This window comes from Pinus tabuliformis, chromosome 2_2 (genome assembly GCF_031772625.1).
Source record: "Pinus tabuliformis cultivar Carrire ecotype Pingquan chromosome 2_2, CPIR1, whole genome shotgun sequence".
Lineage (NCBI taxonomy): Eukaryota > Viridiplantae > Streptophyta > Pinopsida > Pinales > Pinaceae > Pinus > Pinus tabuliformis.
Window position 1 is genome coordinate 138,073,640 of NC_142300.1, and position 72,089 is coordinate 138,145,728.

A 72,089-nucleotide genomic window follows, 5' to 3' on the forward strand; every position below is an offset into this window, starting at 1 on the left:
CAATAACTTCTTGAGCTTCTCTTGGATGAGGAGTTCCATTATGTGATGCATTTTCCTCAACTTCTGCTGAAATGGTTTGACCCCTTCTTTCGTGGGAATAATGTGTTGAATGATCTGGGTGTCATAAGTATTTAAATTATTTTTTATTAAGGTGAAGACATCATGATAATTATTGAATAATATGATTAGGGATTACCTATTCTTAGGGGAACATCCCACACTTGGGTTGATGAATTTGTGATCGACCTCAGTCCCGAGGTTAATTTTCTTGTGAAAAAGTGTGGAGCTTTGTGCTTTGGTGTTTCGTGGTCCTCAGAAATGGTTCTACAAGTTGAATAATATTTCTAGTGTGACCACTCCTTTAGGGATGGGGCTCCCCTTACACTCATTCACCTCTTCTTGCAGGGACCTTTCATATTCCTCTTCTTCAATTGTCGCGTCTCTAATAAATCTGTGTTTGCCATGAAATCCAATATCTGTTGGTCATAATTTAAAATGCATAAGTTAGTTACATTATTGGGGACAATAGGTGTATACAAAATTTCAATTGAAAATCCACCTCTAAGAGGTGTTGGATGTAGTATTTTCTAGAGTTCAACAACAACGCTATTAAATCTAGGAACACAATTAATTATTTAGGTGTGGTGAAAGGCAATGAATTGTGTTTCGTGCCTATCCTATAATTATTTCAGAGTCATCAATCACCTTCAAACATTCTACTTTCATGCCAATAGCCTTCTTGAGACCAAGAATCAACACTTCATATTCTGCGGTGTTATTGGTGCATTGGAATTCTAACCTACTATAAGTTAAGAATTTGTTTCTATGGAGGTTCATGAGGATGCAACATGCTCTGACCCCATCGTGAGTCTTAAACCCATCATAATAGAGTGTCCAGATTTCATTGCTAAGTGTGTGTGCGTCTATAGTATACACCTCTAAAGTACACATTTCATTTGCATCAGTTTGGGGGTGTGACAGTAGTTCGAGCTGGGTGTCAAGTGGGATGGGTGATGGCTCATATTGGTAGAAGCCCATCATTACTTCTAGAAAACACACTCCCAATTCCTCTTGAGAAAAAATAATTGGCCCATTGGAGATTTCTAGGTCCGTGAACATATGTTTCATGCGATGTTCATTGTTAACCCTAATTTTATTGTTCTTTCATTTGTAGGGAAACCATAAGTGGTACTAATCTGTGGAGGAATACCCCTGGAGTTTACTCAACCAGTCCCTACTCAGTAGTAGCTCATGTGCTTCCAGGATGTCAACCACAATGATGTTGATGCACTGGTGTACCCTAGATCAGAAGATAGCCCAATCAACACCTTGTTCAATTTGCCAACAACAAGGACTTGATACCTTTCCAATTGAATGAACTTTACATCCATCTTCTCGAGTTGGACGTCTAATTTTTTGTATATTGACTAAGGCATGACATTGGTAGATGCACCAGAGTCAACAAGGAAATTATGCACATTGTAGTTTAAGACTTCAAAGGTTAGGAGGGAATGAGGGGGTTGAGCCTCTCAAGATTGCATTTGCAGCATTAACAATATCTTGGAGGTCGATCATGGCTCAAGATCGGCTAGGAGAGTTATCTTTGGTCGAAGTGGTAACCTTGCTAGTTGGTGATGAGGTGGTGAAATTTTTGAAAATTAGCTTGCGTTGGCTAGAAATATTGGCAAGTTTGTAGAGTTAAATGTTGGCTCACATCTTCTTCATATCTTCAATGATATTATATCCCAAGTCCATGGGTGTGGTTCCTTCTAGGGATACCTCTAGGGAGGGGGTGGTTTTGGTTGAGATTCCAAACGTGGATGCACTTCCTTTACCACTTGCCAAGGCCTCCTTTGGGATTTGGATAGATCAAAGCCTAAGAGAGAGGAGGGGGTGGATGGGTTGTTTGGACTATTAGGGGGAAGGATTCTCCTCAATAAAACCATTTCTTTTCTTCCAGGGTAGAGTTCGATACTGGGCCTTTTCTTTTGAGGTTGTAAGTCTTTGGAGATTTACTGGGAGGAAGGTCTCCTACATTAGCTTCTTGAACGAATTGGACCTCTCCCCCACAGATGAATTCGAATGTTAGAAAAATAAAAGGAGCATCCTCATCGGGAAGCGTTGCTTCCTCTTCTGGGTCATTTAACTCTTCCTCACCTTCCCCTATGGCTTGATCTTCCAAGACTTCAGTCACCACAGTAGTCATGTTGTGGAGTCATTGCGGGCATGTTTCCTTGGAATGAGCGAGTTGGTGGAAAGTGAAAAAGTTGTCTTCTCCTAGCTCTTCCACATTGAAATTTGTATTGGAACCTTGGGATGCCTTCGTGGGTGGATTAGTGGTATTTCAATAGAAATATTTGGCTAGTTTTATCCCCAAGGAGGACTCATTAGTATCTATTTTCAACTCAGAAACCTCATTCATCATTTGTTTCAAGGATTTTGTTAACCCCTCAAAATCAAAGGAATCCTTGTCTTTGTCAGTAGCGTTGCTAGTCAAGGCTTGAGCTTTCTTACCCGACGACTTAGTTTCCTCTCAAGAATTGTGATCAAGGGCTCCTATCGATAGTAGATCTTTCTCTACCACAAGAGAAATCACGAAATTCTCCACCATGGTGGCTTTAGCTACATGTTTGAAAAACACAATGATATCCTGTGGGAGGGCCCTAGTGTAATAATTGAGAGTAATAGAATCATCCAGAGCCACATTTGTTGGAAATGTATTCAAGATGGTGGTGAATCACTGGTTCAAATCCTTCACCTTTTCCTTCTTATGAAACTTCAATGTGCTTAGCTCAGTCAGCAGCATGGAAGGAATATTTTCTTTTGAAAACTTATTGAGGAATATCTTCCATAATTATTCCCAAGTTTGAATGGATTCCACAGGAAGTGAGCGATATGATGTTGTGAATTTATTCTCAAAAGTGTGAGGGAAGAGATGGAAATCCATGTTTTCATGTTGCACTCTGATCATTTGTAAGGCTAGATAAAAATTGTTAATATGATCGTCAGTGGATATTCCCTTTTCAAGGTTGAACTTTTGGAGGTGATCTTTCGGGTGGTGGGGCATGTCGTTGAGGGGGGCTTGGATACCCAAGTGGGACTAAGCCATCCAATCCAAGGGTTGTCGTTGATTGCCTCTCGTTGGGGGAGGAAAAAGGGGGGTATTGGCATTCCCCTCAGAATCACTTTCTGTGCTTTACCCCCCATTGGTGTTGGGAGGTTGTCTACCATTACCTCAGGGAACTCTCAAATACCCTAAGTCTCAAACGTTTCTTGAATTTCTAAAATTTCCTAGGTTGCTAGGGAACCTGAAAAGATGCTCGATGTTGTAGAAATTAATGATGTCTCTAATATTGTCTTCATTCCCCTGTCATTAGGGTACCTCAATGTTCCCTCTCAAACATTGGTTATTGACAAGGGTATCTTCTGGGGCTGGTTGATTATTTCTCTATGTTTCCTCCCACTGTAGTTGATTTTCCCACCTTGTGACTAGGCTCCTAGGGTCGTATCTTTCAGAAGCATGGAGACTTTCCAAACCCTCAATCGAGATCCTTTCAACAACGTCCACATAATCATCCAAAATAATCCCAATTAAATGTGGTACGAAACTAACTAGGATGCCTTGACACGTGTGAAGAGGGATAGAGGTGTGCGGGTTAGGCGGTAAGATGGTGGCGGGAATACACTTTAGACTGCTAGAAAAAATAACAAGTAATAGGGAACAAGGCCTTCAAATGGTCATACATAACTTCAAAGGGAGGAGGTTCCTATTCTCCCGGGGTGTCTTAATGTGGTGGACATTGGGAACCCCCAAGATGGAGCTTCCTATAAGGTTGGCCAAAAGAGGGATGATAAGGCATTTCGGGTACAAGGACAGGGTTGCTTACTAGCTTGATGGGAAGTTTCCGAGTGAAGTTGTGTATTGGTATCTTCTATCAGGTCCTCCTTCTAGCGCCAATTCTGTTGATGGGCTAGAATTCTCCACCAACAACGAGTGGATCTCCTCAGTGTAGAATACCAACTGCATTCTACACCGTTTGCTATAGGGATCCCTTCTGGTATGTAGGCCCAACTACTGTACAGGTGGTTTGAGTTTGCTTTATATGGAGGTGGGATACCGACTTAGTCGAACGTATGAACTTAAATAAACACAAGGAAATAACTGACGATGTTCATAATATGAATACCATAAATAGCAGCATTAGAACTTAACAACATGAATCTCACTTAAAGTAACTATTAGGAAAACCTCAAATAAAATCATACCTATATAAAGAATATTCTTAACAACGATAAAGTAGTTTATAGTAGCTAAGCATCAATAAAAATAAGTAAATGCATAGTCAATGATAAGATCACACAAATATTCACAAAATAGTCCATCAATACGAACACATAGTTTTCATATCATATACCATCCATGTGTTGCAAAACAAGATTCATAGCACATGAAGACACATGAGAAGACTACGCATCAAAGGACTCACACGAACCTTCGATCCATCGAGAAAATAATATCCATGGTATCACAACACAAAAAACGCATCCAATGCAATAGTGGAAAGCAAATATTATTCCTTGCATTTATTAGAAGAGCACAAGCCCTTTCTCAAAATAATATGTCCCAAAATAAATCCGAAGATAAAAGTCCTCTCCAACATGCCATGAGGGTGTATTTATAAAAGCAGAGGACCTTTTGTATACCCTTGACTCTTAGACTTCCTCATGAAAATTCAACTACCTCAATACCTGTAGACTTCCTCATGAATCTTCACATTCTATTATTGTCATATTCTATCCTAATGTGCTAATTACAAAAAATAAGAAAATTATATCCTATCAGCATGACAATAAACAATTTTGGGATGTCTAGATGGAGCTTCTCCACTAGATAATTGCACCAAAGCTTGCAGTCATCTACTATGGGGGTTATCTATGGTTGTTCTTCATCATATTTGTGTAGACACTCAAGGGCGTCCAAGACTAGAGTGCTTCTTTTGGTGTTCACTTGTCTGGCTAGGGTCACTAGCTTTATATACATTCTCACCAGGTACTGTGTGATATTCGCCATTGTACCCAGTAGGTTGTATGAGTGGGGAGCCTACCTGTATGTGTCAACAAATGCCTAAACTTCCTGTGATATGTCTTCCTGCCTACCCACTTACCCGATTTCACTAATATATGGAACCCAATGGTTCTCGATCATCGACTCCAAACCATTGAAAAGGTGCCTATAAGAAGCCAACACTTTGTCGACATATTTGGCTAACTTGTCTCTTGATTAGATATTAATGCGGAGTGGACTTTGTCATTTTGTGTGGTGATCTAGTATTTTTTTGGGACTACTGCCGGTGCACCTAGATACTCAGTGGACCACTAATTATGTTATCCAAAGCTGTATGACTTCCTTTAGTATAACAAACCTTTCCTTTGTGTTGACTTGTATGGCCAATATTGGGACTAGCATATGTTGTAGTTTTGACATTTCTTCATATACCATCACCATGAATTTTGATTAAGAGTTTAAAACTCATCCTTGATTACATCCTGTATCTCTTTTGTAATGGAGTTTACCAAGAGGAGGGCCGCAATTTATTCTTCTACTTTGTTTTTATCTTCTTCTACTTTAGTGGCCTTCTAGTTTGATGCATAAATCTTATTATGGAGTTCTGTGATTTGTTTGCTCATCCTAGCAACATTGTTTTCAGTCATGGTCACAAATGAAGTCCTAGTTGAGGTGATCATATTGGGGTTAACTATAGTGTCGAGAAAAATTTCTTTCTTTATGGAGACTGATAGGGGTTCTATAGGGTTCCTGGCATAGAAATTTCTTCTCTCGTGCATGATATTGAAGCTAACTTGATCAAAAGTGAGCTTGGTGATATCGAACACGACCTCTTCTTCTTCTTTGGAAATTCCAATCTCTTTGAGAGGGACATGTTCTATGGTGGGGGGAATGGATGGGGGAACATCCAATAGAGACAACTCAACTTGCTCAGACTCTTGTTGACCTTCCTTACCGGCCTCTTCTTGTTCTATTTTTTTCTTTCCTACTTTTCTATGCTCTTTTCGTCTTCTTCGTTCCTCCTCTTCCCTTCCTCCAACTACTTCTTCTCTTGCTCTTCTTGCTCCTACTTCCTCCTAATTTCCTTGAAATTCTTATGTATCTCTTCCTATTCCTTCAATTTTGTATCTCTTTTGTTCCTCTCTTCTTCCTCCTTGGCCCTCTCCTTTTCTTGTTCTTTTAACTTCTTTTCTTTTAGATGATTCTTTCTTTCTTCCTCTTCTTATTGCTTCCTTTTCTCAAGTTGTTCCTTGACGTGATGGCTACCTGAATCTTATGAATGTTTGAGCTCTTCATCTCTTTTCCTCTTGAGCTCTTTCTTATTTCATTCCAAGGTTGCATTCTTCTGCTCTAGCATTTCATTGTCTCCTTCTACTTCCTGGTCACTCTAGGGATCTTTTATCTCTTTTTCCTTCTATTTCTTAAGTTTCCTAGTGGCCTTTTGCTTCTCTTGTTTCCTCTTCAGAGCAGTTGACCTCTTCCATAGGCTCACATTTTCCTAGGAGTATTCAAGCTCCTCATTGTATTTTTCTTTCTATTCGTTGGGGCTAAGCTCCCTAGTGGCATTGTACTAGTTTCTAATTCCATATTCATGATCCTGTCAGGAATGTGGGTATGAACAATTGAAATGATCTCTTTTGTAGTGAGATTATATGACCTTCTTAGGATCATATGTATGATGGTTCAGGGTCACGAAATGACATCCCTTTAATGCTTCAACCTATTCCTCAACTTCCTTGAAATTTTTCACAACGTACACCCTAATAACAAGAGGGAATGTTGACCATGGTTTCTTCTTCCCCTTGCTTAGTGTGTTCGAGAAACCCTATGTAATTTTATAACATGCTTCCTACATGAGTAACCTATCTATGGAAGACCGAGTAAGTGCATGTGGGGTCTTGTAGGAACCAAAGACTCTAATCAATGTCCCTTCCTGGATTGGGAACTAATGTGCAACCTTGATGACGGTTTCACACCCTTATAACCGAGGCTCCAAAAAATCTTATAATGGTGGTGCACTAGATTTGATGCAGACGTGTTCCAATTGTTGAAATGACACCTTGCGCAGACTATGTCTAGGTGATACGAGGCCATATAAAACTTTGATGTCTGGTCTGGGTCAAGATGCTTGGCTGAAATTATGTTTGTTCTTAGGTCTGACACGAGGATTCTAGGCCAGTTCAATACTATACCCCGGGTAGCGATAATGTACATGATTGGGACACATATCTCATGAAACACATCACAATCTACTCTACCATACAACCGCCTCATCATGGTGATAATCAGTTGATAAACCTCCATCATTTTGTTTGTCTTGTATATACGGTTAGTTCTAACCTAGAACTTGGACCAGTCTTGCCACCATTCTCTAGGAATCTCCTTGGTAGGGATCACAAAACTGGAGAGCCACCAGGTGTTGAAGGACTTCTCCTTCTTGTGAAATATGTAACATGCAATGATATCTGTGGAGGAGATAGCTACAAGTGGTGAGTCAATGTGATCCCCTACAATCCATTGATCTATGTCCATGTTGTATGATCCAATCAATTGTTTCATAACATGGGAATATTGGAGGATGTGATGCCACTTTGTAAAGCCTTGATCTCTTAACATTTGTATACATAGGGAAATCCTCCTGGTCCTATGGTTATCTTCTTTCATGAATTCTGCATAAATGTCACACCAGGAGAGGTTGGTGCTTTTTTTGATGTTGCAAGCCATATCCCCTTAAATGGGGGTTAATTCGTCCTGGTGAAATTTATGTGAACTGCTTCCAGAGCTCTTGTTGGAAGATTTGGCTACCGGGGGTGCCATCTCCTCTTCTAAGGAGGAGACTGAGATGAACTTGATATCAACATCACTGTTACACAAAAATATCATCACCATGATTATTTGCAGTCAGTATGGGTCTATCATCACTTGTATTGTCCTCCTAAGCAAGTCTAAGACCTCAGCTCTTCAAATCAAGCTTTGGAAATGAGAGAAAGACATTAAAAATCAATGTAACTCTGGTTCCACACTTTCTCTCATGGTCACCTGCGGTCCTGCACCTTCTGTGTACAAAAATTGCGGACATGCCCGCTCTGTCCCTAACGGTGTAGGTGCAGACCCCTGTGAAAGTCAAAAGGTGCAAGTTTTATCTTAGAAAACTCACTTTGGGTTAATTCTAGAGGTTTCTAGAAGGAATTTTGCCGTGGATTGTTCGCTCTGAGGTGGTTCATGCATCCCAAAAGAGAAGGAGCTAATCCCTTGATGAGAGGAGATATCCCTTTGAAGGAGGGCTTTATCCCTTTGAAGGAGGACCTAGTAGCCTCCCTCCATTGCACTATAAATACAGGCATTGGGCTGGTTGCTAGGGAGGTTAGAAGTTGAACATTTTTTAGGGTAAATGCTGGTGAAACCAAGACTTCCTAGTTGAGCTTAAGAGGAGAGATCACACATCTTTTTGGCTTCATTGGGGAGTGAGTGAAACTTGTCAAAGTAGAGGAGACTTATTGCTGGACCCTGGGAGGAGCTTGTACAGCGTCAAGGCAAAGGTTGTAAAGTTCTTCTTCTTTTGAATTAATACAATCAAACTCATTTTTCTCAACAAGTATCTTATGTTATTTGTTTCATGGACTCCTTGACTTTCATGTTAAATATGTTTTATGCAATTGGCTTTTCAGGTGCTATTTAATTTGTTTGCCTTGTTTGTGTTTGCAGATTCGCGAAAAGGAGCTCATTTGGATCAAAGGAGCGAGGGCATCCACAAGCTTGTGTTGGACCTAAGGTAGGCCCTAAAAACACTTGTTTGCTATTGTTTATCAAAGCATATTAAGAGAAAGATAGTGTCTGGTTTGTTTGTTTGTCATTAGGTCTTCTTTAGATTCTAGGAAGGTCTATCTTGTCCGCAAGATCGACTTATTCCGCGTGACAAAATGGCGACTCCGCTGGGGACATGATTGTTTTCCTTGTTTTTACTTTGACCTGAGAAACTCTATTTTTGTTTCTATTTTTGGCTTTTTGTGTGTAAAAGTGGGTAGAGTTTGTAGATCTAGGGTTATTTTTTGTTTTTCATAGCTTTGGGAGAGGACCGCACCCTAGCCGTTTGACACAGTGCATACTTACCCACAGCTTGGCTTTTAGCACAGAGCGGGACTGCACCTGTGCCAACTGAGGGCCTGCGGACCCTGTCAAAATTTTGAAAACCCTAAAATTTCCTCTATTAGTCAGCTTAGTTTGTCTTTAGAAATTGTTATCCACTTCCCAGACCTGCATATAACTTGTCAGAAGCTTTCCTTGGATTGATTTCATTAGTGATAGGGTTTTAGGTGAAATTCCTACGAGTTTTGCTTGTTGGGTTTGTTTTTCATTTTGGTTGTGTAGTGGCTCTGAGCTTAGAAGCTGTAGGGACTTCAGATCACCTTAGTGTCTACCAGCTTTCTTATGAGTCTGACCATTAATGAAATCTCCCCTTGTTTGAGGAATCCGCTTTGAGTTTTCTCTTTACAAAACTCTGAAAAGCTTGTGTTTGAGAGTTTGGATTTTCATTTTCAAAAAGAAAATGAAATTGGTTGTTCTTGACTTATTTGTGATTTTGCATAAATTGGTCCTTATCTTACATCTAGCTAAGTAAAACATCCTTAAAAAATACTTTTAGTAGGCTTTGACTTCAAGTAGGTTTTTATAATTTGAGATCTCAAAGTTAGTCATTTTCATTAGTTTTGAGTGTTTTATAAAAAATATAAAAAATCTCTTTTGAAAAAAGTTTGTTTTTTGTAGTGATTGAGTGTTTTGAAACGAAAAAGGGAAATTTTTGTGAAATAACTAGTTGTCTCGTTTTGAGCGCTTTGGAAAGGAAGGGCTCTTCCTTTAATTTGTTTAATTGAGAAAGATTTGTGTTTACAAAGTATTTGCATTCTCAAACACTTTCTTAGTTTAGAAGTTCATCGAAGAGAAAAATATTGTTTAGATCATCTTAGGTGCATTTTTGGTGATTTTGAGTTGAGTCTTCATACCACGAGTTTCATCTCCGTACCTTTGGACGTAAACAAAAACCACTAAAATTAACGCTTAAAGTAAAATTCACCTAGTAACATTTTTATTTCTAGGGCTCTGATACACCAACTTAGGTTAGGCTAGTGTCTTGGAGTAGGAGAGTAATTAACTCTCCAAGACAGTAAAAAAAACAAGTAGCTATATCTTGTGGTAGGGAAGAAATCCAGTTGTTGCATTTATGCTCTAGGAAAGCTCCTCTTAAAGGAGAAGCACGAGATCGTGTCCGAACCAGTGTGGGAATCAATCCTTCCTGATTGGGAACGACGCCAGATATTCACGTATTAAAAACGGTAAACCTCGGATTAACCATTGTAGAGGAGCCTGGGGTCACTTGTTGGTAAACCTTGGATTATGTCAAGGAGCCTTCAAGGGGATTAAGCTTGCTACTCTGCCCTTGCGTGTGTATCAGATCATAGACTGTTCCCCCAGGTGTATTTGTCTTAGTTGGTAACATTGGTGGCCATATTCTTTAGGACTCTTCCTGAGGTGACAGTGGTGGGAAGATCCCACTGTACCTGGAGAAGACGTCGGCTAGACTCACTTGGATTTTCTGGGGGGTTCTCTTCACTCGAGACGGTTAAGTGGAGAAACTTGTGCCAGTCTATTCATTAAGCAGGTTGTCGGGGTAACTGTTCCAACCGCCATTTCTGTATTGAACTCTGCGACGTTGGATTTCATTACCAACTAGTGTTTTCAGTCCAGAAAGTTACTGTTTGTGTGTGTTTGATCTCTTAGATTCTTTAGGCGTGTGATTCAAATTTGTTTGGTTCTTTAGAGACTTTAGGTTCTTTTCATTGAGATTTTATTTTTTTTGCGTGTGAAGTAGTTAAAAGTTTTCAACTGTGGCTGAATTACCAAGACAGTCCCGTAGACTTCGGGGCCAGTCTCCTGAGTTTGTAAACGTGGCTGAGTTACTGAGGAAGTCCCGTAGACTTCGGGGCCAACCTCCTGAGGAAGTACCGAGCCAACTTGAAGGCTTAAAATTCCACGTAACTCCTAGAGACAGTAGAGTTGGGTCACCTGAGGAAGGAGAATCTTCTTTGATAGTACATCCTAATTTTCAACCGTTAGTAGTAGATTATAATCCGCAGTCAGTGTCTGTTTCCGAAATTGTTGGTAGCTTTTCATCTACTAGTGATATAGGTGAAGAACTCGAAATATCCGAGCCTGAAAGTGAATTTGCTGCTACTCCGACATCGGGGTTTGTTTCTCCAGCTTTTAGTGGTCCTGGTTCACCTAGGGTAGAAAGAGTAATCATACAAGATCTTCCTTCTGGACTTATTTCTATTGAAGAACTTGCTCCGGAAGAAGAAGTAGGCATCCCTATCCCTGAAAATCAACCTGTTATTGAACTAAGGGAGTGTGAATCAATTTTTTACAGTCCACCTAGGAGTAGTTCTTGGTATCTTTCTTTGACTAATTTTCTAGAAAATTCAGGGTTAAGTTTTTCACCACCTCGTGCTCCTTATCACCCAACACCTAGAGGTTTTTATACTCCCGTCAATATGGTAGGACAGTCATCCATGTTTACTTAATCACCTGAATCTTTTTTGTATGGCGGTCCTTCTGTTCCCTCCGGGTATCAGTCACTTTCTGGTACTTTTTCGGGAGCATCTCCTCAACCCATTGAGCAAGGGTTATTAACTGGAAACAATGGTACTAAGCCGTTGAGCGTAGAAGACATTCTTATGATGTCAAGTTCTATTCCCAATCCTCAACCTCAAGGTGGCCAGTTACCGCCTAGGGGGCAGCCTCAATTAATGCCTGGGGGGCAACCTCAAGGTACACAATTTGCATCAGCGGGGCAACCTCAAGGACAGTACATACCTATGGGACAATACATTCCTCAAGGTCAACCCCAGACTCAATATGTACCCCAAGGTCAACCCCAGTATTAATTTATACCTCAAGGTCAACCCTAGTATCAGTATGTGCCTCAAGGGTATCAACCCCAAGGTCAATACTCGAACCAAGGTTTCCAACCACCCTAGTGTCAAACGCTTATTCAAGGAACGGGAAATGTACCTTTCAATTATCAATCATACCCTCAACCCGGTTATGGTCCTCAATATTCTCGACCAATTATGGGTCAGTACCCCAGAATGAATATAGTGTGGGATCCATCGCAAACCCAACAGGTGTTGCAGCCAAGTGTACAGTTGTCATCTCAAACTGGACAACCCTTAGTTTCTGGTACACCCCAGCAACCAGTCCAGTCTAACATTCAAACTTCTGTACCTTCGGTAGTTTCTCAGCCTGGGCCTAGTACACCTCGTACTCCACCTCAAACGACTACTACAACTGCCTCAACATCTGTTCAATCTACCCCACCTACTTCTAGAGTATCGACAGCTCCGGTTTCTGTTGTTCCTGTATCTACTCCTTGGACATCTTTACCACCGTCTGGATCTACGATTCAAACTTCGGTTCAGATGCCTGTAGGACAACCTGGTTTAAGTACGGTTGTCACAAGTCAACCACAATTCACCTATCAACCGTACCAAGGACAATACCAATTCGGTACTGCTGTCCAGCAACCAGTCTATCAGTATCAACCGTATCCTGGGTACACTTATCAACAACCTCAACAACCCCAGTACGGTCTGGTTAATCCTAGTTTTCCGGGAGGATACAATATACCGAACGCCATTCCCATTCCTAGTTATCCTGGATATCCTCCTCCTGGGGCTGGTCTCATGACCCAGAGTTTTAGGGATCCTAATCGGCAGTTACCATTTATCGCAACTTTGGACTTACCTGACTTGTCGCGCCTAATGAACGATCCCATTAATTATCTTCCGTTTCGGCTACCAATGCCGAATAAGTTGCCCAGTGACATTCCCAAGTTCGAAGGTAAATCAGGAGAGGACCCGTCGAACCATGTGATGACTTACCACCTCTGGTGTGCGTCTAACTCCATCACAGATGATTCAATCAATCTTAGACTTTTGCAGCACACTCTAATTGGTCTTGCGGCCAAGTGGTACATTGAGTTACCGCGAGGCACTTTTTATAATTTTAGTCAGTTAGCTACCTCGTTTTTAACTCATTTTCAGTTGCCAGTCCGATATGACAATGCCACGGAATTGTTAACTTCGCTAAAAAAATCGACATCCACTTACATTTCAGATCATATTCATGAGTGGAGACGTCGACGATGTTTAGTGAAGGTATTTATTCTGGATCAGATCTTGGTTGAGTGGTTTGTAAAATCTTTGTTGCCAAAGATCACTGAAGATGTTGCTAAAGCCGGAGTTGTTACTGAAGAACAAGTGATTGCTCAAGCACAGTACCTTGACTTGGTCTATACTCAGTCGGGTACGTTACAAGAAAAAATCCCCGATCTTCCCAAGAAAAATCAAATCACTGCAGCTACTTCGGGATCTCATGCCGCCGATGGTATGATTGGCACGGTTAACACTAAAAGTAAGAAGAAGTCTTCCAAGAATTCTTCTCCCATTATAACCTTGCCTGACTCCCCAACAGGAGATTCTTCTGCAGAGATTTCCGCCGATATTCACGTTGTAGAGTCATCTACAGCCAAATCAAAATTTGGTGGGAAGAAGAAAGGAAAGAAGAAGAATAAAACAGACAAAAGTTCAAAGGAGAAACCTGTAAAGGCGAAATCCAATGATGAAAAGCGCAAACCTCGTTATCCTTGTCTCATTTGTGACGATGAACATTTTACAAGGGACTGCCCTCATCGTGCAGAGGTTGCGAAAATTGTCAAGGGTTCCCAAACTCCTGCTGTTTTGAAGGATCCTTTTCCGGCTCAAGACAGTAAGATGATAGCTTCATCCTCGAGTGCCAATGAAGAACCCATACTGATGATGTCCCATGTTAGGATTGCGACTCGATCACAAGATTACGGTAGTAAGAGTCCTGTTGATGGTAAAGAAGCAGAATCTTCTCATTCTAATCCATCAACCTCAGCTCCCGGTTCCGATCCACTACAGATTGAGAAACCTAATCCAGACTTGGTAATCAAACCGCCCGCCAAGGGTATACTTCAAAAGTCAGCTTTCAATCCACATGCGAGAGCAGCTCAGAATTATAACATTGTTGAGGATTTAGCTATTTCACCCTCAGCAATGTCGGCTTTGGAAGTGCTGCAATCATGCCCAGCACAACGTAAATTACTTTTTTCGGCTATAGGATCTGTTGATGTTCAGGACCCGAACCTAATAATTTTCGATCTAGAAAATAGTACACCGCGTTTTCCTCATCAAATCGCTTTCCAGATTCCAGTGATAGTAAAAAACAGGCCTATTCATCGGACTGTAATTGATGAGGGAGCCTCAACGTGTATTATGTCGATACAGTGTTGGAGATAGCTTGGTTCTCCTTCGCTAAATCAATCCCTGACAATTCTAAAGGCCTTTGATGGCCGTGGGTTTCATCCTTTTGGCATACTACAAGATTTGCCTATAGGGGTTGAAGGAAAAACCATTAGTCTAGATGTGGAGGTGGTTGATGCCCCTCTAGATTACAACCTTCTCTTGGGTCGAAGTTGGTCTTACGCTATGACAGCGGTCGTTTCATCGGTATTTCGAGTAATAAAGTTTCCACACAATGGAAAGATCGTAACAATAGACTAGCTGGCTTACTTTTCATCCGACCCAACCTCTTCGGAGAGTATTCAACATGTTGGTAAAATGACTATCCCATATAAGGATGTTGGAGTCGGATTAGTTAAAGATGCCGGTTTACTAGGAACTTTTCCTTTTCCTCCAATCAACGCATCATCTTCATTTGAAACTATTCATATGATTACATCAGACACCATTATTTATGATGATCCTTGGATCATCCCTTCTGAATTTGAGATAGACTCATTTGGTAACGCCATGCCTTTGAGTCCATATGAAGTTTCCTATGAAGCCGTGCAGTCTTTTGCCGACCCATGTTCAACCGAAAATGACTTAATGAATGTGGTCTGTGAGGAATCACTTTTCACATCAACCTCGGATTTAACTACGTTTTCTGAACTTGTTCACTTAGATGAGCAAATTCTTGAAATCCTATGTGTAGATGATTTACCATGGGAAGATCTCCATCACAGATCTTCATTTTTACCTGAGGATGATCGTTTTGAAAATGATTTCTCATCAATTTTTACAACTAAATATGTCAAGGAACCTCAGAATCCAATGAAACATCCAGATTCAGAGTTAAATTTGGGAAACATCTCTCAAACTATTCCTATTGACATTTTGGTTAAGCTCGGAATTGTTGAGAACATTCATATAGGTGCCTCGTGTACAGGTGACGAAATTCAATTATATAAGGCCCTATTTCAAGAATTCCGCGACGTGTTTGCCTGGTCCTATGAGGAAATGCGAGGAACTGATCCCGCGATTGTTGTTCATGAAATCAAGACTTACCCGGACGCTAAACCCGTCTGGCAACATTTGCGTTAGATTCACCCACGAAAAGCTGCTGCAATTAAAGCAGAAGTTGAAAAACTATTGAAAGTAGGTTTCATTTATCTGATCCCGTTAACGGATTGGGTATCGAATATTGTTCCGGTTAACAAAAAGTAGGGAACAATAAGAATATGCATCGATTATAGGTAAATTAATCGAGCCTGTCCAAAGGACAATTACCCAACTCCCTATATCGATCAAATCATTGATGATTGTGCCAGCAACTAAATATTTTCCTTTATGGACGGTTTTTTCGGATACAATCAAATCAACATTCTACCTGCCGATCAACCAAAAACTACTTTCATTTGTCCATGGGGGACATTTGCTTATTGCAAATTACCTTTTGGGCTTAAGAATGCCGAAGCAACTTTTCAAAGGGTGATGTCTTATGCGTTTCATGACATCAAGCACATTGTGCAACCCTATCTCGATGACTTGCCTGCTCATTCATTACATCGAGCTGATCACCTTGTCCATTTACAAGCAATCTTTATGAGGTGTAGGCATTATCGTATTCCGTTGAACCCACACAAATGTGTCTTCTGTATAGAAATGGGTTGATTGCTGGGGTTTGTCATTTCGAAAGCCGGCATTCGTGTTGATCCCTCAAAGGTCGAAGCTATCATCAAATTTCCTCCTCCTTCGAGTCTTCGCCAACTCCAAAGTTTGCAGGGGAAAGAAAACTTTCTATGACGATTCATTCCTAACTACGCCGAGGTTACAAAGGGTTTTACCCAGTTTTTGAAACAAAATACTCCATTCCATTGGGACGAGATAGCTCAGAAATCTTTTGATGCACTCAAACACGTGTTGACCCATGCACCGTTGTTGCATCCTCCCAACTACAACCAGGATTACTTCTTGTATCTCGTCGCTTCTCATTCCACCATTGGAATGGTCTTAGTTCAGGAATTGAATGAGGAATGGAACATGTGATATATTACCTTAGTCGAATGTTAAATCCAACTGAGCTAAAATACTCACATGTGGAGAAATTGGCATTGGCAGCCGTTCAAGCTGTCCAACGTTTTTGTCACTACATTCTACTACGTAAAACTACGGTAATTTCGGATTGCAACCCTATGATCTACATTTTGACCAAGCAATTGCTAGGGGGCAAGTACTCTAAATGGATCGTTATCCTGCAGGAGTTCGACTTGGAATTTGAGAAATCTAAGTCTAAGAAATCTTTAGTTTTTTGCGGAGTTAATGTGTGACTTCCCGCGTGCTGACACGGAAACTGTGGCGGAGGAGCCCATTGCGGACGAATCCTTGTTTCTAATCAACACTTTAGATCCGTGGTATGGGGATATCATCGTTTATCTCCAGACCCAATCCTTTCGGCCAGAAATTTCAAGGTCAGAACGTCGCAAAATTCGATTCTAGTCCCAACAATTCAGGATTATTGGAGATACTCTTTATCGCCGTGGGGTGGACTCTATTTTTCGACGTTGCTTAACTCATGAGGAAGCTGAAAGGGTTCTAAATGAATATCACTCTGGAGCATGTGGCGGTCATATGTCTGGGTTTGCCACAGCCCAAAAGATATTGCGCGCTGGCTACTTTTGGCCGTCTTTATTTAAAGATTGTATTACGGCGGTCCGAAAATGCCACAACTGCCAAATTTTTTATCGTAAGATGCGCGCTCCACCTGCTCCTCTCCACCCTATAATTGCCATTGGTCCTTTTGCCAAATGGGGTATCGATTTTATTACATGTAACCCTCAGTCAGCCAGGGGGCATGCGTATATCATCCTTGCGGTAGATTATTTTACTAAGTGGGTCGAGGCGATGCCTACATTTGAGGCAGACGGCAAGACAACTGCAATTTTCATGTTCAATCATATAATTGCTAGGTTTGGTGTCCCGCAAGCGATAATCACTGATCATGGGTGCCATTTTCGAAACGTTATGATGACCGAACTTACATGCCAGCTTCATTTACGTCACGATAGTTCAACCCCTTATTATCCACAAGCGAATGGTCTGGTTGAATCCATCAACAAAGTTTTAGTTATCATGATCCGATGAATCATTGGGATTCATCGGTCGAATTGGCACAACATGTTATTTTCAGCGCTTTGGGCGTACCGAACTTCAGTAAAAACATCAATAGGGTTCACTCCTTTCCAACTAGTCTATGGTTTGGAAGCCGTGTTACCCATTGAATGCGAAATCCTGTCACTGCAAATGGACATCGAGTTACTTCCAGCCACTTCTGAAGAGGAAAAGCATTTGTTATACTTGGCTCAATTAGATGAGAATCAACGTGATGCTGCATTAGCGATCGAGACTCACGCAAAATGAATGAAAGCTCAGTATGATCGAAATGTGACCCCTCAAAATTTTTCGGAAGGAGATCTAGTCTTAGTTTACAATCAAGCTAATGATAAATTAGCCGCTGGAAAATTCATTCCTATGTGGCATGGTCCCTATGTTGTCAAGCGAAAGCTAGCCAAAGGGGCTTATGAATTGGTAGACTTTGACGGGGACTCTTTGGGTAAACCCAAAAATGGCCTTTACTTGAAGAGGTATTATGCTTAAAAGAATGGGTATGGAGACTTTTAGTTAGAATAGTTTTTTCTTTCTAGCTGGTGTGTTTTAGTTTAAAACAGTGTGCTTAGCTTAGAGAGTGTTTTTTCGTCATTATTCTTGCTTATCTTGGTTTTACTCTTGATATTGCAGACGTCGATGCCTCTCCAAACATACATTGGTTTTGCTGATGGTGCTTGTCGTAATACATGGAACATCTCTTCCGCAGCTTGGGTTATCTATTCGCCCTCTGACGAGTTAGTATCTATGCATGGGGTAAGCCTCGGTCAAACAATGAACAACATTTCCGAGTATAGTGCAGTGATTGAGTTATTGTCTGAATCTATTTCATTTGGGATTCAGAGTTTGATGGTGAGGTTAGATTCTGAACTCGTTGTATTACAGCTTAATAGAGTGTATGCCATTAGAAATCCAGTGTTATTAAGATTATTTTTGAGAGTGCATCTCTTGGAACGTGAATTTGATTATATTGAATATTAACATATTCCAAGATCTTTAAATACATTAGCAGATGCAATTTGTTCTCGAATGTTAAATAGACATTTTCAATAATCATACATGTAAATTTAAAACCATTCCATAACATGATTTACAAGATAAGCCGGTAATAGTGATATATATATATATAGGAGTGTGTCAAAAATACATCGTCCTCGATCATAGGTTGAAAAACACCTTATGATCGGCAAAAATGATAAGTACAAAAAATAAAAATGTCATATGTGCCCACAATAGGCGATCATCCTATCACTGGTGATGATCTCTATAAGAAACCATTGCACGGGCCACCTTGCAAAGGAACCTCCTAAAAGGTCCCGAGACCCCAATCACATAGCGCTGAAGTCGACGAGGAATGTCGTCTATAGTGGTCTCAAGAATATCTCCTGTCAAGCGCTCGAGATGGCCCTCCAACTCGGCCAAAACCTCTGCTGATTCGTCCTGTGGGGCTGGCGCAGGTGCAACTGATTGCCTCCTCTCGAAAGGCCGAAGAGCTGCTGGTCACTATGGACCCACATCTGCATTTTAAAATTTTTACTATCAGTTTTGAGACGATGGAAAAAATAACAAAAAAAATCAAAATAGAAAAAATGTTGAAAAGGATTTTACCTGACTCGTCCCACTGCTCTCTTGGTGGAAGAACCATGTCTGGGTCACCATGAAAATCTATCCCAACGTAAGGGAAGTCCTGAATGGAAAAGACATGGTTTTCCAGCCATTGGAAATACTCAGGTTTGAATCGAGCAACCTCTGTCCTCTCGTCCGGGTGACGGGCCATGACTGCGACCCATCGCATTAGTTTGGGCTCTCGAGGAAGCCCAGCTCCAACAGTAAGGTGTTGTGGGATCAGCATAGGAACCCTCTCCAGGCCAAAACTCCTGACTAAAGCCCCATAACCAAAGGTCTTTAGTCATTCGTTCTTGGACCTAGTCAGTTGGCCTTTCACATTGACCAACATGGCATCGCACTAGTTGAAGATGGTGCCTCGAAAGCAATCAACTGCCATACGCATCTGGGATCCGGTGGCAATATGTAATGCAGTAGCTCCGCAAAGTCTGGTGACAGTAAATGCAATCACCATGAGGTCAGGATGGGATATCGTCTTTATGTCTATCCCTTTGTCTCTAGCCTGGCTGTTACAGTACTCTAGCCAGAGGCTATCGACAGACTAGCCACCTGGCCTAATCCCGTGCAGAGTCAAGTATTTGCCTCTCTTAGGCAAACCAGTCAAGAAATAAATGTCCACCGGCTTGATTTCGAGCTGGTGGCCGCCAATGAAAAGGCACTAGTCCTGTATGCTCCATCTGTCAACCAACCACTGTAAGAAATCCACCTGAGCCCTCATTCCAGGAATGGCCCAGAATTTGTACATTTTGCATGCCCTCAAAGCATCAAGTGAAGGCTGATGATTCCATGCGGCAGCATCCATGTCCTCATGCTCTCGTTCACGCCAATCTAGCATGATGTACTCTCTGCATCAAGTATAAAGACAAATTAAAATGCTAGAAAATATTTTGTGTGGTCCATTCTTGAGAATTTTTGGGTTCAAAACCCTTGCGGTGGGGACCGCACCCTCCAGGTTAGACACAGTGCGTGGGACCGCACTTTGTCTACACGGAAGGTGCGGACCCCGAGCTTTTTCCCATTGGAGAAAAAGTCGGGGTCCGCAGGCCCTCAATGGTAAACCTGCGGGCCCCTGCGCGCGGGTTTTGCGCCTAAAAACCCTCCCAAAAAATGAAATAAAGGACTAAAACAAAAAACTAAATGGTTAAAAATGAAGATTGGGATGATGTGGATTACCTGGAGAAGACGGTGTTCGATTCCGACGGTTGGATTTTCCGCAATCTTCACGCGAAGTTTTAAGAGAAAAAGCACTATTTTCTCACCCAAACTCAAATGGTAAAAATGAATTGACAAAAGCCATTTTTATAAGTTTTTTGAGTAAATAAATTGCAAATTTGTTCATGTTTCACTTTGAAAAGGTGTTCTGCGACATTTTTATCCATTTCAAACAGGTATGAGTAATGTTTGTGTTTTTGTGCAGAATAAAGGATTATTCAGGTGAAATCTATCATTTTCGACGAAAAAACATGTAGAGTCATCTTTAAGCTCTTTTCTGACTCCTAAAACATGAAAATATTGCTGAGTGTTTCTTTTAGACTCGTTAAAACGAAATTAAAATAAGGTCCACTTACAGCTCCTTTCTGACCGTAAAAACATGAAAAGATTGCCAGATTTTTGTCGTTTCAAATTCGATATTGGTTATAAAACGACATGTCATTGATCGCTTTTTCACTTTTTCGGGTCAAGGGCACTAATAACGAAAATTACTCCTTGGTCGTAAAAGATCAAGCGGTTCTCTCAAGTATTATTTTATACTTTTTCGGGCTTGGGAGACACAAATTTACAAAAAAGGTCAACCCTGGAGTCTTCTTAAGTTTTTTTAGACTCTCTAAAATTGAAAAACGCCGAGTTTCTCCTATACTGGACTCGTTAAAATTTTCACAGTAAAGGACCTGTTCAATTACAAACAGGAACAAACCACTCCTTCTTAGGGTTCGAATTTAAACTAAGTTGGACTCATCCGAAGGATGAGCTTATAATCAAGCAAATGTTATCCTCCTCAAGCTTGTCAAAAATAAAGGGGCACTTGCCAGAAATGGTGGGGGAAAAGAGAGAAAAATGAGCCTGTTTTTCATACTTTGTAACCACTCTTGAACACGACACTTTTATTCACCTGGGTTGGGAAATCCTTTTCCTAACAGTTGATTAAACCACATTGAAAGTCTTCAGCTTGTTTCTAGGTATTAACTTAGGGTCAACTGTCACCAAGCCATCTGTCGTGTCGTTATGTGTTCAAGAGGTCACTGCCAATAAGCCATTCATCTGCAAAATATCTGTCATCCATCTTGACCATCCCTGAGTCAGTCCTTGCAACTAAATTTCTTCAACTTGATCTATGATTTCGTGTTGTGGGCTTGCCTACGACGGATCGCTTTCTATCGACATCAGCTCATTATCTAGAAAGATGATCTAGGAATCGTCAGTACCTTGAGATCTGCATGCCTCAATGGCATGTTTCTCACCTTTGACGACAGTTTACATCATTGACTTTCGATCAAAGGATTCCGTGACATGTTCGACATCAACACATTTATTCGCATCTCATGGATTTTACTGGGTACTTTGAGAGCCATTGAAATCACTGGTGGTTTCTCTCACACTTGTTAACAGTTTACATCATTGACTGGTAATCAAGTGGTTTCTGACATGTTCGACATCAACACATTTATTCGCATGGATAGAATCGTACTATTTTAGGAAAGTAGAAATGAAGACCCTGGATCTAGTTTCCACAATCCAGGCTGCGAGGAATTTTGTATTCATTATATAATGGACTATTCATAAACAGATGGTTGCGTCCATACTATGTCCACATGAGTCTATACTTGTGATGTTCTACAAGATCATTCTTGTATCAGAGCAGTAGTTAGTTTTTCTAGTCAGTTTTGATCTGAGCATGGGAATACCTACCTCAGCGATGATATGATCTCATATATATATCTTGCATTGAATGTTTTTACAGGTTCCAACCGGGCTCTCCACAAGATGATCCTCGAAATGATAAAGTACTTCACTCTTCCTAAATGATAAGAAATCCTCATCCACTACAGACTTCGCACTTTAGGGGGAAATCTGTTACACAAAAATATCGTCACCATGATTATTTGCAGTCAGTATGGGTCTATCATCACTTGTACTGTCCTCCTAAGCAAGTCTCAGACCTCAGCTCTTCAAATCAAGCTTTGGAAATGAGAGAAAGACATTAAAAATCAATGTAACTCTGGTTCCGCACTTTCTCTCATGGTCACCTGTGGTCCCGCACCTTCTGTGTAAAAAAACTGTGGACATGACTGCTCTGTCCCTAACGGTGTAGGTGTGGACCCCTGTGAAAGTCAAAAGGCACAAGTTTTATCTTAAAAAACTCACTTTGGGTTAATTCTAGAGGTTTCTAGAAGGAATTTTTATGTGGATTGTTCGCTCTGAGGTGGTTCATGCATCCCAAAAGAGAAGGAGCTAATCCCTTGATGAGAGGAGCTATCCCTTTGAAGGAGGACCTAGTAACCTCCCTCCACTGCACTATAAATACAGACATTGGGCTGGTTTCTAGGGAGGTTAGAAGCTAAACATTTTTGAGGGTAAATGTTGGTGAAATCAAGACTTCCTAGTTGAGCTTAAGAGGAGAGATCACACATCTTTTTGGCTTCATTTGGGAGTGAGTGAAACTTTTCAAAGTAGAGGAGACTTCTTGCTGGACCCTGGGAGGAGCTTGTACAACGTCAAGGCAAAGGTTGTAAAGTTCTTCTTCTTTTGAATTAATACAATCAAACTCATTTTTCTCAACAAGTATCTTATGTTATTTGTTTCATGGACTCCTTGACTTTCATGTTAAATATGTTTTATGCAATTGGCTTTTCAGGTGCTATTTAATTTGTTTGCCTTGTTTGTGTTTGTAGATTCATGAAAAGGAGCTCATTTGGATCAAAGGAGTGAGGGCATCCACAAGCTTGCGTTGGACCTAAGGTAGGCCCTAAAAACACTTGTTTGCTATTGTTTATCAAAGCATATTTAGAGAAAGATAGTGTCTGGTTGGTTTGCTTGTCATTAGGTCTTCTTTACATTCTAGGAAGGTCTATCTTGTCCGCAAGATCGACTTATTCCGCGTGACAGTCACCTAGCATATTGAATAAAAATTCCCATGATGAGAGAGAAGACATGAAAATAAAACCTTAATGGTGAGTACAAACTGTATTTTTCATAACTCGAGAGGAGGAATTTTGGCAAGTCTCAGGGATCAAGAGGTCACATGGGTTGCGTGGCTAAGGGTGCGACCTGGAAACTTGGAATGCTAGATGTTACTTCATGGAGGTCATGGGATTGAAAATATTGCAGCGGTCATAGAGGTCATGAGGTCACAACTATTTTCCTATCACGAATTTGGGTCATGTGACCTGCATCCTTGGGTGATATAGAGGGGTGAAAAGAGGCTTAGGATGGGTCCTCGGGGATTCTCAAGAGTATATGGCTTGGTCTAAAAGGGGAGGAGGTCGATTTGGGACAAGGATGGCCATAGAAGATGCTCAGGGAGTCTCATGAAAACAAAAAATAACTTGGCAAGGGTTTGTGGTTAAAATGAGCCCGAAACATGGATAAAGACCCCCTGGTCTTGAATTTGTGGAGTCGAGGTGGAAGATGAAGACAAATGGAAGAAATAAATTATTATTAGGGAAGGGGAAGAGTCACCTACCTGGGAAGGTCTCGTGCCTTATCTAGTTGCTGAGCTTCCCCATTCTTCATGTGACTAGAGTGAGTTGTTCAAGTGATCAGTCGAGGTCGATATTTATAATTTTGGTTGCATGTGTGGGGGTTGCAGGGGTCACACTCTTTGGGTTTTAGGCATTTACAATCTTTACAACCTTGTGACCTAGAGAAATGAAGGGGTTGCTAAGTCACATGGGTTGCAAGGTCACAATTGTGTGCCTCTGATACCTTTTTGGACTTGCGAACTTACAACCTCATGGCGTCGTTACGTTGCAATTGCATGACTGTGAGACCTTTGTGACCTTGTGACCTAGCAACTTGTTGGGTCTTGAGGGTTACAAATTCGCATAGGTCTCACGATATACTAAATTTTTCCCTTACGACCTTGTGAGATTGTGACTCATAAATGTTGACACCTAATCCTCATGCTTCGGTGAATTTATGTAAATAATTAAATTAGGAATGTAAACAGTAATCAGGAGATGAACTAAACAGTCACACCCTATTGTATATAACAAAGACATACCTAATGGAATAAGATGAATCATTTTTTTGCCTAATGGATTTACTGCCTGGCCTGACATGGTATCAGAGCCAGCTCCTTTTTTAGCTATTATGCCTTGTAACTCCCTTGTCTGCTCCTCTGCTCTCCATATAATTCAGTGACTGAGTGTTGTCTGATACTACCTGCGTTCTGCCATATTCTATTCATATTACCTGCGCTCTGCTCCATACACGCCTGAATGCTGCCTGACCACTGACCATCCATTTGAACGCTGCCTGACATTGAATGCTGTGTATACCCTTCAATGCTAGTCATTCCATTGAACGATGTCTATTGAAATCTAGATTCCCCCACCTATCTGTTAGTGTGCGTTATTTTCCAACCTACATTGGTTAGTCTTTTCACTGGTGCATTTCAGTGGTTTCCATCCAGACATGCGTTTCATATTTTTCTAATGTGTGTTTCTTCATATTTCTTTATCAAGGCTCTCAATCTGATATGATGGTTTTCCTATGCCCATTTCATCTAAGTGACATTTTGAGAGGAGCTTTGCATGTTTTTCATGTGCCACTCTTCGCATATGCTCATCTCTTAACTTTGGGACAAGAAATCAGTCAGAATTGTCTCCATAAAATGCACCATCATTGCTAGTGCACCATTAAGTTGCAAATCACGCCATCATCGCACCATTAGTCCCTAGTTTGCACAGTCATTTTCGGCGCTAGATTTCCCTTTACGTTGATTTTTTATGGATTGTCAATTGAAGGTTGTAAACATGAGTGATTGAATCAGGAGGAGGACTGCAGAGAGTTCTGTTCCAGTCAGAGGAGACTACAACCATAACTAGAGACCATCACGAGAGGAATGTAGTTTGAGGAGCCTCGCCCTTCCCTTACCGCATGCAGACATCCCTTGGCCGCTACCATACACATGGATGCATGGGTTACATGAACAGCAAGCGGACTTATTTCTGACTGTTGTAATATTTAAACGCTGGTCTGACTATTGTAATATTTAAACGCTGGTCTGACTGTTGTAATATTTGAACGCTGGTCATAGTATGTCCTTTCAAATAATTAAATGTTGGTCATAGTAACATCCTTTCAAATAGTTGAAAGCATACATTTGAACGATGGAACAAATTTGTAGCAGAATATTTGGTGGAGGCAGAATGTCCATGATGCGTTGAGCCCTTTTAGAAGAGGTCGTATACTGTGTATGCATTGAATGTTTTTATTGGTAGCCGTGTACATTTTAAAAGTCATTTTCTCTCTATGTATTGAAGTTGCGATGGCAGTGATTCAATGGGTACATGAAAACCTTATGTTAGAAGTTTTAATGGATGATAATACCCTTTGAGAATGCCCTTTTGAGTACATTTTTACTGTATATTGGCAGAAGTATTCTTTTCTATCAGCAAAAGTTTTTTTTACAGAATGCATTCAATCATATACATGGTAGGAATAGTTCTCACTAGCAAGGAGAACTATCCTGAATGGTCCTGGATGATAAAACACACCCTCATCATCAATGAGTTGTGGAAAGGAGTGTGTGTCAGAGAAGGAGACAATGACCCAGTACAACCTACCTCAGACAAAGAGCTCGTCATTCGGGGAAACAAGAACAACAAAGCCTATGCATTAATTGCAACATCTGTAAATGAAGAGGTGAGTCGCCATATTTCGTCATATTCAACTGCCTTTGAATCCTTACAAAAGCTAAAAGAACTCTATGAATCACATTCTGCACTTGAAGTTGTTCAACTCATGATTAAACTATTCACTCTTGAACTGCAAAATAATGATCCTCTTGCTCTTGCATTTGAAGTAAAGTCTATAATGCATGATATCAATTCCACTAAGGTTGAGCTGGATATTCCTCTTATTGCTTTTCTCAAGGCACTTTATCCTACTTACTCCAATTATCTTGAGTCATTGCAAGAAAATGGAAATCTCAAAGATATAACCTTTGACTCTCTTGTGAAACAGTTTGCTGAAAGAGAGAAAGCTTTTGGAAAGAAGACAGCCCCTAAATCTTCTGAAGAGACTGTGTGCCTTGCTCATAAAGAAAAGCATCCTGCTCAAGATTCTACAAGAGGAAGAGGTGGACGAAGAGGAAGAGGAAGATATTTCAGAGGTAGGGGGGGCAGACATTCTCAAGGAGAAAAGGCAGATTTGCACTGCCTTCGCTGCAAAAGAAATGGATCACATGATGCCTCTACATGCAAGCTACCATGGGATAAAATTGAGTAGAAAAGAAATCAACAGAAAGGTAAAACTGATGATATAGACAAAGGTAAAGCACTTGAATCCACTCACTATGTTGAGGCACAATATAACATTGGAGTAAATGAAGATTTGTTTAATGCATCACTTGCTTCCTGGAAAAATGATTGGTTGCTTGATTCAGGAGCAACCTGTCACATGACTCATAGAAAAGATCTTTTTGAAGTTTTTACTGACAATGTTGATGGAGCAGTATACTTTGCAGATCAATCAAAAATCAAGCCATCAGGGCTTGGCACAATCAGGCTTAAACTGTCTAGCCTTCCAAACTTTCTTTTGGATCATGTTCTATATCTCCCACAGCTTAAGAGAAACTTGTTGTCCTTAGTCCACATCTGCCAGCAAGGTCACTCCATTCATATGTTTGATGGCAAGCTTGAGGTAAGAAAAGCATCTGACCACTCACTTGTCATTAGGGGAATAGAAGAAGAAAGGCTTCTCAAACTACAAGGAACATCTGCTCATGCACAACATTTCTCATACAATTCTCATCATGAAGAAGGTACACTTCCATCAAGTTTATTATGGCATGCTAGATTTGGACATTTGAACTATGACAGTCTCCGCTTATTGAAGAAAAATGGTGTTGTTGGTTTGCCTACAATTCCTAGAAAACTTGAGCAATGTGATGCTTGCATTCTAGGAAAGCATAGAAAACAGTGTTTTCATGATTCACATTCAAGAGCACATAGGAAACTTGAACTCATTCATTCAGATTTATGTGGTCCAATGCCTGTTCCTTCTGCAAATGGAAATAAATATATCATGACGTTTATTGATGACTACACCAGAATGTGCTGGGTTTATTTATTGAAGAACAAATCTGATGCTTTTCAAACATTCAAGAATTTTCATAAATGGATTGAAAATGATGCACAATCTCATATTGGGTCTATTCACACTGATAATGGAAAAGAATACACATCAAATGAATTTGAAAACTATCTTCGCCAACATGGGATCAAACATCAAACAACTGTGCCTTATAATCCCCAACAGAATGGTGTCGCTGAAAGAACGAATAGAACAATCTTGAATATGGTACAATCCATGCTTTTCTTCAAAAATGTAAAGATAATGTTTTGGGCTGATGTTGTTCTATGTGCTACATATATAAAGAATAGAAGTCCATCTAATGCTATAAGAAACAAGACTCCTTATGAATTGTGGTATGGACATGTTTCTTCGGTAAAACATCTTAGGGTCTTTGGTTCCACTTGTTATGCTTTGATATCAAAGGTACATAGAAACAAACTTGGTGCTAGAAGTCGTAAGTGTATCTTCCTAGGGTATTCAAACACTTCCAAAGCATACCGCCTCTATGATGAAGTAAATAAAAAGTTTGTTGTATCTAGAGATGTAATTTTTCTTGAATCATCCAAAACTGACAATGTTGTTGAGTGGCAACTTGATCGATTGGATAGATTCACAAAAACAAAATCATTTCAAGAATTTGATAATTAGATTCCACATCTTGAAGGGGGGATTCCTATACTAGATCAACATGTGGAATCTTCTTCTGGAGAACACTCTCCCCCGCATGAAACTCCAACAATGGATGATGCTTTAAGTGATGTAATTGATAGAATTAGGAGACTCAATATTGATTCAATCCCAACTCAATCAACAGAGAAGCCTGGACCATCTCAGAAAGGTCCCCCAAAGTGGCTGACGAAGACACTTGAAAGTGTTCATCCTGATGAAATTGGAAAAACATGAACCAGAAATTCAAACCAACAAAATGGAGGTGATGTAGATGACTCTAATTCACCTGTTGATATGGATGTTTCTTATGATTGTGAATTGAACTTGTCTACAGAATTTGAACCAACTTCCTTCAAAGAAGCTGCTTCTCATGATGAATGGAAAGAAGCGATGCAAAAGGAGCATGATGCCCTCATAAATAACGACACTTGGAAGCTGGTTGATCCTCCATTTGGAACCAAACCAATTGGCTGCAAGTGGGTCTACAAGAACAAGTATAAAGCTGATGGCTCACTTGACAAGCATAAAGCTAGGCTTGTGGAAAAAGGTTTTGCACAGAAGGAAGGGGTTGATCATGAGGAGACTTTTTCCCCCACAGCAAAATGGGCCACCATCTGGACACTCTTTGCACTAGCAGCTCAGAACAGTTGGAAAGTCCATCAAATGGATGTAAAAACTGCTTTCTTGAATGGAGATCTAAAAGAGAATGTTTTTATGTCCCAGCCTGAAGGCTTTTCTGTGAAAGGACATGAACATAAAGTATACAAACTTGTGAAGTCCTTGTATGGCCTGAAACAAGCACCGTGAGCCTGGTATGAAAAACTAATTGAGCATCTTCTGAAACTCAATTTCAATCATTTTGATCTTGATGATGCAACTTTATTTGTCAATAAAGTTGGCAAAACAGTTGTATATCTTGTGGTATATGTAGATGATCTTTTAATGACAGGGACAATGAAAGCTACATTGCATCCATAAAGAAAGAATTGGGGAAAAGTTTTGAAATGACTGATTTGGGCTATGTTCATTACTATCTTGGCATTGAAGTAACCCAACATCCAAAGTCCATATTTCTTTCTCAAAAGAAATACATTGGAGATTTTTTGAACAGGTTTGGCATGATAGAATGCAATCCTCTTACAACTCCAATGGAAAAAAAATTAAAGCTCACATCTATTAAAGGAAAGGAATTTGAGGATGCAGCAAAGTAAAGACAGCTTGTAGGATGTCTCAACTACCTAACTACTACCAGGCCAGACATTTCATTTGCTGTTGGAATCCTCTCCAGGTTTATGCAAAAGCCTTTTGAGGGACATTGGTCTGCTGCAAAAAGAGCTCTAAAGTACTTGAAGGGAACTCAAGACTTTGGAATAAAGTACACACAGGTGGATGACTTCATCTTGATCGGATACTCTGATTCAGACTTCGATGGAGACAAAGAAACTGGGGTATCTACTTCAGGATATGCTATGATTCTTGGATCAGGAGCTGTCTCCTGGAGATCATGCAAACAATCAGTTCTAGCAGATTCCATAACAGAAGCAGAATACGGTAGTAGCTGAAGCAACAAAAGAAATTTTGTGGCTCAGGAAAATTCTTGAAGATTTGCAGGTAAAACAAGTAAAATCAACTCCACTCATGATTGACAACACCTCTGCAATAAAGTTGGCCAAGAACCCAAAGTTCCATGATCGAAAAAAGCACATCAATACTAAATATCATCTAATCTGACATCATGTTGAGGCCAAAACAATCCATCTCCATCATTGTTCCACAAATGAGAAAATTACAGACATCTTCACCAAAGCGCTTGGAAGAGAAAAGCTTGAAAGATTCAGAATGATACTTGGACTCACCAACATCCCTTCAGATTAAGGGGGGGAATGTTGACACCTAATCCTCATGATTGGGTGAATTTATGTAAATAATTAAATTAGGAATGTGAACAGTCATTAGGAGATGAACTGAACAGTCACACCCTATTGTATATAACAAAGACATACCTGATGGAATAAGATGAATCTTTTTTTTTGCCTAATGGAATTACTTCCTGGCCTAAAAATAAAGGTCACATAATCACAAAGGTCGCATAAGGGGAATAAGTCACGAGTTTTCATTGCAACTTGGTGACTAGACTGGAACATGAATTTTGGTTAGGTCGAAGGGGTCACAATTTTGGCTTATGAGACAAAGAATATCACTCATGCTTTCATTTCCTTCAGTAACTTTCTTTATGCATAATATAGGCAATTGATTCATGCTTTTCTAGTTTATGAAAATGTATCTTGTTGCATAGTTCTTGGAAAACACACATGTTTTAAGAAAAGTAGGTACTTCAGGAGGAGACTCACACTTCATCACAAGAAACCACCTTCTACTTCATCAAACTTAGCCATCTCTTGTTCCACCATCACCCTCACTAGTTTTTATCATTTTTCATTGAAATTCCCCTAGTTACATTGAGTGAGTCTAGCCATCTCTTATCTTGGATATTGACTCCTGAGTGCTCCTAGGCCTTCTAACACCGCATTCCACTCATCATACACCTTCCCCAAGCTTCCCAACACCTCCAACACCTCACAACTAGCTCTCAGTTGTATCTTGTAGGTTTCCTATAATTCGTACAAGATCATCTTGTAGGTTTCTAGTACATCTTGTAGGTTTTCCTAAAATGGCCTGTTTTGAGGTTGAATTGATGGGAAACCTCTAGGAAGTCACACAAAGCATCCTAGGACCCTTCCACACCATCCAACCACTCCATAAACCTTCAAGCCATCCTCAATCACCTTCCATCCACCTATCACATCTACAAGAACAATTAATTTGCATACTTGATCTTGCCTAAAAAAACCCAAAAAAGTGAAAACAAATTTAGTTTAGTTTTTTGCTTACACATTAGTATGGTTTGATGCTCTTTACTTCTACAACTTAGATAGTAGCATTTTTTTAGTGTTTATTTATCAATTCTTCTTGGCATATTTGTTTAAATTGTTAATTAGGATATGGTATGATTTAGCATTACATATTGTTTTCTTCATTACTGCAGTAGAGTAGCTCTCTTAAAGTAGATTTTCTCTTCTTCCATGAAAGAATTAAGCTTCTTTTGAATCTATAGAAGTTTGGCTTGGAACACCTAGGGTCTCTTGCCGGATGAACAGTGACAACAGGCAGGACCTTCACTTTTACTTTTGCATATAGCATTGTCACCTCCAAGTTTTTATGAACACCAGGTTCATAAGTAAGGCTGGTAGCCCAGGGGTTGTAGCATCCTTGTCACAATACTAGTGCTCATCAGTAACCTATAGGTTTTCTAAGTGGGTAGCCTGCCTGTGTGTGTCAACAAATGTTTGAACTTATTGTGAGATGTCTTCCTTCTTACTCACTTGCCTGCTTTCCCTAATAGATGTAACCCCACGGTTCTTGATCATCAACTCCAAACCATTGAAAAGGTGCTTGTAAGAAGCCAAAAATCTTTCCAAATATTTTTCTAACTTGTCTCTTTATTGGAACTTGATGCTGAGTTGGACATTGGAATTTTACATGGTAATCTAGTCCATTTTTAGGAGATAATTGGTGGACCACTCATGTATGCTATCCAAATCCACAATGACTTCCTTTATCATAGTAGACATTTCCATTGTGTTGGTTTGGATGGCCAAGATTGGGGCTACCATATGGTGTGGTTTCGACATTTCTTCACTGACCATCACCATGGCTTGACTAAGAGTTTTAGCCTCATCCTTGATTGTAGCTTATATCTCCTTTTTACAGGAGCGTACGAAGAAGAGGACCAAATTTTCTCCTTCTTCCTTCATTTTATTTTCTTATTCTTTAATGACCTTCTATCTTGACAACGTTGTGTTTAGTTGCAGTCACAAATGTAGTCCTAGTTGAGGCGATCATCTCAGGGTTAACTTTAGTGTTGGGAAAAATTTCTTTTGTTGTGGTCACTGTCAAGGGTTCTGTAGGGTTCTTGGCATATCAATTTCTTCTCTCCTGCATGATTTGAAACTAACTTGATCGAAAGTGAGGCTGGTGAGATCCAACACTTCCTTTTCTTCTTGTTCGGGAATTTTGAGAGGGAGATGCCCGCCAGCGAGGGGAGTGGATGGGGAAACATCCAATGGAGACAAATCACCTTTCTCAAAGTCTTATTGAGCTTCCTTACCAGCCTATTTGTGTTCTCTCTTTCTTCTTTCCTCCTCTTCTCTAATCTTTTCCTCTTCTTATTTCTTCCACAACTCTTTCTCCAACTGTTTTTTCTCTTACTCTTCTTGCTTCTACTTCCTCATAATTTCCTCATCCTTCCCGTTTATCTCTTCCCGTTCCTCAGTTCTTTCTCTCATTCTTCCTCTCTTTTTCCTCCTTGACCCTCTTCTCTTCTTATTCTTTTAACTATTTTTCTTCCCACTACTTCTTTTTTTCTTCCTCTTATTGCCGCTTCCTTTTCTCAAGATGGTCCTCGGCATCCTGGCCACCTGAATCTTATGATTGTTTGAGCTCTTTCTCTATTTTCCTATTGAGCCCTTTCTTCTTTATTTCCAGGGTTTAATTCCTCTACTCCAAAATTTCATTGTCTCTTCCTACTTCCTAGTTAGTCAGGGGATCCTATACCTCTTTTACCTTCTGTTTCATGAGTTTCCTAGTTGCCTTATGCTTCTCCTACTTCCTCTTCAGAGCAGATGATCTCACCAGTAGGCTCAAATTTTCTTGGGAATGCTCAGGTTTCTCATCAATTTTTTTTTGGTATTCACTTGGGCTGAGCTCCCTGGTGGAATTGTACCAATTTTTAATTCCATCTTCATGATCCTGCCAGGAATGTGGGTATGACCAATTGAAATTAGCTCTTTTGTAGTGAGATGTCATGACTTTCTCGGAATCATATGTATAATGGTTAAGGGTCTTGAAATGAAATCCCTTTAATTCCTTGGCCTCTACCTCCACTTCCTTGAAATATTCCACCAACTAGGCCCTGAAAATAAGAGGGAATGAAGGCCATGGTTTCTTCTTCCCCTTGCTCAATGCTTTTGAGAAAAACCTTTGTCATTCGATAACATACTTTCTACATGAGTACCTTGTCTATGGTGAACTGAGGAAGTTTATGTGGGGTCCTGTAGGAGCCAAATATTCTAATAAATGTGCCCTCCTATATTTGGAGCCAATGTGCCACCTTGACGATAGTTTCCATGGCCCTCTTTGACATACAAGGTGGTTCTTCTCTGAAAATCCATTGATATAATGGAGAAATAAATGAATCAAAGATAGCATTGAGAATTCCCTTATAGCCCGGGTTCCAAAACATATTGTAATGGTGGTGTACTCACTCTACTACAAACATGTTCGCGTTGTAGTTCTAGTTGTCGAACTAACACCTTGCACATACTGCGTCTATGAGATATGAGGCCATATAGAACTCTGATGGCTGGTATGGGTCAAGATTCTTGACTGTAAATATGCGTGTTCTCAGGGATGACATGAGGATGTTGGTCCAGTGTAAGACTATACCCTAGGTATGTACAACGTACATGATAGGGACCCATGTCCCGTGGAACACATGAAAATCTTCTCTCCCCTACAAATGGTTCATTATGGGGGCAATAAACTCATAGACCTTCTTCAATCTATCCATCTTGTATATCTTGTTAGTTCTAACTTGGAGCTTGGGTGGGTCTTGCCACCATTCTTTAAGAATCTCCTTGGTATGGATCATAAAAGTGGAGAGCCATCAAGTGTTGCGGGACTCCTCCTTCTCAGGAAATTTGTAATATGCAGTGATATCTGTGGAGGAGATAGCTATGAGTGGTGACTAGTATGATCCATTACCATCCATTGATTCGTGTCCATGCTCTATATGATCCAATCAATTGTCTCGACACATGGGAAGACTGGAGCATGTGATGCCACGTTGTGAAGTCTCGATATCTTAACATTTATATACATTGGAAAATCGTCCTCGTCCTCTAGGATATATTGTTGGTGAATTCTTTGTAAACATTATAGCAGAAGATCTTGGTGCTTTTGTTGATGTTGCATTTTGTATCCATGTAGATATGGGTAATTCATCCTGGTGAACATCCCATGAACTTCTTCTAGAGCTCTTATGGGTAGATTTAAGTACTGGGGGTACCATCTTGTCTTCGAGGAGGAGATCGAGATGCACTCAAGATCAATGTCACCTGGAATATCAAATAAATAGTTCCACGATGAGATAGATGATATGAAAATAAAACGTTAGTGACAAGTAAAAACTGTAATTTTTAGAACTCGAGATAAGTCCTTTGGGTAGGTCGCAAGGTCGCAAGAATCAAGAGGTCGCCAAAGTCACCTAGCTGAAGGTGCGACATTGTGACTTGGAAAAATAGAAGTTATGTCACAGAGGTCACGGGGCTGTGGAGGTCATGGAGGTTGTGAGGTTTCTTAGGCCACAAGGTCGCGCTCGTTTTCCTATCATGATTTTTGGCCATGCAACTTGCTTCCTTCGTTGATTTTGAGGGGTAGAAAGAGGCTTAGGATGGGTCCCCGAGGCTTCTCAGGAGAATATGGCTTAGTATTCAGGGGGAATAGGTTAATTTTGGATAAGGATGGCCACAGAAGATGCTCAGGGAGGCTCATGAAAACAAAAAATTACTTGTCAAGGTTTTGTGGTTAAAATGAGCCCGAAACATGGATAAAAAAATCCCTAGTCTAGAATTTGCGAAGTCACGGAATAAGAAGAAGACAAATGGTAGAATGAAATGATTACCAGGGAAGGGGAAGAGTCACCTACTTGGTAGGGTCATGTGCATTATCCAGTCACTGATATTTCCCATTATTCATGTGATCACAGTGAGTTGTTCAATTAATTGATCAAGGCCGATCTCTATAATTTTGGTCAGACATGTGGGTGTCGCAAGGGTCGCACTATCTGGGTTTCATGCATTTTCGAACTTTGTGACCTTGTAACCTAGCAACCTCAAGGGGTTGCTAATTTTCATGGGTCACAAGGTCATAATTGTGTTCCTCTGATACCTTTGTGACCTTTTGACCTTATGGGGTCGCTATGTTGCATGGCTCGCTACATCACAATTGCGTGATTGTGAGACCTTTGTGACCTTATGACCTAGTGACTTGTTGGGTCGTGAGGGTCACAAATTTGCATAGATCACATGATATACTATATTTTTTCCTTGTGACCTTGCAACCTCATGACTCAGAGAGGTCACATAGTCGCAAGGGTTGCATAAGGGGAATAAGTCACAAGTTTTCACTGCGACTAGACTTGAACATGAATTTTGGTTAGCTCGAAGGGTCACAATTTTGGCTTATGAGGAAAATACTTAAGATTTTGAATCCTTTCAGGGGTTAGGTGTGTGGGGTGAAGGGGTTTCAAGGCTTCCGAGTAGACTCTGAGAATAGGAAACATCTACGGGAATGGTAAAGGGGTTAAGAAATTTTTAAGGGTCTGAAATTTTAGGGGGGTTGTTGCAGCAACTGCAACAATTGACGATTCACTACTAGGAATCCAGGATCTCTAGTTTCCCATGGCCTTCAGTATGGCATACATAGAAAAGTGTTTTCCCTTAGAGTTGTGGTTCCTGATGATGTTTCTGGGTCTTCCCTTGACATTGATCAACTATCCCAAGTTGCTAAGACTGAGCCTTTTAACACACACAAGGTGAGACCATCTCCACTGGTTTGACGTGGAGGACTCGAATACTGATATGAGCCTTAAGGATTTTCAGCATAGTGGTTACAAAACTTTTGTGTTTCTCCACTACTAGCAAGCCTGAACAGTACCCCACCAAAGTCACTACCAAGAAATCACAAATGTTTCTCTGCTACCAGTGAGCCTGGATAGTACCCCGATGGAGTCATTGCATTGTCTCTCTACGCAAGAAGCCTTTCTTAGTCATTTTTTCCTTATTACTTTAATTGTTGTGCTCACTGACACTTATTCATATGGCTATTGTTAGCTTGGGCGGATGAGGGATCCTGACTTATTTGACTTGCAAGAGAGGTTTCTTATGGTTTTTTTAAGGACCTTATTATTTTCTTGAAATATGTATGATCAAAAAGTTTTCTTTGCCTCCACCTTAAAACCAACAGTTGAGCCAAATCATTCCAAAATTTGAGCTAGGTTAGTAGCTAGGATTAGCTGGTGAAAGATAGGTAACCACAAATGAAATTGAGTTCCCTACTACAACAAGTTTCGACACTCTATTTTGGTCATGACTTAAGGTTTAGTCAAAAGGCAGACCCAGAGAGCACATATCTTAGCCAAAAGTGTAGGGGCTACCTCAACCTCAGAGTGACATCCCAGATGCTTTATAAAGGAAAATCAAACTTCAAAACAAAATCTAGAGGTAAAAGAAAACTAATAGAAAATAAGGATAAGAAGGAAACTATAGTACACGGTGTGTGAGAAGCCATGAGAGCTGCTAGGCGAAGTAGAACTTGAGATCTTGGCCATTGATGGGAAGGGATTCCACCCTCCCTCCTATAATTTGCAACTTATAGGTGTGATGGCCAATTTTCTCTTTCACTTGGAAAGGACTGATCCATATAGCCTAGAACTTGGAATGTTTACCTTTGTCCTCATGGGTGTTGTACAATTTAAGAACCAGGTCTCCTACACTGAATTCATTGGTTCCTTGGATTTATTATCAAACCATATTTTGATTTGGCTTTGGTGAATTAAATTTTCTTCTATATCCTTTTTTCTCTCCTCTTCCAATTTAAGTAGGGTATTGGTGTAGTTTTGAACGATAGGGCAAGGGGAGCCTCACGACTATTGTCACAATTGAAGAGCAGGTAGGTAGACGTTTGGTGGTAAGATAAATTCTTTCCCATAAACTAGAAAAGAGGGAGATGTTCCAAGAGATGCTTTAGGTGTAGCCCAATTGGCCCACAAGGTGTTGTTGAGTTCGTTATGCCAAATTCTCTAGTGGGATAACAAGATCATCTTGAGGATTCATATCAGGTTTTTATTGGTGGATTCTGGCACGCCATTCTCCAGAGGGTAGTAGTTAGCCATTTTTTTTAAAACAATGTTATTTTCCAAATAAAAACAATATAATTTTAAATACTGGAAATACATAAAGTTATCAAATACAGGTGAGGTTGGAACACCAAACCTGGCCACAATGTATTGATTGAAAACATATGTTACCTCTTCCTCATTTATTTTCTGCAATGGAATTGTGTCGACCCGCTTGGTGAAATAGTCTATGGTTGTGAGTATATACTTATGCTACTTCAATGAGTTTGACATGATATCCCCAATATAATCTAGTCACCATCGTTGAAAAGGTTACTCCATTGCTATAGACTGGAGGGGAACAACTGACCAATTTTGTCTTCATGCATGCTTTTGACAGATGGGGCATTTCCAAGCATAATAATGCACATATTTGAAATGCACGGGCCAGTAGAATCCTTCCATCATGATCTTATGGGTAATGGTCTCACTGACATAGTGACACCCTACTGGTCCATCGTGTAACTCCTTCAACACCCACTGGAATTTGTCATATTCCAAACAACTGAGTAGCACGTTGTTGTGTTGTTTATGAAGCATATTACATTGTACCATTTGGAAGGATGCAAAGTTGAACACCACTAGATTTTTTTGTTTCATGAAAAAAATGGAAGGTAAAGTCCCTTTCCCTAGGTACTACTTTAGGTCAAAGTACCATGTTGAGGGGTCATGAGTGTTGGGGAGTTCATTCTCATACAATTTGATCTCATGATCCCAACCTTTTGACTCTTTGTTTTGTTGGTCTGTAGATTCGGTAGTTAGTTTGCATAGTTCACGCCATTTAACCATGTGTGTAGGCTTGAACTCCAAATCATATTCTTAGAGGAAAGTAATCCAATTGGCTCTTCTCTCACCCAACTCTTGCTGAACAAAAAGTTACCATATAAGGATGAGGCATAAACACTATGACACAATTATTTATAATGTATGGTCTAAAATGTTTCACCAATTTGTAAACTACATACACCTACTTATCTATGTCAGGGTAGTTGAGTTCTATGCCTCACAGCCCCATGCTCATAAAGGATATGGGACATTCATCATTGTTACCATATTTCTATGTAAAAATCATGACTAAGGACGAATCTAGGGAAAAATTCTATAAGATGAAGTCCTTGATGAAATTGGGTCTATAGAGGGAAGGAGCTTCCATAATATATTTCTTCCTACGATCGAAAGATTCCTTTTCTTCTTGGCTCCATTTAAATTTTGAGTCCTTCTTTATCATGTTCCACAATGACTTAACAATCTGGGAAAAATATGAAATAAACTTGCGAAGGAAATTGATTTTACCAAGGAAAGATTGCATACTTCTTTGTTGTTGGGAAGGGGAATTTACACTATATATTTCACGTGATTAGGATCGATGGTGATTCCATCCCTCATGATGATATGCCCGAGCATATTTCCTTCTGAAACTGTGAATATGATCTTCTTGGGGTTAAGAGAAATCCTATACTTCCAACACCGCTCAAATATTTGTTTGAGGTGGTGAAGGTGGTCGGATCTATTCTTATAAAATACCGTGACATCATCTAAATAAACAACCATACTCTGAACCATAAATCCTCTAAAAGCGATGTCCATTTCTCTTTGAAATTTTTCTCCAACATTGATAACCCCAAAAGGCATATGTCAGAATGCGAAATTTTCCCCAGTTAGTCTTGAAGTTTGTCTTTATCCAGTCTAGATCAATCACTAGCACTTGGTTGTAGGTGGAGAAACTATCGAATAGAGAAAATATTTCTGAACCATAAATCGTTTCGAGAATTTATTCCATGGATGGAATTGGGTAAATGTCTTTGTCTAACCCTTGGTTGAGATTCCAGAGATCGACACAAAAATGTATCTCACCATAATTTTTCCATACTAGAACAAGGTTTGAAACACACATAGAATGCCTAACTTTAAAAATAATACGTGCATCCAATAACTTTTGGAGCTCCTTTTGGATGAGAGGTTCCAATGTGGGATGCATTTTCCTCAACTTTTGCTGAAATGGTTTGACCCCTTCTTTCGTGGGAATAACGTGTTGAATGATTTGGGTGTCAGAAGTATTTAAATTATTGTATATCGAGGAGAAGACATCATGATACTTATTGAATAATATGATGAGGGACTACCTATTCTCAGGGGAACATCCCACACCTGGGTTGATGAATTTGTGGTCAGCCTCAGTCCTAAGGTTAGTTTTCTCGTGAAAAAGCATGGAACTTTGTGCTTTGGTGTTTTGTGGTCCTCTGAAATGGTTCTACAAATTGAATAATATTTCCAGTGTGAGCACTCCTTCAGGGATGGGGGTCCCCTTATGGTCATCCGCCTCTTTTTGCAGGGACCTTTCATATTCCTCTTCTTCAATTGCCTTATCTTTAAATAACTCTACATTCGCCATGAAATCCAATATCTGATGGTCATAATTTAAAATGCATAAGTTAGTTACATTATTGGGGACAACAGGTGTATACATAATTTCAATTGAAAATCCATCCCTAAGAGGTGTTGGATGTAGTATTTTCCAAAGTTCAACAACAACGTTATTAAATCTAGGAACACAATTAATATTGTAAGCTTTAAATATTTAAAAGAACTAGTTAAATTCCATACCTCTTGCTGATAATTATTCAGGTGTGGTGAAAGGCAATGAATTATGTTTTGTGCTTGTCTTGTAATGGCTTCAGAGTCATCAATCACCTTCAAACATTCTACTTTCAGGCCAATAGCCTTCTTCAGACCAAGAATCAACACTTCATATTCCGTGGTGTTATTAGTGCATTGGAATTATAACCTACTAGAAGTTAAAAATTTGTTTTTATGTGGGTTCACAAGGATGCAACATGCTTTGACCCCATCATGAGTCTTCAACCCATCATAATATAGTGTCCAAATTTCATTGCTAAGTTTGTGTGTGTGTCTATAGTATACACCTCTAAAGTAAAGATTTCATTTGCATCAGTTTGGGGGTGTGATAGTAGTTCCAGCTGGGTGTCAGGTGGGATGGGTGATGACTCGACTTCGTAGAAGCCCATCATTGGTTCTAGAAAACACACTCCCAATTCCTCTTGAGGAAAAAAGATTGGCTCATTGGAGATTTCTAGGTCCATGAACACATGTTTCATGGAATGTTCATTGTTAACCCTGATTTGATTGTTCTTTCCTTTGTAGGGAAACCACAAGTGGTACCAATCTATGCAAGAATACCCCTGGAGTTTACTCGACCAGTCCCTACTCAGTAGTAGCTCATGTGCTTCCAAGATGTCAACCACAATGATGTTGATGCACTAGCATACCCTAGAGTCAGAAGATAGCCTAATCAACACCTTGTTCAATTCACCAACAACAAGGACTTGATACCTTTCCAATTGAATGACATTTGCATCTGTCTTCTCGGGTTGGATATCTAACCTTTTGTATATTGACCAAGGCATTGCATTGGTAGATGCACCTGAGTCAACAAGGAAATTATGCACATTGTAGTTAAAGACTTCGAAACTTAGGAGGAATGGGGGTTTGAGCCTCTCGAGTTTGCATTTGTAGCATTAACATTAGCTTGGAGGTCGATCATGGATCAATATCAGCTAGGATAGTTATCTTTGGTCAAAGAGGTAACCTTGCTAGTTGGTGACGAGGTGCTGAAAGTTTTGAAAATTAGCTCGTGTTGGCTAGTAAGATTGGAAAGATCGTAGAGTGAAATTCTGGTTCACGTCCTCTTCATATCTTCAATGATATTATATCCCAAGTCCATGGGTGTGGTTCCTTCTAGGGATACCTATGGGAAGGGGGTGGTTTTGGTTGAGATTCCAAACGTGGATGCATTTCCTTTACCACTTGCCAAGGCCTCCTTTGGGATTTGGATAGATGAAAGCTTAAGAGAGATAGAGGGGGTGAATGGTTTGTTTGGACTATTAGGGGGAAGGATTCTCCTCAATAAAACTATTTCTTTTCTTCCAGGGTAGAGTTTGATACTAGACCTTTTCTTCTGAGGTTATAATTCTTTGGAGGTTTACTGGGAGGAAGGTCTCCTACATTAGCTTCTTGAATGGATTGGACGTCTCCCCCACAGATGAATTCGAATGTTAGAAAAACAGAAGGAGCATCCTCATCGGGAGGGGTGGATTCCTCTTCTGGGTAATTTGACTCTTCCTCACCTTCCCCTCTAGCTTGATCTTCCAAGACTTCAGTCACCATAGTAGTCATGTTGTGGAGTCATTGCGGGCATGTCTCCTTGGAATGAGCGGGTTGGTGGAAAGTGAAAAAGTTGTCTTTTCCTAGCTCTTCCACATTGAAATTTGTATTGGAACCTTGGGATGCCTTTATGGATGGATTAGTGGTCTTTCAAAAGAAAGATTTGGCTGATTTTCTCCCTGAGGATTACACATTAGTATTTATTTTCAACTCAGAAACCTCATTCGTCAATTGTTTCAAGGATTCTGCTAACCCCTCAAAACCGAAGGAATCCTTGTCTTTGTCAATAGACATTCTAGTCGAGGCTTGAGATTTCTTACCCAATGACTTAGTTTCCTCTCAAGAATCATGCTCAAGGGCTCCTATGGATAACAGATCCTTCTCTACCGCAAGGAAATCGTGAAATTCTCTACCGGGTGGCTTTAGCTACATGTTTGAAAAACACAATGATATCTTGTGGGAGGGCCCTAGTGTAATAGTCGAGAGTAATAGAATCATCCAGACCCACATTTTTTGGAAATTTATTCAAGATGGTGGTGAATCATTGGTTCAAATCCTTCACCTTTTCCTTCTTATGAAACTTCAATGTGCACAGCTCAGTTAGGAGCATGGAAGGAATATTTTCTTTTGGAAACTTATTGAGGAATGTCTTCCATAATTATTCCCAAGTTTGAATGGATGCCACAGGAAGTGAGCGATATGATGTCATGAATTTATTCTCAGAAGTGTGAGGGAGGAGATGGAAATCCATGTCATCATGTTGCACTCTCATCATTTGTAAGGCTAGACAAAAATTGCTGATATGATCGTCAGTCGATATTCCCTTTTTGGTGTTGAAGTTTGGGAGGTGATTTTTGAGGTGGTGAGGCATGTCATGGAGGGGTCCTTGGATACCCAGTGGGATTGAGCCATCGAAGCCAAGGGATGTTATCGATTTCCTCTCAGTGGGGGAGGAAAAAGGGGGATATTGGCATTCCCCTCAGAATCGGTTTCTGTGCTTGACCCCCCATTGGTGTGGGGAGGTTGTCTACCATTACCTCGGGGAACTCTCAAATACCCTAAGTCTCAAACATTTCTCATATTTCTGAAATTTCCTAGGTTGCTAGGGAACCTGAAAAGATGCTCATTATTTTAGAAATTAATGATGTCTATGACATTGTCTTCATTCCCCTGTCCTTAGGGTACCTCAACATTCCGTCTCAAACATTGGTTGTTGACAAGGGTATCTTCTAGGGGTGGTTGATTATTTCCCTATGTTTCCTCCCACTACAGTTGATTTTTCTCCCTTGTGACTATGCTCCTAGCATTGTATCTTTCAGAAGCATGGAGACTTTCCAAACCCTTAATCGAGATCCTTTCAACAACGTCCACATAGTCGTACAAAATAATCCCAATTAAATGTTGTACGAAATTAACCAAGATGCCTTGACACATGTGAAGAGGGATAGAGGTGTGCGGGTTAGGCATAATATGGTGGCAGGAATACACTTTAGACAGCTAGAAATTCTAGCAAGTGATAGGGCACAAGGCCCTCAAATGGTCATACATAACTTCAAAGAGAGGAGGTTCCTATTCTCCTGGGGTGTCTTAATGTGGTGGATGTTGGGAACCCCCAAGATGGAGCTTCCTAAAAGGTGGGCCAAAAGAGGGATGATAAGGCGTTCCAGGGTAGAAAGACAAGGTTTCTTACTAGCTTGATGGGAAGTTTCCGAGTGAGGCTGTGTATTGGTATCTTCTATCAGGCCCTCCTTCTAGCACCAATTCTGTTGACGGGCTAGAATTCTCCACCAAAAATGAGTAGATCTTCTTAGTGTAGAATACCAACTAGATTCTGCACCATTTGCTATAGGGATCCCTTTCGGTATGTAGGCAAAACTATTGTATAGGTGGTTTGAGTTTGCTTCATATGGAGGTGGGATACCGACTTAGTCAAACGTATGAACTTAAACAAACACAAGGAAATAACTAACGAATGTTCATAATATGAATACCATAAATAGCAGCATTATAACTTGACAACATGAATCTCACTTAAAGTAACTGTTAGGAAAACCTTAAATCAGACCATACCTATATAAAGAATATTCTTAACAACTGTAAAGTAGTTTACAATAGCTAAGCATCAATAAACATAAGTAAATGCATAGTCAATGATAATATCACACAAATATTCACAAAATAGTCCATAAGTACAAGCACATAGTTTGCATATCATATACCATCCATGTGTTGCAAAACAAGATTCATAGCACAAGAAGACACATGAGAAGACTACGCATCAAAGGACTCACATGCACCTTCGATCCATCGAGAAAATAATATCCATGGTATCACAACAAAAAAAACTCATCCAATGCAATAGTGGAAAACAAATATTACTCCTTGTATTTATTAGAAGAGCACAAGCCCTTTCTCAAAACAATATGTCCCAAAATAAATCCCAAGCTAAAAGTCCTCTCAAACATGCCATGAGGGTGTATTTATAAAACCAGAGTGACCTTTTGTCTACCCTTGACTCTCAGACTTCCTCATGAAATTTCAACTACCTCACGACCTTTAGACTTCCTCATGAATCTTCACATTCTATTATTGCCATATTCTATCCTAATGTGCTAATTACACAAAATAAGAAAATTATATCCTGTCAACATGACAATAGACAATTTTGGGATGTCTAGATGGAGCTTCTCCACTAGATAATTGCACCAAGGCTTTCACTCATCTGCTATGGGGGTTATCTATGGTTGTTCTTCATCATGTTTGTGCAGGCACTCGATGGTTTCAGGGATTAGAGTGCTTCTTTTGGCATTCACTTGTTTGGCTAGGTTCACTAGCTTTGTATAGATTCTCACCAGGTACCGTTTTATATTCGCCTTTTTACTCAGTAGGTTGTATGAGTGGGGAGCCTGCTTGTATGTGTCAACAAATGCCTAAACTTCCTATGATATGTCCTCCTGCTTCCTCACTTGTCTGATTTCCCTAATAGATGGAACCCAATGGTTCTCAATCATTAACTCTAAACCAATGAGAAGGTGCCTGTAAGAAGCCAACACCTTGTCCACATATTTGGCTAACTTGTCTCTTGATTGGATATTAATGCGGAGCTAGACTTTGCCATTTTTCATGTTGATCTAGTATTTTTTTGGGACTACTGTCGATGCACCTAGATACTTAGTGGACCACTCATTATGTTATCCAAAGCTATAATGACTTCCTTTAGTATAACAAACCTTTCCTTTATGTTGACTTGTATGGCCAATTTTGGGGCTACCGTATGCTGTAGTTTTGACATTTCTTCATAGACCATCACCATGAATTCATTAAGAGTTTAAACCTCATCCTTGATTACAGCCTCTGTTGGACCGTGAACATGATCACTTTTTAAACACTTATTTCATCCATTTTTATTCTTCTTTATCATGTCATTTATTATAATTTATTATATAAATCCATTTTATAATGATTTATGCTCTTATGGATGAATATTATTTATTTTCCTTTATTTCTAATAAATTGATGATTTTGCATGATTTTATCAATAATATTTTATTAATAAATTGGTTGTAACATTATTCACCATTTTTAGTCTCCAATACAATTTCCAGATTGAAGATTTGATCATTAAATATTCCAACTCAGAAATTTGCTAGAATAAGAAGTGAGAGTTTTGCAGTTGCGATTCTGGGCAAATGAAGACGAATATGGAAAATCCGGAACATGGGTTTTGTCTAAAACAGACCAAATTAACTTTAAAGTAGAACGGTTTGCCCAAATTCGGCTTTTATTGAGAGAAACATAGGTTTCTTTGAGCACAATCCTCTCAGATTTGCTATGTAGCCGTTTTCCAAATCTCAGCTGCAAAGCCAAATTCACCTTGCTCTTGTTGAAAGATGGATGGAAATATATCTTCTTGTTGATTAATTGGTTAGAAACAATCCAATATTTTTATGAGAGATCATATTTACTATTTTATTTCTCCTCTTTATGATTATAAAAGGAGAGTATGTATTATGTATTGGGGGGAGGATGGATGAGAGAATGCAGAATTATGATTTTAGAATTGAGGATTCAGAATTATGGATTCATGATCCATGATGGATGATTAGATAGAGATAATAGGATAGGATAGGAGGAAAGAGCATGGGTCTCTATTATTTCAAATTGTTATTCTGATTTATAGACTTGTGGTGCCAAGAGGACGTGATCATATTGTAATGTCAACCAAGTTTGATGATTAATATATGATTTGGGAGTTACTGTTCATTCACCTTATATGAAGTAGCCCAACAGCATCTGTTGGTGGCTAAGGGCCGAGCCTCTGGTGGATTATGCTACTGTTGTGTATTATATCTTTACAATTGCTACTGTGTGATGGTTTGATTTAATTCCTATTCCTTTGAATTGCATTACTTTACAGTTTCATGTTTTTACAACGTGTTGTTATAGTATTTTATGAAATTGTTTTATTACACAAGTTGAGATTGAATCGCATGGCTATTCTTTTCTATCATAATAGAGATTATTATCCTCTCGAACATATATTGTTATGCTTTTCATTTCAAATGTAAAGCTTCGCCGTTCATTTCAGATTTTGATATTCATTACAGATTGTTGGTTATTCGATTCCATTAATTAGAGTTTGCTGTTCAGACTTATTAAATAGGATTCGTTGTTTAATTCCTTTAATTACAGTTTGCTACCTATTTACTTTGTTTTTCATTCTTGATTAATTGCAAAGAGTTTTCTTTTAAAGAGTTTTCATAATTTACTTTCAATAACAACTTTAGTTCAATTTCTATTTCCTTTTAATTGCTTTAAAGCAGGACTGTCAACTGTAGAGAACATTGGTTATTGCTTCCTCGTTCCCAGATTGATTGTCTTGTTCCAGTTTAAGGAATGAGTTATTGCTATTGTATCCTCGATTGATGGTTGTTTGAGTGAATGATTTAGTTCAAAACATTTTAGTTTCTTACTGTTCCAATTAGCTTTTGTTTCTAGCATTCATTTACTTTTGGATTTTAAGCACTATACTGCAAAACATTACTTTTGAGTAAATATCCACCTCAAACTGAGTACACTCTTGAAATAAAAAGTCGTCCATGGGTTGACAACTAATGTCAAGATAATTAGGAGTTAAAAAGACACCTTTTTATCGCTCAACATTTTGGCGCCGTTGCTGGGGAGAGTGTAACCATTTTTAAATAGTAGTGTGCATCTGATGAGTACCTGTTAGGAAGAAATTGGGTATTAAAAATGGAAGGTAAGAACCTGCATATAGGAGCATGTAAAAGCCCTACTCCCCCACCCTCTTTCCAGCAGAATTGTTAAAGAACTTAGGGTAGAAATAAATGTTTGAATTTCTGTGTGAATGACTTAAAAAAAAAATAGAAATTTTGAAAAACAAATCTCATGATTTCACTCAAGTGGTGATGTAAGCACCACCCACTTCACTAACCAATTGACAAGAACTTTTGAAGAAGGAGCCTCGAAGAAACACATGAAGAACATCTTCTATATGGTAAGAAATGCCTCATATTTCTACTTTTGAATTCCCTAACAAAGATCTAGGAGGATGACAGAAATGCCCATAATTCCCCCATCTTCTCTACCAAATTTTCATGGTTTGACAAATGAGGATCCAAATACATTATTATTTGAGTTTGAAGTACTTTTTAGAGGATATGATTATTGTACTAATGATCAAAGGTTGAAAGTATTTCCCCTTACTCTAAAAGGAGCAGCTCTCCGATGGTTCATGAGCCTAGGTGGGAATTGCATCCAAACATGGGAGGACATGAAGAGCATATTCTTGAAGAAGTACCAAGACTATTGCAAATCCAATGAAGATATTTTTGATATGATGCAAGGGGAAGATGAAATCTTGGAGGACTATGTAGATCGATTTCAATACAACCTTTAAAAATCAAAATATAAGCATTTGGAAAAAGAGATCTTAAAAACACTCCTACTCAAAGGAATCAAAGAAGAATTTTTAGAACTCTTAAATCCAATAGGAAAAGGTGATGTTTTTCAGTTGTCATATAATGATGTTTGTAAATTGTGTGTAAGGTATTCAAGAGGAATCTGCAAGGTTGATAAGAATTCTAGAGATGTTTGTTCTTTCTTTTCCAAATCTGCTACAAGAATAGGAGACATAAGAGCTGAAATCAATGTTTTATTTGAGAATTTTAAAGTTTATTTTATTAGATCTTTAAATTCAAAATTTGATGTTTTGCAGGCTCAGAAAAATCAAGAAATTGAAGAAGTGTCTTGCACTCATGACCGAAAGGAGCATACCATAGATAGTTGTTCTTCCTTATCTAGGATGGAAGTAGCATATCAAAAAGATGCAGAAGCTGCAACAATGTCAAAACCATGTAAATAATGGCCTACAGGTATGGTTCAAAACACTTTTTCTCCATTCTCTTACGTGCATAATCAATTATGGAATACTCATATATTAGAGCAGCCATGCCAATCGCAATATAACCACCGCCAATCTTGTCTACAAGTTTGGCACGGTTCACCTTATGATTATATGACTACTCTCCCTCATCTTGTAGCACAAACAGATTCTCCATATTCTTTACCAGCACTTCCACAACATATTGCTTGCCCATCAAAACCATCCACACAACCCAATCAACCACATCATCAAAATGCTCCGTTCCGTACACAATTTCCTACTCAACTCATTCCACACCCTCACCACAATACACCAGTACAACATGCTTACAATGTTGAACTGCAAAATTTATCCACGCTTCCCACCCATTCTATCTCACATATGCCATTAGAGAAAACTTACAATGAGTTTCATAATGTTTCAAATTCAAAAATTGTAGAAGTTATGGAAAAAAATTAGGGTTCTTCTAGTTTGCATCAACAAGTCATTTTAAAATCTCAAGAACTTCATGATATGATGGCTATGGGAAATCAAGAAACTAAAGAATATATTGAAGATTGGTTTCACTCCATCACTTGTTTGCAGCATCACTCCATACTTCAACAATTTTTGATACCATTTTTTCAAGGGAAGTTGGCTTCTCATACCTTATATTCATTAATATGCATTTTTCAAATTTGCCTATGTGCATAAATGAAGCCCTATTTTGAAAATGGTTCCACTGGAAGTACTCATATACGTAGTCATATTCATTTTTCAAATCAAAATATGTTAGTGTAGAAAATAAATAAATAAGGACATAAATAAATACATTTTGTTTTTATGTAAAACTAGTTGTTTTTTGTTGCAACATGCTATCGAAATCAACATCGATGATAAATGTTTTAATTAATTTATGTATGTAGATGATTTATAATCAAAATAATATTTCTACAAATACTCATTTTCATTTATATCACCAACTTGGAAAAAATTCTTGAATATCATATTTTTTGGCTTGTGGGCTTGATGAAATTTCTAAAAAAACAGTCGGGACAGTCAAGTTTTGAGAGACCAAAATGCAATATTTTTAAGACTTGTTTCTATCCTAAGTATACCTTGATTTATACTTTCCAACCCAATTTTAATCACTCAATTTGGATTTGAAATGAAAAAATTAGAACCGAAACATTGACAAGGTGTCTAGCGGGCAGCTCGGGAACAGAGTTGGGACAGTCAATTTTTAGAGGTCTAAATGACCATATTTTTAAAATCTGTTTATATGGTATATTCCCCTATGAATCTAGTTTACAAGGAAATGGGAATCACTCATTTTTGATATCGTATGGGGAAATTATGATCAAAATATTGATTGTCTACCGTAAATCAACACTCTTAAAACTCTGTTTTTCCAGTTGTTCCTTAGGGTATTTGACCCATCAATTCTTCTTGTCTTCAAAACCTATTTCTATTGGAGATTAATAAATGAATCTACTTTATTTTCCAATTTGAATCATTCGAATATGACATAAAACGAAGAATCTATGCTTAAAACATTCACTGTTGTTCTAAGTGGGGTGATCGAAAATGACTCTGTTATGCAGGTTGTTCTAACTAAAATTGACATATCATATCATTGAAATTTTAAAACCTATTTCTATTGGAGATACACATTTGAATTAGTTCTCATTTGGCTTTCTAATCACTCAATTTGGATGAAAAACAAAGAAGTTGTGATTAAAACACTACAGGTTCACATTGTTGGCCACTGCTCTCCCGCAAGTGATAAATAAATTTTACTTTGTTATTTTCTCGGTGGATTTGTTCTACAGAGTAACTAATTGTTGTTTTTTGCATAATTCTTGGATTAGGGGAGCTCGATCACCTCTATTTCTCCATGATTTAATGTTTTATTGCAGGTATACACTCGTTTTTTTTACAGGTCCGGGGAAAATAAAGAAGGTCAATTTATGGACGAATGATTCTTGAAAGAAATTTTAATGAAACAAAGTAATTTCATCTAACTCATTACCCAACGGATTCATAATAGAAGAAATGAAGAATTGATTTCCATTTGAAGATTCATGTCTTTTCACTGCTGCCAAAACATTTTTCAAAGACATCATTTTTTTACATAATATCATAGTTGTTGTAACGTAATTTATTTATTTACATACTTTTTTAAATAAAATGTTATTTCTTTTCTGATTTCTCTTATATTTTTGTGTTTTAGGTGTCGCTTCCTTCAAATTGTAGCCCATCCTCAACATCAATACAGTGAACAACCAATTCATTCTTTGCGTGCTTGCATTTTATGATTATCCATTTTGCTGTTCATTTTTAAAGGAACAACACTTATGCACTTTCACGTCGTTGTTCCTTTTTAAAGGAACAACACTTCTGCACTTTCACGTTTTTGTTGTTCTTTTTTAAGGAATAGAACTTCTGCACTTTCACGTTGTTGTTCCTTTTTAAAGGAACAACAGTTCTGCACTTTCACATTTTTACTGTTCCTTTTTAAAGGAACAACAGTTCTGCACTTTCACGTTTTTTCTGTTTCTTTTTAAAGGAACAACACTTCTGCACTTTCACATTTTTGTTGTTCCTTGAAAAAGGAACATCACTTCTGCACTTTCATGTTGTTTTTCCTTTTTAAAGGAACAACACTTCTGTACTTTCACGTTTTTGTTGTTCCTTTTTAAAGGAACAACACTTCTTCACTTTCACGTTGTTGTTCCTTTTTAAAGGAACAATATTTTTGCACTTTCACGTTTTTGTTGTTCCTTTCCAAAAGGAACAACACTTCTGCACTTTCACGTTTTGTTGTTCCTTTTCGAATGGAACAACACTTCTGCACTTTCACATTTCGTTGTTCCTTTCTAAAAGGAACATCACTTCTGCACTTTCACATTTTTCTATTCCTTTCCAAATGGAATAGCACTTCTGCACTTTCACATTTTTTTTGTTCCTTTCTGAGGAACAACACTTTCACATTTTTGTTGTTCCTTTTCAAAGGAACAACATTTTCCTATTTTTTGTTCCTCTTAAGGAACAACACTTTTTCACATGCATTTTTTTCATATAGGGAACAACACCTTTTTTGTGTGTATTTTTGCTTTTTGGTGTGCAATTCCTTTACTGTTCCCTACAAAGAAGTACATTTTTTTGAGTGTTTTTGCTGTTCCTTCAAAGAAACAACACTTTGGGAGTATTTTCGAAAGCAACCCTTCCTTCCTCTTATGGAATTATTCCTAGTTCATCTCATTCACATTTTACTGATTCCCTTTCATACATGAATTACACTACTTTTATGAGGACAAGAATTATGGATTCTTTTGAAGCGAGTTAATATCATTCACATTTATGATCTTTAATAGGACATCTCCTTGATGATAGATTCTTTTCAAAAGGACGCAATTATTTATATACTACTTTACTACATTGTTTCTGTTGTACATGACACTGATTGATCATCTTAATACCATGCTGGTTCCACCCTTCCTAATTATAATCTTCTCTATCTGTAATAAATGAGATTATGGGTATATTTTTTCTATTAACATGTTCAACTTCTTCCACCATCCCTACTTTTAAGGAGTACTGTGCCTCCCTCTTTTTATCATAAAAATGTGTAATAACAACAAAATTTTGTTCGCAGATGGAGGATAAGGTGTTTCATTACAAGCCAACCTACTATGTTCATAAGGTTGTAACAAAGTGACATTCCCATTATGGCCACCACACCAAGGTTATGATCTATTAGATAGCCAAATTATCCTTTGAACAGGAGGTCTCATCACGAGCCAGCCTGATCACTTTTTCTACATCCCAGTGAATGGCAGTGTGGTTATCTAGATACCATGCCAGTACACTAATCTCTTCTATAGAACAACACTGAAACTCTCTAGTTATAAATTGAGGATCCTGGCTCATATGGGTTAAAAAGAAACCCTGCCAAGGCTATGGATGCCTGCTGGAAGCAGAGGCTCTGCGTATGGTATTGAAGTTATATCTTATCCTCAATTATTACTATAATACCATTTTCTTATTTTTTTGTTTTTATCAGAGAAGTTATTTCCCTAATTTTTTCCCTATTTTGAACCTTTACGCATGAGAAATTATTTTCAGATAAATCACATCATTTTCAGCTAGAATACCATCAGCAAAGCATCTTTTTGGCATATTGCTATCCTCTTTCTCATAACTTATCATCAATCCAAAGAATCCTTTCTTTTATTCATAACTATCTTTACACGCTATGCTCTCATTATCACCATAACTCTCGCTGTATTATCATTGATATGTGTACTCTGCTTCATTCACTATCGTATTGCTCATTCCTTTGCCTTACCATCAACATAACACCTTTCATAGGCTTTATGGTCATGGAATCCCTTTTCCAATTGGAGGGGGGAATGTATGCATTATGGGATAGCATGCGATATAATTACTGCACTTTGTCATAACTTGTTGATTTGACAAAATATTAGTATTGCATGTATACAAAAGTTTTCCTGATTGAAATTTTTGCATGCATCTTATATGTTGCTATTCAAAACTAACATTGTGGATTCAAGAACATTGGGAAGAATATTATTTGCAACATGACCACACTATTGGAACTAACAGAAGAGGCTCGAGCAACTCGCGAACGTGAACAATTGTTCAAACATGATGTGCTTGCCTAGATTCCACCTTTTGCATCACTTTTACCAACTCTGCCTACATCAGCTTCAACAAATTCCAGTAAATATATTTCATTCCACATTTTTCTTTTTTGGATGTAAAACTTGAGGTAAAATAGCATAATTTTTTGATTTATTACGAATTTACGAGAATTTCATGAAAATCCATTTTGAGCATTATTTATCATCCTTCATTCCACATCTTCACCACTTCCCATTTGTCAGAATCATATCATCTTTCAGTTTGGGGGAGTGTTGCTTTCATTCATTTCTTTCTTATGACCATGTCATTCATATTCTTTATCATCCCTTGATACTCTTATTCATTCTCAACACCTCCCTTCTATGTTGTTTTACACCAAGCATAGAATTCAACAGATGGTAGCAACCACCTCCATTTTTTTCTAGCATCAAATGAGGGCATGCTAATTCTTCAGAGAGGGGGAGGAATTTCTACGCATGATGGATTTTTCTACTTTCTTTCTCATTTAAGGCATACAATTTCAGTGCAAAAATTGATTTCCCATAATATTTTTAAAACTATGAACTCAATTCTTGTGATTTTTGGAAAACACAGACGTATCATTAAAATGTACAAACCTGGACAATTTCAAGTTATATTAGTTCATAAAATTTCGAAAATCATGCACTATCACCTGCAACTATTTTGTTTATATCTCATGATCCGTGTATCAAAACGATCTAATTTTTGGATCATGGAAGCATTAATATAGTAGAAATCTACTTGCAACATTTCAACTAAATCTGGTTTGTAGTTTTTGAGAAAATGGTTAATGAAGGTTGTTGTCACTTATATCATATTTTGCTGCAACTTCATAAGCACATAACTTGAACGTCATTGTAAAAATTGTTATGCCTTCATCAAGATTGCTAAAATTGAATATTCATTAATTAAGGAAGAATTCATTTGTTCTATCCATTTCATGATGTGGGATGAACAATTTTTATTTTTTATTGCATGGTTAACACATGGGTTTTGTCTTTAGGTTGCATGAGGACATGAAATATATTCAGTGTGGGGGTATGTTGGGCCATGAATATGATCACTTTTTAAACACTTATTTCTTCCATTTTTATTCTTCTTTATCATGTCATTTATTATATAAATCCATTTTATAATGATTTATGCTCTATGGATCAATATTATTTATTTTCCTTTATTTTTAATAAATTGGTGATTATGCATGATTTTATCAGTGATAGTTTATTAATAAATTTGTTGTAACATTATTCACCATTTTTAGACTCCAATAAAATTTCCAGATTTAAGATTTGATCATTAGATATTCCAACTCAGAAATTCGCTAGAATAAGAAGTGACAGTTTTACGGTTGAGATTTTGGGAAAATGAAAAAGAATATGGGGAAGAACTTTCGGAACCTGGAGAATGGCGCTTGTTATGGTTTGCGCGAGCAGAGATCGATCTGCGGCCGTATCGGTTCCTAAGGCCGCCTCAAGGGCCAAAGGCGATCCATGCCTTGGGATGACGACGATCGCTGCTGTAAGGTATCCTTTAGTACAAGAGCATGCAGAGGAACGACTTTTCTCCCGCAGCCAAAAGCCTCAAATACACTCAGATCTGCGTGGTAATGCATCCGTGGGGTTTTCCGTCAAGAGAAATCATCCGATCCTGGACTGGGAACGCTATACAAGGTTCCAACGAGACCACGAGGCGAGGGCATTAACGGAAACTCACCTTCTGGCATGGGCACATGAGGAGGGTTTCCTTTTGTGGTGGATCGAGGTCAGAAAATGCGTTTTAGAACAAAGCTGCCTACATGTCGTAAGGCGTTTAGAGGTCTGGTATCACAAAACCCAGAACATATGGAGAAATGGCAGGAGGGACTGCATGCAGTAGATCCGATCCCTCCTACAATGTAGATGCCCAAACGTTGTATATCTGGCTTGGATCTACATGATCTAGACTATATCTGTACACAGCCAGAGTTCAGGAAGCAGATCGAAGGTATAAATAATAGATCGTGTAAAGCTTTTGCAGATCTAGACATGCAAAAGGTCAAAGGCTAAAAAACGGGGCCAGATCTGGAAGACTGCTTACAGCCAGAGCAGGTAACATCTAATCGTTTTCAGATTCTGATTAAACCTCCTCAGGGGAAAACTCGTTTAGTGTGGGTACATGCAGGTAGCACTTCCTTGCAACTGAAACAACAAATATGGGCAGAAATGGGTTACCCAGTTCAGATACAACATCTGTTCAGTGGTAGGCGGTCCTTCCAGGACTGTATATCATTGGAAAACTATGAGATTGGTCCAGGATCAATCATTACTATAAAATTCAGATTGAAAGGATGGGCCCTGCCTCAAGGACAGCCAAGCTCCTTAGGGGGAGACAAGGGAAAAAAAACTGCATCCCAGCAACAACCCAAGGGAGGCTTATCCTACAAAAATATATTACAGGGCAGCAGAGATTCAGGGTCCTCTCCAGATCAAGGTGGACACATACCCAGGCCATACATAGTAGATCAATCAGATCAAACCCCAGACCTAAATTTAGATACTACAGGGCTTGATGATTTCATTCAGTCCTATGAAACACAAGCCTTAATATGTCGTTTCAACAGTTTCTGGCCCAAACCTTTGGATCTCTTCCATTGGATCTTCACTAGTTGGACCATGGAATGCGATATTCATCTATGTTCAAAGGGATTCTTTATAGTAAAATTTACATCCAAGGAAGTCAGAGATACAATCATCAGTACTGGTCTGTGGTTTTGGGGAACAGCGGGGCTGTTTATGACCCCATGGTTTCCAGACTTCGATCCAAACAAAATGACTGTATCTAAAATGCCGGTCTGGGTGAGACTATACAATCTTCCTCTTCATTTTTGGAATGAACAAGTTTTGGAAAGCATTGGGAACAACATAGGGAAATATATCAAAACAGATCTGGAAAGGATCGATGAAAGAATCTACACTTTCGCACGTATATGTGTGGAAGCAGATTTAAGTAAAGGGCTGCCGGATAGTATAAGGCTGATCTACAAGCAACAAAATTGGTTGCAAGTCCTAGATTATGAAAACACCGCTTTCAGGTGTAGGCTCTGCAGGCAGACAGGACACTTGCAAAGCTCATGTCCAGAAGCCAAGAAAGCAAACAGTAAAAAGAAGCAGAAAGGGAAGCAGAAGAAAGGATGGCGATTTTCACCTCCAGATTCAGAGGACGAAGCATCAGAAGCAGAGGAGGAAGAGATCCCCGCAGAGAAGACCGAGGTTTCTCAAGAAATGGAGAACCAGCAAGGAATCACATCGGACAACAAGGATTCACAGATGCACACAGAGAAGTCAAGCGAGGGTATGATTATGGGAGGGATCAAAAGGCATCACCACTCAGATACTTCAGATTCAGATAAGGAAACAACCTCTCAGAAAGAAGAAACACACTTGGTCTTAGCATCGATTGAGCCCACTCAAGGTGAGTGGCGCAAGGTCGAAAAGAAAAAGGGGAGAAAAACCTGATGGGTGAGTCCTTACTCACCATCGAAATGTAGCTTTTCCCCTCTTTATCTTCCCTCCTCTCTTTCTCTTTCTCTTTCTCTATTACAGTTTCTTTGTAATGTTGCATGTGGTGCGAAAGCACTGGAGCCCAATGGGCACCTTTTCAGGTATGCTTCAATGCATATGATTGTGTAACTCTTTATTATTTTTTTAATAAAAAGTTACTGTTTTTTCCTTTGGAAAAAAAATGAAAAAGAATATGGAAAATCCGGAACATGGGTTTTGTCCAGAATGGACCAAATTAACTTTAGTGAAGAACAGTTTGCTCAAATTCGGCTTGTATTGAAAGAAATGCAGGTTTTTTTGAGCACGATCCTCTCAGATTTGTTGTGTGGTCATTTTCCAAATCTCAACTGCAAAGCCAAATTCGCCTTGTTCTTGTTGAAATATGGATGGAAATATATCTTTTTGTTTATCAATTGGTTAGAAACAATCTAATATTGTTATGAGAGATCATATTTACTATTTTATTTCTCCTCTTTATGATTATAAAAGGAGAGTATGTATTATGTATTGGGGGAGGATAGCTGAGAGAATGCAGAATTATGATTTCAGAATTGAGGATTCAGAATTATGGATTCATGATCCATGATGGATGATTAGATAGATATAATAGGATAGGATAGGAGGAAAGAGCATGGATCTCTATTATTTCAAATTGTAATTATGATTTACAGACTTGTGGTGCCAAGAGGACGTGATCATATTGTAATGTCAACCAAGTTTGATGATTAATATATGATTTGGGAGTTGTTGTTCATTCACCTTATATGAAGTAGCCCAACAGCGTCTGCTGGTGGGTAAGGGCCTAGCCTCTGGTGTATTACGCTGCTGTTGTGTATTATATATTTACAATTGTTATTGTTTGATGGTTTGATTTAATTCCTATTCCTTTGAATTGCATTACTTTACAATGTCATGTTTTTACAGCGTGTTGTTATAGTATTTTATGAAATTGTGTTATCGCACAAGTTGAGATTGAATCGTGTGGCTGTTCTTTTCCATCATAATAGAGATTATTATCCTCTCCAACATATATTGTTATGCTATTCATTTCAAATGTAAAGCTTCGTTTTTCATTTCCGACTTTGATATTCACTGCAGGTTGTTGGTTATTCAGTTCCATTAATTAGAGTTTGTTGTTTAGATTTATTAAATAAGACTCGTTGTTTAATTCCTTTAATTATAGTTTGCTGCCTATTTACTTTGCTGTTCATTTCTGATTAATTGCAAAGAGTTTTCTTTTAAATTGTTTTCATAATTTACTTTCAATAACAACTTTAGTTCAATTTCTATTTCCTTTTAATTACTTTAAAGCAAGACTATCAACTGTAGAGAACATTGGTTATTGCTTCCTCATTCCCAGATTGGTTGTCTTGTTCCATTTTGAGGAATGAGTTATTGCTACTGTATCCTCGATTGATGGTTGTTTGAGTGAATGATTTAGTTCAGAACATTTCAGTTTCTTGCTGTTCCAATTAGATTTTGTTTCCAGGATTCATTTACTTTTGGATTTTAAGCACTATACTGCAAAACATTACTCTTGAGTAAATAGCCGCCTTAGACTAATTACACTCTTGAAATAAAAAGTCATCCCTGGGTTGACAATTAATATGAAGATAATTAGGAGTTAAAAAGAGACCTTTTTATCACTCAGCAGCCTGTATCTCTTTTGTAATGGAGTTTACCAAGCGGAGGACCGAACTTTATTCTTCTACCTTTTTTTTTTATTTTCTTCTACTTTAGCGGCATTCTGCTTTGATGCATAAATCTTATTATGGAGTTTTGTGATTTGTTTGCTCATCCTAGCAACATTGTTTTCAATCATGGTCACAAATGCAGTCCTAGTTGAGGTCATCATCTTAGGGTTAAATATAGTGTCGCGAAAAATTTCCTTCTTTGTGGTCACTGACAGGGATTCTATAGGGTTCATGGCATAGAAATTTCTTCTGCATGATATTGAAGCTAACTTGATCAAAAGTGAGCTTCGTGATATCGAACATGACCTCTTCTTATTCTTCGAGATTCCCCATCTCTTTGATAGGGATATGTCCTATCATGAGGGGAGTGGATGGGGGAACATCCAACAGAGACAACTCAACTTGCTCAGACTATTGTTGACCTTCCTTATCGACCTCTTCTTGTTCTCTATTTTTTCTTTCCTGCCTTTCTATGCTCTTTTCGTCTTCTTCTTTCCTCCTCTTCCCTTCCTCCAACTACTTCTTCTCTTGCTCCTCATGCTCCTACTTCCTCCTAATTTCCTCAACCTTCTTATGTATCTCTTCTCGTTCCTTCAATTCTACATCTCTTTTTTTCCTCTCTTCTTCCTTCTTGGCCCTCTCCTTTTCTTGTTCTTTTAAATTCTTTTCTTCTAGCTGCTTCTTTGTTTCTTCCTCTTCTTATTGCTTCCTTTTCTCAAGCTATTCCTTGACGTGATGGCTACCTGAATATTGTGAATGTTTGAGCTCTTCATTTCTTTTCCTCTTGATCTCTTTCTTATTTCTTTCCAAGGATACATTCCTCTACCCTAGCCTTTCATTGTCCCCTTCTGCTTCCTGGTCACTCTAGGGATCCTCTATCTCTTTTTCCTTCTATATCTTGAGTTTCCTAGTGGCCTTTTACTTCTCTTGTTTCCTCTTCAGAGAAGTTGACCTCTTCCATAGGCTCACATTTTCCTGGGAGTATTCAAGCTCCTCATTGTATTTTTCTTTCTATTCGCTGGGGCTGAGCTCCCTAGTGGCATTGTACCAATCTCTAATTCCATATTCATGATCCTGTCAGGAATGTGGGTATGACCAATTGAAATGATCTCTTTTGCAGTGAGCTTCTATGACCTTCTTAAGATCATATGTATGATGGTTCAGGGTCCAAAAATTCATTGATACAATGGAGCAATAAATGACTCAAAGACTGTAACAATCACACCCTTATAACCGAGGCTTCAAAAAATCTTGTAATGGTGGTGCACTGGATCTGCTGCAAACGTGTTCCAGTTGTTGAAATGACACCTTGCGCAGACCGCATGTAGGTGATATGAGGCCATATAAAACTTTTATGTCTTGTCTGGGTCAGGATGCTTGGCTGACATTATGTTTCTTCTCAAGGCTGACACGAGGATGCTAGGCCAATTTAATGCTATACCCTGGGTAGCGACAATGTACATGATTGGGACACATATCTCATGGAACACATCACAATCTGCTCTCCCATACAAACGCCTCATCATGCTAATAATAAGTTGATAGACCTCCATCATTTCATCTATCCTGTATATATGGTTAGTTATAAACTAGAACTTGAACAGGTCTTGCCACCATTCTCTGGGAATCTCCTTGGTAGGGATCACAAAACTGGAGAAGCATCGGGTGTTGAAGGACTTCTCCTTCTTGGGAAATATGTAACATGAAATGATATCTATGGAGGAGATAGCTACAAGTGGTGCGTTAATGTGATCCCTTACAATCCATTGATCCGTGTCTTTGTTGTATGATCCAATCAATTGTCTCATAACGTGGGAAGATTGGAGGATGTGATGCCACTTTGTGAAGCCTTGATTTCTTAACATTTATATACATAGGGAAATCCTCATGGTCCTCTGGTTATTTTTTTCAGAATGCTACATAAATGTCACACCAGGAGAGATTGGTACTTTTGTTGATGTTGCAAGCCGTATACCCTTAGATGGTCGGTGATTCGTCCTTGTGAAATTCATGTGAACTACTTCCAGAGCTCTTGTGGGAAGATTTGGCTACCCAGGGTACCATCTCGTCTTCTAAGGAGGAGATTGAGATGCACTCAAGATCAACGTCACCTAGCATATCGAATAAAAATTCCCACGATGAGAGAGATGACATGAAAATAAAACCTTAGTGATGAGTACAAACTGTATTTTTCATAACCCAGGAGGAGACATTTTGGCAAGTCTCAAGGATCAAGAGGTTGCATGGGTTGCGTGGTTGAGGGTGCAACCTGGCAACATGGAAAACTAGACGTTACTTCATAGAATTCATGGGATTGAAAAGATTACAGAGGTCACAGAGGTCATGAGGTCACAACTATTTTCCTATCATGAATTTAGGTCATGCGACCTACATCCTTGGGTGCTTTTGAGGGGTGAAATAGGCTTAGGATGGGTCCTTGGGGATTCTCAGGAGTAGATGGCTTGGTCTGAAGGGGGAGGAGGTTGGTTTGGGACAAGGATGGCCACAGAAGATGCTTAGGGAGTCTCATGAAAAAAAATAACTTGGCAAGGGTTTGTGGTTAAAATGAGCCTGAAACATGGATAAAAACCCCCTGGTCTAGAATTTGGAAAGTCGGGGTGGAAGAGGAAGACAAATGGAAGAAATAAATTATTATTAAGGAAGGGGAAGAGTCACCTACCTGGCAAGGTCTCACGCCTTATCCAGTCACTGAGCTTCCCATTCTTCATGCGACTAGAGTGAGTTGTTCAAGTGATCGGTCGAGGCTAATATTTTTAATTTTGGTCGCATGTGTGGGGGTCATAGGGGTCACACTATTTAGGTTTCAGGGATTTACAATATTTACAACCTTGCGACCTAGATAAATTAAGGGGTTGCGGAGTCAAATGGGTTATGAGGTCACAATTGTGTGCCTATGATACATTTTTGGACTTTCAACCTTGCAACCTCGTGGGGTCGCTAGGTTGTAATTGCGTGACTATGAGACTTTTGTGACCTTGTGACCTAGCAACTTGTTGGGTCTTGAGGGTCAAAAATTCTTATAGGTCTCACGATATACTAGAATTTTCCCTTCCAACCTTGCGAGATCATGACCCAAGAGGTCACATAAGGGGAATAGGTCGCAAGTTTTCATTGTGACTTGGTGACTATACTGGAACACGAATTTTGGTTAGGTAGAAGGGTCACAATTTTGACTTATGAGGTAAAGAATCATGCTTTTGAAACCTTTTAGGAGTTAGGTTTATGGGGTGAATGGGTTTCAAGGCTTTTGAGTAGACTCTGAGAACAGGTGACATCTACGGGAATGGTAAATGGCTCCAAAATTTTAAAGGGTTTGAAATTTTGGAGGGGTTTTTGCAATAGCTACAATAGACCCATAGAATCTATATTTGTGAAATGTTTAATGATGTTCCTATCATGGCTATTAGGGGTCTAATCAAGGCTTTGTTCAATATTTTCATTAGTATCATTGTTTCAATGTTACTTCTCATTTCTGGATGTTTCATGAAGCTTTGGGCAATTGCCTAAGTCCTAGCCTTAAAAAAGTGGCACATAATCCGGGGTCGCAGGCTAGTTCCGAAAAAGTCCCTAGTTACTAGCATGCCCTTTCAATGGGAGTGACTGCAGCATCCTAGTCACATGCATGCTCAGGTCATTGGAGCGAATGAGGCTGTAGGTCAGTAAATTGTGAAGTTACCTCAAGGGTTGTCACTTGGAAGGGTTGGTTGTCTATTGAAGGTTCTATCACATGTTTAGAAGGTCAGATTAGTTTTGTCTTGTCAGTTCCACTTCCTTAACTATACATGGGGAGTTGAATCAGATCATAGTAGCATCTTATCACATGTTTACCCCAGCGGACTCATTAACTTGGGTAAATGTGGGAGGAGGGTGGTTACAACCTAATCCTAAAACATTTGGGGTTCCAATATCTAATATGATGACATGGGATGTTGTCTTGATACGTTGTTATGGACAATATTATGGTATCCTTTGATATTCTAGTAGGTTGAGATACTAGGATCATGTAGAAATTTTTATAACTACAAAACACATAAAAAATCCTAAGTGTTGATGGGTTGGTGGCCAAATTATCCTACCAACACATACTCTGATGTCTAACTGTAGTCTAACATATGTTAAATTCCAACATGTACACTATCACATGAAACTACTGATGTGGATATGAGATACCTAAATATCAAGGATTTTTAGGGTATAGTTCCTCATGAAGTTCTAATAAGTTGATATGCCAATACGGCATCTGAGCCTTCCATATCATACTACATCATCCAATAACCACCTGACATGTGGAAAACATTGACGCAATTCTTGCCATGTTGCATTACTAACGTGTGCCACATTTCTCTCATTTTTTCCTATTCGGTATGCCGAAAACACCAAATGAAGGTGACACATGTCTTCCACCAACACTATCACATCATCATTTGTGATGTCACGTGGATGTCATTCCTTTGATTCTTCTAGTTACTCTAATACTTCGATGTCATTAGTTGATATTACCAATAAACAAAGGTAAGGTCATCACATGAAAATCCATCGCTTAGGGCTACTATACATTAACGTTTCCCTAATTGAAATTATTTTCCTCCTTATATGGATGAAGTTTGGTCAATTTAGTGTCCTAAATTTCTCTACATAGATTATCAATCCGGGTATCATAAACTGATGAAGTGTAGTGCACTATATGTGCTAGATGACCCTTCTTACTTCATTGTTTTTGAGTTTGATGTTGTTTTGGGGGTTTTTTAATCTTTTAATCCCTAATGATTTACAATCTAACAAAAATAGTAAATCTAACTTCTATAAAGGCTGTTAAGAACCTAAATAAATGAGAGTTAAAAGAGATTAAGTAAGATCTGGAAGCAAAGTTTAATCAAGAAATGAAAACAGAGTTTCTATTTATAATCATATCATTATTTCCAAATCATTACAAACTAAAATGTAAAATTGCAACTACTGTCTATTCAATTACAAAAACAAGACTAAATGGAATATTGAAAATTGAAAGTGAAATTGTAACTATTGTCTAATCTATTACAAGAACAAAACTAAATGAGATACTAAAACTGGAAGTGAATTTGCAACTATTTATTATGGAAACAAAACTAAATGAAATACTAAGACTGAAAATGAAATTTCAACTATTCTACTATGGAAACAAAACTAAATGAAGTGCTTAGTTACTTTGCCTCTCAATTTAGGGAGAAAAACCTCCTTGTGATGACATTTTGAGGAATTTTGTACTTCATTATTCTAAGAGAAGATAAATAAAAAATGCAGAAAAGACTCATTGCATGAATGAAGTATTCAACCACTTATTTTAAGATGAGTTATCAACTAGAAGGGCTCTTTAAAAAACATTCATCTACACCATGAGTTAATAAACTAGTAACAAAATGGCAAGAAGAATAATGGTATTGATTAGTCTACTTGAAAACTTAAATATTAATGAAACAAACTAATCTACACTACTGAATTCAACTTCTAACTACTGATAAAAACAAGAAATAAATTAAGCAAAGAGAAAGATATTCTGTACTGAAAGAAGCTATTTTGCATTAGTAAGAAAATGATAAAGACTACATCATAAGCAAGGTTAGTAAATGGTTATGAACACTATGGAAGAAATGATGAATTTATAGTTTAATTATAAAAGACAAAACAAAATGAAAGAAACCTTAGTCAGCACAGTGGCCCTCTGTAACTGATAAGGTTATTAGTGGTCAATCAATCTCCAAGAAACGCTTTCAGATATCCATAAAACACATGGTTTTCATATTAAAAATAGAGAATGAGTTTTTAAAAATTACAAAACAATATCCTGAGCTTAATATAGGACGAAATTTGAACTAGTTCTGAGTTCTTTACACAGGTATTTATAAGAAAATTATACAATTGTTTGTGGAGAAAAATAAGCTACAACAAAAAACACATAGCAGACAGGCACAGGGAATTTTCTTCCTCGGCTGCTCGAGACATAAATCTAAGATGATGGCTATTGGATTCTATTGCATAGATAGTCATTGGAGTTTATGGGTTCAGGAAGTTGTTTCAGATCCCATCACTGTGAAACGTGTACAAAACAGAGTCCTGTTGCATTTTGTCTCTACGTTTGACTTCTTCATTGACCAGAGTCTTGTACCATCTTCCTTGTCGACCTGGGTGTGGTGAATAGGGCATTATCCATGTCATGATGATTTCTAATCTACCCATGTAGTTATTTTCTCCTTCTGACACCTGGAACTTGTTAAAGCATGGAAGTAGTTGCGGAACAGCCGATTAGCTACAGAATAGGCTACGTTATGTAGCTAAAAGACAAAAACTTATTCAAATAGCAAAACATAAAATCATAACATGTAAATCACTAAAATGTTCTCCTTAAGGCAATGTATATTGGTTATTGATAATAGGGATGCATTTTTTTCATGGAAAAACAAAGAAAAGGGAGGAGAGGAGTTGCTAAGGAAAGGGAAGTTTTGAGACTCAACATACCCCCACTGCAAAACCATTGCATGTCCCCATGCAATCAAAATTGTGAACTTCTTCCTCCTATTGCATTTGTTCTGATACTTGAGCCAACACATCCAACTTCCTCTTCTTGCTTTTCTTTGCACCAACTACCATCCTTGGCTTCCTCATAAGAAATCTATACTTGAGATTAATAAGTGTCATGTTCAGCTTCTTAGTTTTCCTTTTCAGCTTCCTGTTCTTCTTGTGCCATAATCCCAAGTGTAGCATAGTGTTGTCATGGATAGCTCTATCCAATTTATTCTACTCCCTTAAGGTTTCATTTTCTTTTTGGATGTGCCTGCTCAAAATTTCTAGCTCATAGATCTCCTGTTTGAGAGAGCTAATTAGAGTTTCTTGTGAGGTGACAGGCTGCTCTGGATTAGTTGAAATCCCTGTGTCTATTGAGGTACTCTTTTCCTCTATTTACTCTATGTAGTGATAGATTTACTATTGTATGGGATCAATGCCAGGAGAAACTCTACTTGGGCTTCCTTCAAAATTATGTGGAGGAGAGTTTTGTGGACTTCATTCATATGAAATACTGTCAAGGGACTGATCTGGGGTTTCTTCCTCTAAATTTATAGAATGGGCGTCTTTTGATTGCACCTTCTTCACCTTGCCTCGGAGTCTATAACTCCTTCTCACATTTTGGAAGTTTGTGGTTTCTTCTTTTGTGTCATTTTTCCTCTTTCCTTTCTCCTTATTTTTCTTGATTTGTTCTTTGATCTTGGTTAGTCTTTCAGAAAGCAGCTATTCATCTTCTTAAGGTGATGAAGGCTCAAGGATGTCCTTATTGATCTTTTCAATCATGTTTTTCATTTTTCTCTTTTGTTTTGTCTACTCCCTAACCTCTAGTTTAAGAGCTATCTCTGCATCATATTTTTGTGAGGGGCCTTTAATGATGATATTTCTTCTTCTACTTTTAACAGAACTTCCCTTAGATAAATCTGGAGCATCTTGGAAGAAATTCCTTACCAAGAAGTTCTCACATGTATCCCCTACAATTCTAAAATGAAATTCAACTAAAATCTTCACTAGTCCATGGTGATATAGAGTGGTTTCTATTGATTCAACTTTCTTTTGAACATTAGTTGCCATTCTTCTTAGACTATTCAACAGGAAAAATGGAAGGTTGAGGGTTCCATTCTCTAGAAAATTCATTAAAAATCTTATATGATAAACATACATAGACGCAAACCTCCCTTCACAGGTAATGAATTTTTGCAGTATTAACAACATGCTACTCCATTTGTTTTTGAGTGCAGAAATTGGAATCCCTTTTCTAAAGACTGTAATGTCCATACCTGGGTTTTTAAGAATTATCTTCCAAGATTCATCATGAAACTCTTTTTTTTTAACCACTTTTATCCTAGCCTTGGGAGTTTTGTTGCTTCTGCTATGAAAGACTCGGTAACTGCAAATTTGATGTCCCCTATTTCCACTTTCGTGCCATCAAATGACCTAGCAAAGGATTTAGTGATTTCCTTATGGTAACCATTGAATTTTTCAATAAAGCATAGCCAACTTGACTTCTGTAAGATTCCTTCAACTTCGAATATCCCTCCATGTATTTTACCCCTACAAGTTCAGTTCTAACAATAAGCCCCATATCCTCTATTCTTGGTTAATCTTCAAAACTACTCTCACTATCTATAAAATGAGTGTTGTGTATAGAAACAAAATGACTGTGTATATGGTAATAAGAAGACTGTGTAAACAAAAATAGGAATAATATGTATATGAAAATAGGAAGACTGTGGATATGGAAATAGGATGACAGGGTATATGGAAGCAAAATCACTGTGTATACAAAATATATGGAAACAGAGTGACTGTATACAAAAAATGGTTGCATATGTATGAGAGAAAAACTTAAGAGTTGGTAGTAATAAATAAACAGTCAGGGTTTGAAGAGTCGTATATAGGTAGGTCACATCATTAACCTAACCATTAACAAATGTAGATGTGAAGCGTTGTTTAAGTACGAGTTATGGAGTTTAAAGTGGAGATCAGTTATGAAGGAATCATTGGACCGTTTTTCATTAAAGGCGGAAGATATGGTGGAGACATCGTGGCAGTCAAATCACATGATGAGTAATTAAGGAGACATGTGATCATACATGTTATACAAGCTTATGTTTTTGAATTGCTTTTTGAAATAAATTTTTGTATTTTACCTTTCAAACCTTTACCTTCCGTTTGTTAATATTTTGATGTTTACTCCATAGTTTCTTTAGCCATGATTGGTCTTCAAAATTGATTCTTCTTCAATTACTTGCATACAGATTTTATTATGAACTGAACTCTTGTGCTTGGATTGATAATCAAATTGTTGCGGCAGAATCAGATTAGTTGCAGAACAGGATCAACTACAGAACATAATCAGCTACAGAATGTGGAAACAACTACAAAATGTGAAACAGAGAGTAAAATATGGCTTATGAATGAATGTGTTATGCTCTTAACCTGCAAAATAATACCCAAATATAGAATATGCGAAGAAAAAGAAACCCAGAACACAGAATAGCAACGATTTTATTATTCAGAGAGCAATGTTCACATGCCTCTTCGAGGGGGCAACCTCCAATAGAGCAGAGCTCGATTACAAAATTAAGACACAATGCTCCTCGCAGGGAGTCTCTATCCTTTATATATGACTCATACATGCAATACCACGGGCCAATACCGTGGGTTTTATTAATACCATCTATCTAATACTACGACCCATTTGCAACTAACTATGGTCCTGTCATTAATTGCGGGTTAACCACTTACAAATATTAATATGGGCTTTATTGACTCTTGACTATGACATGATCCCATGACATAAATAAGGGGGTTAGGGTGGGACCCTAACATGCCCTCCCCCTTAAGACTAGCCTTGTCCTCAAGGCTGAAGCTGCGGAAACTGCTGAAGAATAGTGGTTGGTTCCCAAGTTGCATCTTCCGGAGAGGTGTCTTTCCATTTGACGAGGACTTCCTTAATCATGCAGCCGTGTAGGTGCTTGTCTTGTGTATCTAGAACCTGTTCGGGTTGAAGCCAGATTGACCCTTCTTCGTCCAATTCAGGTAGACTGGTTTGAACTCGGCAATTGTTCCCAATCACTTTCTTGAGGCACGATACATGGAAAACTGGATGGATTTTTGCCGTAGGTGGCAAAGCCAACTTGTAAGCCACTTCTCCAATGCGATGAAGTACTTGGTATGGTCCGTAGAATTTTGGAGAGAGCTTTTGACAACCCTTGTCTTTGAGTGATGTTTGCTTATATGGTTGCAACCTCTGTCCACGTGGGAGGGTGGTGGAGTAGAACTTGAGCTTTGATGGCTTCTTTAAGACCGCTGATAGAACATTCCGTGTAGAACTCATCTGTGAGACCCTTAGTGCAGAAGGCTAAGGCTTCGAAAGCGGTAATATATTCATCCACTGTACCCGTCTGTCGGAGCTTAGTGAGACGCCCCAAAAAAGAGTCTTCCTATTCAAAGCGATTTCGAAGAGCTTTGGTAAATTAGGCCCAATTCTAAAAAGGTCCATTGCAACGCTGATGCCATTCCCCCCATTGCCATCGTTCATTGTCCAAGTACATGGTCCCCACCATAAGATTAGTCCAATCATCTATGATATGATTCAATTTGAAATACTGCTCCATTTGTGCTAGCCATGAGGACGTGTGAGAACCATCAAATTTATGCATATCCAACTTGGGAGATCGATGACTGGGTGGTGGATGGGTGTGCTAGACATGAGGAGAGTGGCTAGACTCACCCTCATTGTATTCATGGCCATTGTACGCCTCCTCGTGGGCTGGCTCCTTGCCCTTCGAGAGTGCTTGTTGTATCTGGAGACTTAGTCTGCTCATCTCACGTTGGAGGGAGTTCATCGCCATTTGGATGGTGTTCACAGTGTCTTCAAGTTTGTCCTTCCTTTCATTGGCCATCGCTTGAGCTCTAGTTTCTACCATACACCAACCGGATGAAAAATTGGGACCGCCTAAAAATGTTTTACTAATAAATTGAATGGTACCACCTTGCTTAGCTCGCCGTCCTGATTCTGATGGGTTAGATCACCAATAAGCATCCCGGAAGATCTCAGACTCTTTTTTTTTTTTTTTTGGAAAACTCCTAACGGAGTTTTACTCCTTCTTGATCAATACTGTAGTCGCCAAATCCTCAAAATGTCAAAGCTGCCAAAAGTCCTGCGAAAAGTATACCCCGGTATAGGAACCCTTCACAACAACTCCGATCTGGTGGATCTGAGAGATCTGAATGGTGGAAAAATTGTTGCTGCGGATCTGATGGAGCTGCGGGACTGATGTCTGCTGCTGCGGCACTTCTTTGCACACGCGGATCTGGAATAGATGATGTGTGATCCCCCGATAGAAAAGGGAACAATGGTCTAGAGGAGTGTTAGGTGCTACAGATCGCAATATACATAAGGGTCTGACAGTAGTACTCGGCCCAATATTTCAGGGCTCTAACTAAGGAGGATTGACCGTACCCTTAGCCGTACAACCCGACTACCCTATCGTACGGGCGAGTAATCTCTCTGAGTGCTGTTCTCGGTGTACAGTAGCCACAAGATGGCCGAAGGTTTATCTATGGCGAGGTTTCAAGGGAGCCTAGGGGCTTCCTATATACCCAGAGGGTACGTGGAAGACAGTCTGTGCGCGGTTCTGTCTAATGCGCTACTACTCGAAGGGGTACCCACAGGGGTTACAAGGGAGTCCAACAGACATGACCACCTCTTGTATTTCCTGCGTGCATGCCTCCCCAAATCCACAGGTTTATGCGCTCAACGACAGATCCCGTGGTTTAAAGACGCCGGAACACGTCTCTAACCAAAAAATTTTTTTGCTAAAAATTAGAGATCTCACTGAGCCCTGGAAAGTGCTCTGATACCACTTGTTATGCTCTTAACCTGCAAAATAATACCCAAATACAGAATATGCGAAGAAAAAGATACCCAGAACACAGAATAGCAACGATTTTATTATTCAGAGAGCAATGTTCACATGCCTCTTCAAGGGGGCAACCTCCAATAGAGCAGAGCTCGATTACAAAATTAAGACACAATGCTCCTCGCAGGGAGTCTCTATCCTTTATATATGACTCATACATGCAATACCATGGGCCAATACCGTGGGTTTTATTAATACTATCTATCTAATACTACGACCCATTTGCAACTAACTGTGGTCCCGTCATTAATTGCAGGTTAACCACTTACAAATATTAATATGGGCTTTATTGACTCTTGACTATGACGTGATCCCATGACATAAATAAGGGGGTTAGGGTGGGACCCTAACAGAATGAAATGGAAATGGTTGTGTAAGTGAAAATAAGACATGATAATAAATGAAAACTAGAGATGAAGGAAATGTTAGGAAAGGAAAAATTTATAGGTGAAATATGGCAATGGAAAGAAGGGAAGTTGTAAAAGTGAAACAAAGTGAGATGAAATGAGACAATGAATTTTGCAGAATGTTGAGTGATTGTGGTTTTTTTCATAATTTTTCAGAAAAGAAATGGAAAATATAAGGTGTCAAAAACTTCTGATTTTCACCTATATTTTCTGTATAAGCATGCCAATCAATGATTGGTTTTCAACATTATACAGTTTTTATTTTTATTTTTTTTAGATAGGAAAAACAAAGACTAGGTTGATGGAGAAGAAGGATTCTTCTTCACTAACTTCATTTCAGAATTTTTCTGGAAGATCTTGATGAACTCCTTTAAAATTGGTTTTTGATATATTTTCAATCTATGACCATTCACAAGAAGATGAGTTTGACTTTCATCTATTATTTTGATCCTCACTGCTCCATTACTAAAGACTTTTTCAATCTCATATGGCCCAAGCCAATGAGTTTGAAACTTCCCTTGAAAATCTTTAAACTTTGAATCAAATAACGGTGCCCAATATCCCTCTTGAAACTTCTTTTCCTTGATGTATTTGTCATGCCATTTAGCCCTCTGTTGTTGGACTAGACTAGTCCTTTGAACTACCTCTTGTCTAATTTCATCAAGTTAATTTAATTTCTCCAGTCTATGTTTTTGAGCCTTTGATAAATCCATCCCCAACTAGAATGCCATCTTGAAAGTTCTGATTTGGAACTCTATAGGGAACAAGACTTGTTTCCCATAAACAAGTTCATATAGGGAACAAGACTTGTTTCCCATAAACAAGTTCATAGGGTGTATGTCATGTTGTATTCTTCCATGTAGTTCTATAGGCCCATAAGGCTTCAAGAAGCCTTTCTACCCAATCTCTTCTATGTAGATGCACGGTCTTGGTGAGGATTCCTTCAATCACTTTATTTGTAGACTCCACTTGACCATTTGCTTGTGGATGATAGGGAGTAGATTTCCTATGCTTAATATTGTACTCCTCCATAAGCCTTTCCATCATGTTGGATGTGAATTGAGATCCCTGATCTGTCACAATTTCTCTTGGAATACCAAAACGAGTAAAGATGTCCTAAAAAAGAAAATTAACTACATATTTTTCATTAGCAAAAATTAATGCTTTGGATTCTACCCATTTGATGACATAATCAATGCATACCAATATATACTTTTTCTGCTTAGATGAAGGATTAATTGGTCCAACAAAGTCTAAATTCCACGTTTAAAAGGGTTTGATAAGTACCTGATTTTGTAATGGCATTTCATTTGAGGGAGCAGGTTTCCCTACCCTTTGGCAGTTGTCACACCTTTTGACAAATTATTTAGCATTTTGAAGATGGATGGCCAATAATATCCTAAAGAAAGGATTTTATAGGTTGTCCTCTTTTCAGAAAAGTGTCCACCACATGGCTCATCATGACATTCTTTGACAATATCAGGCATTTCATCTTCCCTAACACATGTTCTAATCATAAGATTTGGCCCTATTTTATACAATTCGTTAGTGATCCATGAATATCTTGGACTTTCTTGAATAATCTTTATTTTCTCTCTAGGAAACAAATGTGAAGGTAACTTCCCTGTAACCAAGTAATTAGCAACATCTGCAAACCAAGGAGTTTGAGTAGTTACTACAAAAGGATATTCATCAGGAAACTTATCTTCAACCGGAGAGTCTTCTTTGATATTCTGAATCTGAGACAAGAAATCAGCAAATGTGTTTTGTTTTCCAGGTCTATCTAGCACAGTAATGTTGAATTCTTGCAAAATTAAAAGCCATGTTGTAACTCTACCATTAGTAATAGGTTTATTCATCAAATATATAATTGCAGAGTGATCTGAATGAACAAAGGTTTCATATCCTGTTATATAGTGTCGGAACTTGTTAATTACATGAACAACAACTAAAAATTCATTTTGAGTCAAAGTATAATTCAACTCAGTGGGAGTCAAATTCTTACTTGTATAGTAAATGGCGTAATGAGTCAAATCTTTTTGTCCCAATACAGCTCCTAGAGTTGTATCTAAAGCATATGTGGAAATATGGAAAGGAAGTTTCCAATTTGGACCTCTTAAAATAGGTGCTTCAAAATTTTTTCTTTCAAGGTTTCAAATGCTAGTTGGCAATCAAGATTCCAACTGAATTCACAATCTTTTGTAAGCAATTTGAAGAGTGGAGATGCTATTTTAGTGAAGGTTTCTATAAACATTCTATTGTAAATCCTAGAAAAATTCTAACATCCTTTGACGATTTGGAATTGATAACTTAGAGATGACTTCAACTTTAGATTTGTCAACTTTAATCCCATCTCCCGAAATGTGATTTCCTAAAATAATACCTTCTGTAAACATCATAAAAAGAAAAATTCATGTCTTAGTGAAAGGTTTGTTTCTTTACATCTTTTAAGAACTTTTTCCAAATTTTCCAAAGCTTCTTCAAATGTGTTTCCATAGACTGTAAAATC